Source organism: Bubalus kerabau, chromosome 2, assembly GCF_029407905.1.
Source record: "Bubalus kerabau isolate K-KA32 ecotype Philippines breed swamp buffalo chromosome 2, PCC_UOA_SB_1v2, whole genome shotgun sequence".
Taxonomy (NCBI): Eukaryota; Metazoa; Chordata; class Mammalia; order Artiodactyla; family Bovidae; genus Bubalus; species Bubalus kerabau.
Window position 1 is genome coordinate 67909159 of NC_073625.1, and position 72089 is coordinate 67981247.

Below are 72089 nucleotides of genomic sequence, written 5' to 3' on the forward strand. Positions count from 1 at the left end.
CATATATGATAAACCCACAGCAAACATTATCCTCAATGGTGAAAAAATGAAAACATTTCCCCTAAAATCAGGAACAAGACAAGGATGCCCACTCTCACCACTATTATTCAACATAGTTTTGGAAGTTTTAACCACAACAATCAGAGATGAAAAAGAAATGAAAGGAATACAGATTGGAAAAGAAGAAGTAAAACTCTCACTGTTTGCAGATGGCATGATCCTCTCCATAGAAAACCCTAAAGACTCCACCAGAAAATTACTAGAGCTAATTAATGAATATAGTAAAGTTGCAGGATATAAAATTAACACACAGAAGTCCCTTGCATTCCTATACACTAACAATGAGAAAACAAAAAGAGAAATTAAGGAAAGAATTCCATTCACCATTGCAAGAAAAAGAATAAAATACTTAGGAATAAATCTACCTAAAGAAACAAAAGACCTATATATAGAAAACTATACAACACTGATGAAAGAAATCAAAGATGATACAAATAGATGGAGAAATATACCATGTTAATGGATTGGAAGAATCAATATAGTGAAAATGAGTATACTACCCAAAGCAATCTATAGATTCAATGCAATCCCTATCAAGCTACCAACAGTATTTTTCAGAGTACTAGAACAAATAATTTCACAATTTGTATGGAAATACAAAAAACCTCTAATAGCCAAAGCAATCTTGAGAAAGAAGAATGGAACTGGAGGAATCAGTCAACTGACCTCAGGCTATACTACAAAGCAACAGTCATCAAGACAGTATGGTACTGGCACAAAGACAGAAAGAGATCAATGGAACAAAGTAGAAAGCCCAGAGATAAATCCATGAGTCTATGCACACCTTATCTTTGGCAAAGGAGGCAAGAATACACAATGGAGAGAAGACAATCTCTTTAACAAGTGGTGCTGGAAAAACTGGTCAACCACTTGTAAAAGAATGAAACTAGAACACTTTCTAACACCATACACAAAAATAAACTCAAAATGGATTGAAGATCTAAACGTAAGACTAGAAACTATAAAACTCCTAGAGGAAGATATAGGCAAAACACTCTCTGACATAAATCATAGCAGGATCCTCTATGACCCACCTCCCAGAGTAATGGAAATAAAAGCAAAAATAAACAAATGGGACCTATTTAAACTTAAATGCTTTTGTACAACGAAGGAAACTATAAGCAAGGTGAAAAGACAGCCTTCAGAATGGGAGAAAATAATAGCAAAGGAAGCAACCAACAAAGAATTAATCTCAAAAATATACAAGCAACTCCTGCAGCTCAATTCCAGAAAAATAAATGACCAATCAAAAATTGGGCCAAAGAACTAAACAGACATTTCTCCAAGGAAGACATACAGATGGCTAACAAACATATGAAAAGATGCTCTACATCACTCATTATCAGAGAAATGCAAATCAAAACCACAATGAAGTACCATCTTACGCCCGTGAGAATGGCTGCTATCCAAAAGTCTACAAACAATAAATGCTGAAGAGGGTGTGGAGAAGAAGGAACCCTCTTACACTGTTGGTGGGAATGCAAACTAGTATAGCCACTATGGAGAACAGTGTGGAGATTCCTTAAAAAGCTGGAAATAGAACTGCCAAATGATCCAGCAATCCCACTGCTGGGCATACACACTGAGGAAACCAGAATTGAAAGACACGTGTACCCCAGTGTTCATCACAGCACTGTTTACAATAGCCAGGACATGGAACCAGATGTCCATCGGCAGATGAATAGATAAGAAATCTGTGGTACATATACACAATGGAATATTACTCAGCCATTAAAAGAACACATTTGAATCAGTTCTAATGAGGTGGATGAAACTGGAACCTATTATACAGAGTGAAGTAAATCAGAAAAGAAAACACCAATACAGTAATTAATGCATATATATGGAATTTAGAGAGATGGTAGCAATGACCCTATATGCAAGACAGCAGAAGAGACACAGATGTAAAGAACAGACTTTTGGACTCTGTGGGAAAAGGCAAGGATAGGATGATTTGAGAGTACAGCATTGAAATATATATATTATCATATATGAAATAGATCCCCAGTCCAGGTTCGATGTATGAGACAGGGTGCTCAGGGCTGGTGCACTGGGATGACCCTGAGGGATGGGATGGGGAGGGAGGGTCAAGATAGGGAACACATGTACACCCATGGCTGATTCATGTGAATGTATGGCATAAACCACCACAATATTGTAAACTACTTAGCCACCAATTAAAATAAATTAAAAAAAATTTACAAATAGCTCACTACTGATCAGAAGCCTTTCCAATCGTATAAACAGTCAATTAACCTGTATTTTGTATGTTATATGCGTGTCTACATATATTTTATGCATTCATGACATATCTACCGTTTTCTGAATTTTCTGACATTTCTAGGCTATGTGGTTCATCTGTGAATATTTTCAACTTGTTGCAAATCTCCAGAAAAATTTCCAACATGTTTACTGAAAAAAATCTGTATATAAGAGGGCCAGCTAATTCATACCCATGTCATTCAAGGGTCAACTATATAAACAAACCCACTATTTTAAAAAAAAAAAAATTTCTATTACTATCATCCATTATTTTACCTGTCTATAAGGAAAATAGTTTCTTGAGCCTCAACAGAGCTTCACCTGTTCAGTGGCTTTAGCTAATGTTGAAAGTGTTAGTCACTCAGTCATGTCCGACTCTTCGGAACCCCATGGACTATAAACCGCCAGGCTCCTCTATCCATGGAATTCTCCAGCCACGAATACTGGAGTGGGTTGCTGTGGCCTTCTCCAGGAGATCTTCCAAACCCAGAGGTCTCCCACATTGCAGGCAGATTCTTTACCATTTAAGCTACAGTTTTAGCTAATATTAATCAAGATAGTTATAAATATGAGAGTCCCAGGTGGCTCAGAGGTCTGGTAAAGAATCTGCTTGCAATACAGGAGAACTGAGTTTTATCCCACGGTTGGGACAATCCCCCAGAGAAAGGAATGGCTACCCACTCCAGAATTCTTACCTGGAGAATGCCATGGACCGAGGAGCTTGGCAGGCTTCAGTCCATGGGGTCACAAAGAGTCAGACAGGACTGAGCAACTAACGCTAACTAACTAATTCTAACAGTTATAAATATACATCCAGGGAGTCACAGGTAACTCTGAAAGTGAAACTACTGTGTCTCAAGGCTAGTCCTGGGGATTACGTTGTCCATTATTAGATTTATTGACTTTAACTTTCCTTTTTTTTTAAAGTTACCAAATTGAACTAATATTGACTCAGTGTTCTGAGCCATTTGAAACAATTTACATATATTTAGAAAAGGATTATTGTGACAATCATGGTAAGCATGATAGTTTTGAAACAGAACAATTTTATTGCTCTGGGGTTATCCTTGATAATTTAAGTAAAAAGAATGATATTTTTTATACAAATGTAGATAGGAATTTGGAGAAGGCAATGGCAACCCACTCCAGTACTCTTGCCTGGAAAACCCCATGGACAGAGGAGACTGGTGGCCTGCCATCTATGGGGTCGCACAGAGTCGGACACGACTGAAGCAACTTAGCAGCAGCAGTAGCAGCAGATAGGAATTTAGTGCGTATGAGAATAGGAAGATTATCAGCATTAGTTTGAGTGGCATAGCTAGGATGTTTGAAACTTCCACCCCTGAGTTCTTTTAATACCCTTCAGGCCTGACCTGAACACCCAGTCCTTGACCCTTTGAAAGAATGCAGACTGTAAATCTTCACTGAACACTGGCCAGTTACTGTCAGGAGAAATGGTCACAGAGTAGAATGATGCCCCAATTATTCAAACATATTGAAAATGATTTTGGGATTTTGACTTCCTCATATAATTATTAAAAAAAAGTTAAGATGGATTATAGTATCACAGATACATGCCACTCATTGTCATAATTGCTATGGCTGCTCTGTTATGTATTAGATAAGCATAACAAAATGTTTATAGGAAAAATGTTATTGTGATTGAGATTTGCTTTAAACATGTATAACTAGGAGGACACATGAAATAAAATCAGCAAGATGTTGACACTTATGATTCTTTGAATTATTCACTGTATTTTGAGTATGTTTCCAAATTTTCTGGCATATTGAGTGCAGCACTTTCACAGCATCATCTTTCAGGACTTGAAATAGCTCAACTGGAATTCCATCACCTCCACTAGCTTTATTCGTAGTGATGCTTTCTAAGGCCCACTTGACTTCACATTCCAGGATATCTGGCTCTAGGTGAGTGATCACTCCATCGTGATTATCTGGGTCATGAAGATCTTTTTTGTACAGCTCTTCTGTGTATTCTTGCCACCTCTTCTTAATATCTTCTGCTTCTGTTAGGTCCATACCATTTCTGTCCTTTATCGAGCCCATCTTTGCATGAAATGTTCCCTTGGTATCTCTAATTTTCTTGAAGAGATCTCTAGTCTTTCCATTCTGTTGTTTTCCTCTATTTCTTTGCATTGATCGCTGAGGAACGCTTTCTTATCTCTTCTTGGTATTCTTTGGAATTCTGCATTCAGATGGTTATATCTTTCCTTTTCTCCTTTGCATTTCACTTCTCTTCTTTTCACAGCTATTTGCAAGGCCTCCCCAGACAGCCATTTTGCTTCTTTGCATTTCTTTTCCATGGGGATGGAAATTTGGAAAACTCAGCAGTGGCCACAGGACTGGAAAAGGTCAGTTTTCATTCCAATCCCAAAGAAAGGCAATGCCAAAGAATGCTCAAAGTACCGCTCAATGGCACTCATCTCACACACTAGTAAAGTAATGTTCAAAATTCTCCAAGCTAGGCTTCAGCAGTACGTGAAGTGTGAACTTCCAGATGTTCAAGCTGGTTTTAGAAAAGGCAGAGGAACCAGAGATCAAATTGCCAACATCCGCTGGATCATCAAAAAAGCAAGAGAGTTCCAGAAAAACATCTATTTCTGCTTTGTTGACTATGCCAAAGCCTTTGACTGTGTGGATCACAATAAACTGTGGAAAATTCTGAAAGAGATGGGAATACCGGACCACCTGACCTGCCTCTTCAGAAACCTGTATGCAGGTCAGAAAGCAACAGTTAGAACTGGCCATGGAAAAACAGACTGGTTCCAAATAGGAAAAGGAGTATGTCAAGGCTGTATATTGTCACCCTGCTTATTTAACTTCTATGCAGAGTACATCATGAGAAACCCTGGGCTGGAAGAAGCACAAGCTGGAATCAGGATTGCTGGGAGAAATATCAATAACCTCAGATATGCAGATGACACCACCCTTATGGCAGAAAGTGAAGAGGAACTAAAAAGCCTCTTGATGAAAGTGAAAGAGGAGAGTGAAAAAGTTGGCTTAAAGCTCAACATTCAGAAAAGGAAGATCATGGCATCTGGTTCCATCACTTCATGGGAAATAGATGGGGAAACAGTGGAAAGAGTGTCAAACTTTATTTTTCTGGGCTCCAAAATCACTGCAGATGGTGATTGTAGCCATGAAATTAAAAGATGCCTACTCCTTGGAAGGAAAGTTATGACCAACCTAGATAGCATATTAAAAAGCAGATATATTACTTTGCCAACAAAAGCTGAGCACTGAAGAATTGATGCTTTTGAAGTGTGGTGTTGGAGAAGACTCCTGAGAGTCCCTTGGACTGCAAGGAGATCCATCCAGTCCATTCTGAAGGAGATCAGTCCTGGGTGTTCATTGGAAGGACTGATGCTGAAGCTGAAACTTCAATACTTTGTCCACCTCATGAGAAGAGTTGACTCATTGGAAAAGACCCTGATGCTGGGAGGGATTGGGGGCAGGATGAGAAGGGGATGACAGAGGATGAGATGGTTGGATGGCATCACTGACTCAATGGATATGAGTTTGAGTGAACTCTGGGTGTTGGTGATGGACAGGGAGGCCTGGCGTGCTGCAATTCATGGGCTCTCAAAGAGTCGGACATGACTGAGCAACTGAACTGAACTGAACTTGAGTATGTTTGAAATTTTCCATAATAAAAATGTGAAAAAGTAAAAGTGTTAGTCACTCAGCCATGTCCGACTCTTTGTGACCTCATCGACTGTAGCCTGCCAGACTCCTCTGTCCATGGAATTCTCCAGGCAAGAATACTGGAGTGGGTTGCAATGCTCTTCCCTAGGGGATCTTCCTGACCCAGAGGAAGTTGATGATTATATTATGTTACAGATTCTAGCACCTTTGGGTTCTAGCACAATGCAAAGCGTAACTAGTGAGTAATCTCAGGAGAGAGAAATTCTTTAGGTATAGTGGTACTCTCTCATTTAACAAATAGGGAAGCAGCTGGTAAAATGCCTTTCTTAGGATCACAGAGAGTTCAGTCAAGAGCATTCTCTTTTTCCAAGTCAGCCAGTATCTACTGAGCATCTTCTACATGCCAGGTCAGATAGTGGTCCCTGATCATATCATTGTAAACAAGGCATAGTGAAGCTGAGAGAGGAAACCACTTACACAAACAGCTAATTATATAATAAAATGGTGTCCTTATTTCTGTGCTTTTCAAATAGGTTCATCTGCTTTTCTAGATTCCACATATATATGTTAATATACAAAACTTCTTTTTCTGATTCACTTCACTCTGTATGACAATTTCAAGTTCCATCCATGTCTCTGCAAATGGCACAATTTAGTTCCTTTTTATGGCTGAGTAATGGTCCATTGTATATATGTGCCACATCTTCTTTACTCAGAAAATAATAATTATGTCATTAATGGAAGGGAAGGCCATAGCATTTTTAAAGTATTGTGAACAAGAGCAATAGCATGATGAGTGAGAAATAGCATATACTGTCAAAGAAAAAAATCAGTGGTGGAATTCTGCTAGAGTTTCAAGCACAAAGCAGGAGGAAATGGCAGTTAAGGGTGGAGAGGCAGGCAGAGAACTGAAGTCTGTAGGTGGTGAGAGGTTCTAAAGGGTTTTAAAATGAAACAAGAGGGTGAAGGATAGGTTTGAGTAACACTGGAGTCAGAGAAGACAGAAAAATGTCTGTGGTCATTAACCAGGTGAGAAACAACAATGACTTGAACTAGGTTCAGACTTTGTGGGAGAAGGATAGGAAGAAAATATTTCAGATCAGAGTAATGTTATATAATAGGACAGTGATAGAATGTTTATCTGGCTCCCCTGATGGCTCAGACGATAAAGAATCTGCCTGCAACGTGGGAGACCTGAGCTTGATCCCTGGGTCGGGAAGATCTCCTGGAGAATGGAAGGGCTACCCACTCCAGTATTCTTGCAGGAGAATTCCGTGGACAGAGGAGCCTGGAGGGCTACAGTCCATGGGGTCATATAGAGTCAAACGTGACTGAGCGACTGAGAAACACACATACATACACACAGAATGCTTATCTTCCCCATATTCTCTTTTCTCATCCTTTCTTCTCAAATCCCTTTCCCCTTTCCTTTCCTGCCCTTCTTTTACCTTCTCCTTTCCTTTAGTGCATCTTGTGCAAAGATAATTTTTTAACATGATTGAAACAAACAGTTTTATTTCAACTTAACGTAGGTCCCTTGATTTTAGGGTGGATTTGTGATCTGAAAAACACGGATACAGAACCCCAATGTGAATGAACAAACATGAGCCCTATGTGGTTGGAAATAAGAAAAATGAGAGCTCCAGTACTTGCCAACAAAATTAATTAAAAACATTTTTATGAAGAGATAATATATGCTTATGGCACAGAACTCATATTTTAAAAAGTACATTAAAAAAAATCTGTTTTCTGCATCCTTTGCTCCTCAGCTATCGTTTCTCCTCTCTCAAGGGAGCCAACCATGGTTCTTCCCAATGTTCCTCTGTTACTTCAAAGTGTTCTATGTATTTACCATCATACATACACATTTGCAAAGATTCTTAAAAATAACTTCTGTGGAGATTTTGTGTCCCTGCTTGACATGTTAATTAGCATTCTATCTGCTAGATTAAAACCTTATTAATTAATTTGATGGGCCATTTGATTCTATGGCTTAAAAGAAAGTATACGCCTTTTATTGCAGATAACTATGAGCTCACCAAGGATCTGCATATCAAAAATATTTGGAAGATGAAATGTGTTAAATTAAACTATCCAAGCCCTTTCCCTTCTAGGAAAGACTATTAGCTTAATGTCTATCTAGAGTCTTGCTTAATCTTCAAAAACCTTCCTCAAACAGTCTCTGGGCATAGTAAGAAATCTGCTTATGTAATATATTGTCTGCTAAAAGGCCTCTATCTTCACTCAAAAATGAGTGAAATCCTAAGAAATTTGTTTTAATTTTGCTTTAAAATTAGAGAAAATGTTTTTGACCTTTATGTAATGATAAGTTGTGGCAATTCCTGATATGAAAACAATCCAGTTTCTATTTTCACCTCATGTACTCTGCAGTGAAAACTTGACGGTAATAATTCCTGGAAGAGCAGAATATATGATGCTTTCATAAATAAATATTAGTGCATTAGTCTTCTTCCAGCCCAAGCCAGATTTTCCTGGCTGCTTATTTCCCCAGGTGGCCAGAAGAACGCAATCCTTGGTTTAAAAAAAAAAAAAATGCCTGCTTCACATACATATCTGATCAGAAGAAATGTGCTCACTTGCATAATGTTCTTGCACTTCTGTTGATGATATATGGTGTAGTGATTATCTAATAAGCATTATGAAATAACCTCATATATGATTAAAACCACTATATCTTAATTTGTGGTTGCATTTTACTTACAAAGAAGCCTTCCTTAATAAATACTTGCTTTAAGGAACACGTCTTTAAATTCATAAAAATTTAGTCTAAAAATGATTATGATTATACCATGCTCAGATTCTGACATGTTCTTATTATGATTTGCAGTCCTAGAGGCCTAGAAGCACATTGAGAGAATTAAAGAGAATATATATTCCTAAAAATATTAAGTACAGAATTGTCAAATTATACTCTTTCCTCCAATAAGAGGCTGGCTAGCATACTCTAAAATGCCATAACTTTCTTATATTTCAAGCTGAAATACTCCAATTTACTGAGTAGTCAAGTAATGTTAATGACATTTTGCAAAATCATTCTGTTTTTAATATGTTGGGCCTGAAGTTGTATTATTAAACTATACATATTTTGCTGAATTATTTAATAGTATCCTCTGTCCCAGTTCTCTAGAATATGTTTATCTGTTTTATTAACTACTACTGCATCCCCATCTTAGAACATAGTTAGTGCTCAATAAATATTTTAAAATGAACAAATGCAACATTATCTATGACTATTCCTATTGGAGTATTACTATTTCTAAGAGTGTTTTCTTCACCACATCTTTTTCAACTTTGATTTTTTTCTTTGTTGTTAGAAAATAAAAACTATGTAGCATAAGGTAAGAAGTAAGATGGAAAAAAAAAAATGGAGAAGGCAATGGCACCCCACTCCAGTACTCTTGCCTGGAAAATCCCATGGATGAAGGAGCCTGGTAGGCTGCAGTCCATGGGGTTGCTAAGAGTCGGACACGACTGAGTGACTTCACTTTCACTTTTCCCTTTCACGCATTGGAGAAGGAAATGGCGGCCCACTCTAGTGTTCTTGCCTAGAGAACCCCAGGGACGGGGGACCCTGGTGGACTTCCGTCTATGGGGTCGCACAGAGTTGGACACGACTGAAGCGACTTAGCAGCAGCAAGATGGAAAAAAATTCCAGCTTGATCAACTCATTATATTCTAGTTGCATGAAGTCTAGTATACAAAAATATCAGCAACTGAATTGTTTCATTATTTTCTGTGCCTCATTTCCCTAGTTCAGTGCTAAGTGCTAAGTCACTTCAGTCGTGTCCGACTCTGTGCGACCCCATAGATGGCAGCCCACCAGGCTTCCCCGTCCCTGGGATTCTCCAGGTAAGAACACTGGAGTGGGTTGCCATTTCCTTCTCCAATGCATGAAAGTGAAAAGTGAAAGTGAAGTCGCTCAGTCATTTCTGACCCTCAGCGACCCCATGGACTGCAGCCTTCCAGGCTCCTCCATCCATGAGATTTTCCAGGCAAGAGTACTGGAGTGGGGTGCCATTGCCTTCTCCTTCCCTTGTTCAAGTTGACTGTAAATATGGAAAAGTTGTGAACTACAGCCATTCCCCAGTTCCATGTAAGAATGAATCCTAAAAAGATAAAAACAGAGAGAGCTAGAGGGCTAGGACTTTAGGGACAGAGTGATAGAGACAGAAGGGGGGAGACTAATACTGGAAGAATCTTGCCTATGTTAATAAGATTGCCATTAACGGGACTTTTCATACACAGTGCCGTATACTCCTCTACACAGTTCATCACAAGCTAATGAAAGAGGTGCTTTAATTAAGAAGATGATAATTGATTCAGAGGATGAGAGAAAAGGGAAGGATTCCAAAACATCACCTCTCTATACATGGAGAGGCAGCTGCCAAGTGAGAGAAGGCGGGTGGGAAAGGGTCTAGAGCAAGCAAGCTGCATGACATTACAATGACTAGGAACGGAAGGAGGTGACAGTGTCCTCAATGAAGAAGCACAACATAGAACGTTAAAATATCAGGGTTCATCCATGGTCTCCACAGTGAGATCTGATACTAAGTCCTTTCAGCTTCTCTTAATTGTCATAAGACAATCAGATTATCTCAAATTTCAGAATAAGTCACTGTAATAATCTTACACTTACTGTCAACACTATTGGCTTAGTCTTGAAATCTATACTAGTTTTTGGCATTCCTTAGAGAATTAATGGTCTATCATCTGAAACTGGGCAAAAAGAACACTTCTGCTCCAAAGGAAATGTTGCCAACTGACTATCAGAATGCTGACCACTAGCTTGCTTAGAATGAATAGATAGAAAAAAGGGTGTAAATATTACATGTGACTATCAGTATACAGTGTAACTCCTAGAACTCCTTTTTTTTTTTTTATTCTGTCATTACTGATACTTTCTTCTCCTGGAGATATGACAGAAGTTGATATAGCATAAAAGCCAAATATATATAAACAAGATTTCTACTTTTAAGAGGGAAGCATTGATTTTTTATCTGCATTTTGGTTTTATTATTCCTGCTGCAAAACAAAGATGTCTATAGGAATTAGGGATGAATTTCTAGAAATATATGCTGATGAAGACCTCTAAACCAGTGCTACTCAAAGTGTGGTTCACAACTGTCTGTCCCTGAAACTACTACTGAGTTGCAATAAGTACAAACACTGAGCACAAATGTTTAGAAAATTTTGTAGTAAATTGACAGAGCAAATTTTTTGTCTACTGAATTTAATTATAAACTGTTGAGATTTGGATGTATATGTTTTTTATTTTATTTTTTTCAGTCTAAGTACTGGGCTTTCATGGATAAGAAATCAGAAATAAATCTTTTTGCCATGGATACTGTAATAGATACTGGACTAAACTACTTTGGGGGAAAAGTGCTTATATGTATCTTCAAACTTCTGGATACTCCTAAATGTTTACGGATTTGAGTATTATAAATGTGTTGTTGTTTTTTTTTTTTTTTCCAGTAATTAGAATGGTGGTTACAAGGGCCTGGGTGGTGGGGGAATGAAGACGTGTTGGTTAAAGGGTGAAAACTTTTAGTTAGAAAAGGAATAAATTCTGGGGCTCTATGCATAATAGCTATAGTTAACAACACTGTATTATATACTTGAAAGTTGCTGAGAAAGTAAATCGTATTCTCACCACAAAAAAAGATATTGCAATTCTATGAGGTAATGGAGGTGTTAGATAATTCCATGGTGGTAATCATTTTGTAATATATGATGCATACATGCGAACTCACTTCAGTCATGTCCAACTCTGTGCGACCCTATGGACTGTAAACTGCCAGGCTCCTCTGTCCTTGGGATTCCCCAGCAAGAATACTGCCTTTGCCACGCCCTCCTCCAGGGGATCTTCCCAACCCTGTGATTGAACCCTGGTCTCTTATGTCTCCGGCATTGGCAGGGGAGTTCTTTACCACTAGCGCCACCTGGGAAGAGTGTAATATATGATCCAAGTGTATCAAGTCAGCATGTTATATACATTCCTCACACAATGGTATGTCAATTGTATCTCAATAAAGCTAAGGGAAAAGTCAGAACCTCTGGAAAAAAAAAACCTTCGGTTAATTTATGTTTTCTCTGCTACTTTAAAAAATAAATATATTTCGTGTCTGGAATGCCTTCACACATTTTGAAAGAATTTTTAAAAATTTAGTCTTATGACATCCAGAATTGAAACCAACTCCATAGGGGGCATTTTACTTCAGTGATAATAAACATTTATAGGTTATTGTTGATAGAGATGGTAGTAGAAGAATGGAGGCCATTTATTCTACTTCAGTAAACTTCTTGCTCATAGATTAGCTCACAGACAAATATCAGTGGAGTATGTCCGGATAAAGCTCAGCATACTGTCTTTGGAGTGAATATCATGCCAAGAATAACAAACAAAGCTGCAAATAATTGGGAACAAAAGTGTTTTCACCAAGTTGAAGTCAGAAATATGGGCATTTGAGCCAATGGAGCATTTTGCTAATTTGTAGTCATAGACCAGGGGCTGAAGGAATGGTACATTTTAATAAGAAATTTGAGAAACCTTTAGCACCTACAGATTAGCTGCCAAGCCTCAGGACCTCTACCCCAGCCATTCTCAGTCTCAAGAGACCAGGTAGCAGACCACCAGGAACTAAGATGTGTTTTTGAAAACCTTTCATCCTGTATGCCATCTCTTTCATCCTTTCATTGCTTCTCTTCCCATTCCTGTTTTTCCTATTTCTGGCTTACTTTTTTTCCCTATTCCAAAATATAAATGTATAAACTCCCTTTCACAGTGTCTAGGGTAAAGAAAAATCCCTCTTTTCCTGTTCAAATTCTTGATTAACCTCTTTCCTTTGCTTTGACAGAAACCCAACTCCTCCATAAAAACATGGATTTTCAGGTTGGGGCTAATTTCTGCCCTCCACCCCATCCCATTGATGTCAAGCTTCCTCCTCTATCCCCAAGCTGCTTCCAGAACATCATTGCACTAGCCTTACGTGAAAACTCACACTACTTTGAGATTATTCCATCAGGTAATGCCATCTTCCAACCTCAATGATTACTGTCATAGACTCATCTTCTGGGCACTCACCCTCAATGCCTTTGCTGATTTAGCATCTAACTCATTTTTTATACTGTCTACCTCGCAGTATAAGCTGCTTTATTCCTTGATTACTTCATCTCTCAGAGTCCAATCTACACCTCTCAGAATCTACACCTCTCAGAATCCAATACACCTAATGTTGTCATCTGGGCCACTGGTTGGACCTGGACTACTTCTAAAACCTTAAATCTGAATGCCCTACGCTGACCACAAGTCTCCTCCCATGAACCTTCTCACTCAGTTATTCTTACCATCCCTCTCTGACTACGTGAAGCTGGCAGCCTGTGGTTCTTTGACCTTTCTCTATTGTTTCCATCTTCTTTTCTTTTACTTTTTCTATCTTGCTTTCATATTTGGACCTCATTTCAACCATTCTTTCACTGATTTTTTTTTTTTTTTACACCATACTCCCCTTGCCTTTCTATTCATTCTTTTGGCAAATACTCAGTCCAAGGATTCTATTTCCCTACATCTAACCCAGACAGTTGAGTATCATTAAAGATGATCTTACAACCACACATGTTGATGCCCAAACTCAATGAGGCCTTCAGTACCTCCTATATTTCCCTAGTGAGCTTTTTGCACTCTCTCCTCAAGTCTTTTGTTCTGCTGTGTTCATGACTGGCTGATAATCTTGCCAATTTGTTCAGAGAGAAATTATAACTGCAACTTCCTACCACCAAATCTGAGCTTTTTTGGCGGCTCAGATGGTAAAGAATCTGCCTGGAATGCACGAGACCCTGGTTCAATCCCTGGTTTGGGAAGATTCCCTGGAGAAGGGAACAGCAACCCACTCCAGTATTCTTGCCTGGGGAATCCCATGGACAGAGGAGCCTGGTGGGCTACTGCCCATGGGATCCCAAAGAATCAGACACGACTGAGTGATTAACACACACACACATACACATGACCAAATTTACAGACAGATGTTCCAGAGAAGTTATTTTCCTGCTTAAGATCAACTCCTGTATCTATATTCATGATCATATCACCTTTTTTCCTAGGGTACTTGCTGAATGAATCCCTCCTGAATTCATATGTTGAAGAACTAATCTTCAGAATAACAGTAGTAGGAGGTGGGGCCTTTGGAAGCTAATGGGGTTTAGATGAGACTATGAGACCAGAGTCCCCCTGAGACTAATGCCCTTATAAGACAAGGATGTGAACAACTGACTCATTGGAAAAGTTCCTGATGCTGGGAGATATTGAGGGCTGAAGGAGAAGAGGGCATCAGAAGTTGAGATGTCTGGATGGCATCACCGATGCAGTGGACATGAACTCTGGCAAACCTGGGAGATGATGAGGGACACAGAGGCCTGGAATGCTTCAGTCCATGGGGTTGCAAAGAGTTGGACACGACTGGATGACCGAACAACAACATAAGGTGAGGATCACTTCTCTCTACCACAGGAGGACACCAAACACCAGATCTACCAGCACCATGAGTGTGACTTCCCAGCCTCCAGAACTATGAAAATAAGTGTCTGTCTGTAAGTTACATCTGGTTATGGTATCTTGTTATAGGAGCCTGAGCTGACTAAGATGATACGCTGTATGCTTATGTTTTGATTGTGGTTTTCATACATTTTTAGGTAAAGCTAAATTTTCGTACATCTTTGTCATAGTTTCTGTCCTTCTCCCTTGTCCCAAATCCTATACTATTAAGATGATCTAACTTCTGATGTTTGGATCATACATGTTCAGCCAGACCTTACTGGCATACGATTCTTACCTTGCTTATTATATTTTCAAGATTCTTAAAAATCTTTTTTTTTTTTCTTTTCTCAATCTGAATCAGAACATGTACTTTTCCAGTCTGCCTTCAATTCTTTAAGAATATCAGGAAACAAACACACAAAAAAACCCAGTATATATTAATGAGCTAGGAGGTGCAGTTAATAAGGACATCGATATTGTAATTGCATTCTCATATACACCAATGGGCAACAGTGAATTCTTTTGTTTCCATTGATAATCTATTTCTCCTCATTCAGAAGAACTGTTATTACTTGTCAGGATTATGCTAATAGGCTCCTAATTGGTCTTCATCCTTCTACCCTTATTTTCCTTCAGTCTCTTCTTAAAAGCCAGAGTGATTGATCCTGTTAAAACATATATCAGACCATGTCTTTTTTCTGTTCAAAACCTTCAATGACTCTTCATTCCACTAAAAGATATTAGAGTACCCTAAATTGTCCCCCAGGGCTTCCCAGGTGGCTCAGTGATAAAGAATTCACCTGCCAGACATGGGTTCAATCCCTGGGTCAGGAAGGTTCCCAGGAGAAGGAAATGGAAACCCACACCAGTATTCTTTCCTGGAAAATCTCATGGACAGAGGATCCTGTCAGGCTATAGTCCATGGAGTCTCAAAAGAGTTAGACACTACTTATCAATTAAACAACAGTGACAAATTGTGCCCTAGCTCCAATCTTTTAATCCTATAATCCTTGAACTCCTACCAAAGGGCTGGGCCTGATCTCCTTTCAGCCTTACCCTGATACTCCCACTTTAGAGCTTTTGCTGTAGTTATAGCAGACTTTGAACTTTGCCTGAGCTTTGCCCAGAACTTTGCTCTTGACCAGCTTATTACCCCTTTCAAGTCATTATTCACTATTTCACCTTTTCAAAGAGACCTACTCTGACCTTTACCAAATATTTTAATTCCCTATATCCTGCCCCAACCTTCAGACTTCACCATCACTTATCTTCTTATCTACTAAATATGGCCTTATTATTTGTTACTTTTATGGTTTATCTTTCACCATTAGACTATAAGCTCCATGAGATCCATGAGACCTTTGATTTGTTCACTGTTGTATCTCAATCACCTAGACCATTACCAGGCACACAGTAGGTGCTCAGCAAATATTCATTGCACTAAATTGTGAACAGTTTGAATTGATTTGCCATTTTAACTCTCAAAATATGGATGAGATTAACAAAGGAGTAATAATAAGTAAAAATGCTGAACAGTTTTACTACTGGATAAAGAAAAACACTCTAGCTTCAGAGTCCTTGTTTTCCCTCAAAACAAGAACCTGATAGGGCATATTAAGAAATGGACACATGATTTATTCATTACCATTTGTAGCATCTTGACTGAGAAAATTAAATTGTTTTGTAGATCCTTGATACACCCTGGGACCTCTTCAATTTCTTCACTGTTCTTCCCTTGTTAATTTTTCTTGTTTTCTTTAAAGGACTACAGGCAAGTAAGCAATATTCTGCTTCTTTGGCAAATAATTGATCACTTGGCCTCTTGAACTCCTCTGCAGAATGTGTCTCCACAGGTTTACTTAGCATCCTGAATGACATTATGGAATTGGAGAGTGATTTCTTACTGGAAACCATGCAAAAGAAATAGGGGTATAATGCTTCTTATTTTGGCCACAGTGCAAGATGAAACAGATGACCAGCAAAAGACACTTTCCAATATCACTTTTTAAAAATGTATTTTACTGATCTTCCTTGTCTCAGCGGGGAAAGATGCTCATGAACTCACCTTTCCTGTTGATATTCATATCAGCATTAGCATCAAATCACAGATTTGAAGTTCAAAGGCACATTAGTAGATTTTTTTAATTATTGAGCTATAATTTATGTATAACACTATGTTAGTTTTAAGTGTACAATATAATGATTATACATATGTGTATATAATGTGAAATGATTACTACATAAGCAAATTCACTGCTAAATATGTCTTTTTTTTAACCTCTGTGCTTTTTGTGCTTCATCTTAGAATTCTTAACAGTGTAGTTAGATTTCACATTATAATGAAAATTATACTTAAGTACCATCTTATGTTGAAATATTTCCTATCTACATATTGCTTTTCATCATATTTTTCATTAAACAAACTTCTAAGTATTGAACCTATACAGGTTGGCCTTTGGAGATCTCATAATAAGTTATAGTAGCATAAGCCATGATGATAATGAAAAAAAGAACAAAAGACACATTAGTCTCTAATTTTTAAATGGCAAAGTAGTTTATAAAGCACAAAATCAAATTCTCTTGTACTTAATATTAGGTAAGCCCTATTGAAACATCCTAGATCAAACCTTTTCTAAAACATCTTTATAATAAAAAGTTGTGTATAATAAAATATTTCCAAACTGTAGTTTGTGATCTAATAACTTTAAACAGCAGTATCTAATACAACCAGATTCTAGACCAAGAGGTAGCAAAATTTGTTGCCTCTTTTTGTAAATAAAAATTTGGGGAGCATATGTGTGTTCATTTTTGTGTGTGTTATCTGTTAACTGCTTTTGTGCTATAACTGCTGAGTTTAATAGCTATGACAGGGATTATATGGCCTGGAAACCTAAAATATATACTTTCTGGCCCTTTATAAAAAAAAAAAATGCTGACCCCCTGATCTATACAAATGAAAAATTGGGGCAGTTCTTTACAATTCATTACACTGAAGTTAACCTCATGTTCTCATCTATCATTTAAGAGGGAGGGAGAACTTGGAAAAATTTCAGAGCTTTCTGGCTGTGAGTTGTTAGTACAAATTGACCAGGGAAAGACAGAATATTGACTCCATTGGCTGCTCAGGCTGGCCACACACATATCCTCATATTATCCCTCTTTTCACTAGTAGGTTCTCCTCACTAAGTGCCTGAGACGTAAGTCTTCTTTGAGCTCTTACCATCAACAGAGATGTTGATCCTTCTGTCATGACCTTTGACTTTACCTTCTCTCCTAAATTGATCTTCCCTCTTTAGATTGTGATTGGGTACACTTGTCTGCTGGTTTGGCGTGGATGCCTTCTGTGATTCTTTGAGTTACTTTGACCTCTTGGTCAAAAGATTCTGGCTCTTGGTTTTCACTCTCCAGCCTTAAACTTCAATGACTATTTCAACTTCTGATTTTTAGATTCCCATCTCAGACTGCCCCTCCTGTTCTGTTCCCTGACCATACAAGAGACAGTGACCTAGAGGGCATTTTAGTATATTCAACAGATCATTAGAGGAAAATCATAGGAACCAGAATTACTTAATCTTAAGGAGAAAGAGCAAACATAAAATTAAGGATGTTAAATTCTGAAATTCCACAATGATGTGCCATATGGAGAAAGAGAATCAGTCATTTCATAAAATCCCAGAGAGATGGATTTGAACAAACTTGATATACATGAGGACTTGGATAAAACAGTGTGAAAAAAGTGGCCAACAGTTACAAATTTTTGAGGTGAAAAAATTCTATAAACTAGGTAAATCCCAGTATCTTGGGATGTTCAGTAGATACATAAGCTTAAAATCAGAGGACAATGTTGATGGCCTATAAAATTTCCTTCAATTGTATGATTAAAGCAACAGCTCTCATGTTTTTTTACTGAGAAAAGATCAGAAACAAAGCAAAAAAGCTATATTCCACAACATTTAAAAGAAACAGCTACCATGAAAAAATACTGTTTTATAAGCAAACTCTTTAGTCTTTTCCTTTAGATTATCTAATCTTAAGGTTATACTAAGAAAATAATTTTTTTTAACTCTCCAATAATAAAAATAATTTTCTATAATCCTAAGTGTGTTTGTGCTGTGCTAAGTTGCTTCAGTTGTGCACCTCTCTGGGAACCTATGGAACATAGCTCACCAGGCTCCTGTTCCATGGGATTCTCCAAGAAGAATCCTGGAATGGGTTGCCATTTCCTCCTCTAGGGGATCTTCCTGACTCAGGGATCAAACCTGCATGCTTTATGTCTCCTGCATTGGAAGGTGAGTTCTTTACCACTAGTGCCACCTGGGAAGCCCCTTAAGTGTGTTTATGATTTTAATATTTTACTTTCTAGCGTTTACTCCATTTGAGATTTATTTTATTTTTAGTTTTCTTTCTCTAGAATTTGCTAGCTTGTCTGGTCCCTTTATTTAATACCTCATTCTTGTTCAATGATTTTAAGTACTGACTTCAGAGTATTTCTAATTCCCTGTACAATTCATGGACTGTACACAGATCCACTGGTCTGTCAGAAACCTTATTATGTCAACAATACTGAGTTCATATTTTGAGATACTGTATTTTACTAACTGTTATATAGGTTTTCTTCATTCATTGTTTTGCTCAAAAAAAAATCCTGGTTATTGTCCTACTTATATTCTTGCTGATCAACTTATAATATACCTAGTTCAATTTTGTGGGGCTTCCCTGGTGGCTCAGATGGTAAGGAATCTGCCTGAAATTCTGTAGACTTGGGTTTGATCCCTGGTTCGGGAAGATCCTCTGGAGAAGGGAATGGCTACCAACTCCAGTATTCTTGCCTGGAGAATTCGATGGACAGAGGAGTCTGGTGAGGTGATATACATACATATTTTATGTTCACATTGCATACAGTGTTTATATGTGCTCTGAAAAAAATCTTGCAGGTAAATATTAAACTGATAATGTTGGCTTTCCCAAGAAAGAGGAGGGGGAAATGGTCATGCAATGGAAGAGACATGGTTATGGGGATGATGAGGACAATTGTCTTACTCAGACTTGGGTGCTGGGGAGAGCATTTTAGGAGCAGGTACTTGTACAGAATTTGAAGACACATGGTAACTGGTGATATGAAGAAGAAAAGCAGAAGTTTTGAGCTAGAAGAAAAAAAATAATCAAGGTGATATGTCTTCAGGGAAATGCTATTCAGGATGGTTTAAATTCTGGGGAATACCTAAAGCTTTGGTTGAATGCTTGTGCAAAAGTCACAGTATCAAGGACAATCATGCCTAAATTAGGAGCTTGAATTTTTTGTTATAATTTGGATAAATCACTGAAAAATTTTAAACAAGGTATTGTCATAATCAAATTTTAATCTTTAAAATGTCACTCTGATGTCTAGGTGGAGGTTTGAATGGGGTATCTAGGACATTATATAGATGGCTACTGCAATAATCCATGTATAGATCATAACCTTGGTCTTCATGCAGCCTAGTCTCTTTGTGATGTCATAGTCAAATAAACACAATTTTTGGAGGCAAGAATAGTCACATGCAACATAAGATTTTATTAAAAGTTCAAGAATAGTGTTGCAAAAATCTTTTTTTTTTTTTTTCTCATTCATCTTTATATATCCCTCAAACCCTAGAACTATACCCAAAGCTTTCTTCCATCTTCAATTCAGGTATGGACTCCAGGGTTTTTTTCACTCCTCTTCTTACCTTCCTGGATGTATTCTCTCTTCCCATTACCTTTTCTCTCCCCTAGTTCTGTTTCTGGTTATTTCCATCTCTCAACTATTTTGACCCATTATCAATAAAGGTATAGCAGATGGTTCTTAAGTAATTCTTGCAAAGAGGAGGAAGACATATTGCAAATACTCATACATGAATCACTTTTATCTTTGTTAAATAGGAGAAATGTGATTAGAGAATATAATCTGATAGTGGTCATAGGGATAGACAAAAGGGTTGGATGTTAAAGTAATATTGGAAGCAAAATGAGGGAAACTGGGTGTGGAATGACAGAAATAAGATACTTGGGTGGGGGCAAGTGGAGCTTGTCTAGAAATACTCTCTATGTTTCTTTTGGACATGGGATCATTGCAGGGTACTTTTGACTAAGCCAGAGAATGTCACAGAAGAGTTAGAGGATACATAATGAGTTCAACTTTGTGAAGGTTTATTTTTAAATGGCTTAGGTTACCTAAGAGGAGCTCTCCAGAGACAGATGGAGAAATGAGATTGAGATTGCACCTTAGAAGAAAAATGGACTTCGAATTCATCATTTTCCAACCAGAGAATACACTCAGAGGCCTGGGGGTAAATGCAAGATAAAGACTAAGATAGAAGACAGAGTTTCCAAACGTTTAGAGCAGAGGAAAGGAGGAAAGTGAAGTTGCTCAGTCGCGTCCGACTCTTTGTGACCCCATTGACTACAACCTACCAGGCTTCTCCGTCCATGGGATTTTCCAGGCAAGAATACTGGAGTGGGTTGCCATTTCCTTCTCCAGGGGATCTTCCTGACCCAGAGATTGAACCCAGGTCTCCTGCATTGTAGGCAGACGCTTTATTGTCTGAACCACCAGGGAAGTCGTTAGAGTAGAGAAGTAGATACAAACGAAGCAGGTGAAGGAGGAAAATGCTTCATGTTCAAAATGTCAGATATTACAGAAAAGTTGAGAACCACATGCGCTAAGAATTGGAAATAGTGGAAATAAGCTTAAGAATTGTCCAGTGCATTTGACACCATTAAGAGACATTTCAGTGGAGACGGGGACTGTAGATTGATTACTATCCGGGGTATTAACTACTCTCAATACTTTTGTGTGTGAGGAAAGATATAGCTGAAATGGGAACCCAGAAGTATGCTGGTTGGCTTTAGGTAATAGGAGCTATGTGGATGAGCAGCCCCTTTTCAAGAGGACAAAAAATAGAAGTCTCATCTTAAGGGTTAAGACACATTAGGTAGATTGAGGGACAGCTGGGTAAAGTGCTTGAATGAGAAGGGAAATTTATTTATAGTAAAAAATGGGTTTCATATGGCACTACAGGAAGAACTTAATTTGATTCTCCAGCCATATCTGCTAGGAACTATGAGGTGATGAGGAAAGAAGACTATTTCTGCCTCCAGTTAAGATACTCATCTAGTCAACAAATAAATAATAAGAGCCAACAATGTGCTAAGAGACACTCTTCTAGGTCCTGAGGATACAGTAGGGGCTACAAAACAAGGTCTAAGCCCTCAGAGAGATTGTATTCCAGGAGAGGCAGCCATGCAAAGAAAGAAATTCTTTAACCATTTACAGAGCTATAATAGCTGTCTTTGCTAAGTCTAAGTCAATTCAGTCGTGTCTGACTCTGTGCGACCCCATAGACGGCAGCCCACCAGGCTCCCCCGTCCCTGGGATTCTCCAGGCAAATAGCTGCCTTACCCCTCCAGAATTAACAAGTTCCTCTATCTTGGCTTCTGTTATGCTCCCCATAGGAAGCAAACATGGGGGGACTTAATTCTATGGGGCAAGGCAATTTAGAGGAGGCAGGTGGAGATTCTCCTTTGCCAAGAATGGAATAATGATTGAGATGAGTCTTGAAAGAACGGGTATTCACCAGATGAAAGCTGTAAGGAAAGTCAGGACAGGCACAGGGCAAATTTGAGTGTGGGGGAGGAGTTTGACAGGACAACTGAGTGGGAATGGGAAGATGACTCATGGGAGAGGAACAAAGCAAAGGGTGAGGATTAGGATGTGAGAGGGCAGAGGGCCGCTGGAGCGTGCATTTTGGGTGGAGGCCAAGGATGGCAGGAATGAAAAGCTTTGTGGGATTAAGTGGCCCCAAGTTTCTGAAAGGCCCTGGCTTAGAGGGGTGTTCAGCCTGGCACAAAGAGAGTCATGACCGATGCTACTGTCAGCCCTCCGGCGCAGTCAGCAGGCTTGGTCAGGGTGCCAAAATGGATGCCTTGGGAAAGTGCTCTGTGCTTCTGTTGAGCCTGGCTGGAAGGACGGTGGTGAAGTGAGAGCTCAGGTATGATGGGAGCACATGGAAAGTGAAAGATTCCACGGGGTCTTGTGGCTGCACAGTTATGTGGAGACATCTGGGCAGCCACTCCCACATGTCCTCTGCAAGGCCACATTACCATGGGTGAAGGAATCTTATTTCCCTGAGGTCCACTGATTGTCCAAAATGAAGGGAGTCAGTATCAACAAGCCCTGAGGTCCTTTATAGCATTGAAATTCTAAGAATCTACTTGTGAGCAAAACTTGTTGAGATAAAGAAATGTGCCTCCTGTTCTTCTAATTTTGCTTTGGAATAAAAAGCAACTGTTTAGTAAAGAACTTAAACACCCAGTAGATATACAATTAATATGTAATCAATTGACTCATTTCATACTGGCAGGTATTTTTTATTCTTCATATTAAAAGGTAAAGATTTGTTATAAGTAAGCTCCAGGTGCAAATAATACAAACCATATTTGCATTATATACTTTTTCTATTTATGGTTTGTTATTTAGTTGCCAGTTGTGTCTGACTCTTCTGTGACCCCATGGATTGGGATTTTCCAGGCAAGAATACTGGAAAGGGTTGCCATTTCCTTTGTCCAGGGGGTCTTCCCAACCCAGGGATCGAACCCAAGTCTCCTGTATTAGCAGGCCTGATGCATGTGGTTCTAAGCGTTCACTCTTGCTAATTTTTAATATGATAAATCATTACGCAAATTAACCTGGACCCAAAGATGTGAGTTCTGAAAGCAGGAGGGCTGGCGATAAACATTTTTCTAAAGCTCTTCACATTTAAGAATATTTACTACCCTGAAATTTATCATTATTCTGTTCAAATAAATATTAGAGTATCATCATAAAACTTAGGAGATGATAAAATATCAGGTAAACTGAATCATTTTAATTTATCTCCATGTGTACTCCAAATCTTTGAGTTTGGGAGGGATGTCATTTTCTCATCTTTCTAATAATTTTTAGTCGATTTGTTCCTTCTATCCTTCTCCTATTCCTTTGACCTGATGCAATTCCCCTTTTATTAATGTTTACCCTCCTGCCTATCCAAGTCTGATGTGATTTCATTCATATGCTTTTCATTCCTTTGTGGATAATACCCATAGTGACCAAAAATGAACTCAAATCCTAACTCACAGAGGCCCCCTGGACACTCTCTTATAGAAAACTCAGCTGCTGCTCCTTGATTGCCCTCCCATTTGTCATTATCCTTTGTTTACAGTATCTGAGCCAGTTTTCAGTCCATGCAACAGCACTTCTGTCCAAATCAATTTGTATTAATTTTTCAAGTCAGAGTTTGCAAGGCACAGCAGCCAATGGATTCCGGAGGACCAGGCATATTGTATGTTCCCTTCACCCAGTGAGTTTTTGTAATTAGATTTTTTCATTGAAGTTGGGGTGGGGAGAAGATCGAGTTTCTGAGGCGTGATCTCCGACGCTGTCTCATCGCCTAGTGAAAATTCATGCGTGCAGGTATTGACGCCGGCGCGAGTTTAATACGGATGATAAAGTAGAGGATTGTTTAAAAAATGGAACTGAAATGCCAGCTGCTCCTCACATTCCTTGCACCATATTGTCTAATGAAGCGGCCCCTTTTTCAGCAGCTCCAGCCAGGAATCTTTGAGTCATGTTTGATCCCCTTTTATCCTTTGATCAACATTTGATCCTTGGAAGGAAGCCAAATTCTGAGAGCGCATCAGACTCCCTCTGCCTGGCTCCGGATCGCTCTCTCCCTCCAGCACTGTTATTAACGCTTCCGCAGCCCTAAACTTTTTATCCAGCTGCACCTCTGCAGTTCTTTGTTCCTTGGTCTGAGGCGGTCACTTGGCTGTTGCAAGTTGTTTTCAAATCAGATGGTCAAGTCGACCCCTGTGCCGTTGGCAAAGCCTCATTATTCAGGAGCTTTGTCTTTCTAAAGTTGTTTAGAAGCCTCGGGTCCTGTGTGGGTCATCTTGTGCATCTTGGCTGGGGGCAACCGCAGCTTTCTGGAATTCACTGCCATTGTTCCAGGTCTTAAGATTTTTAGTCTCAATAAAAATCAAGCAGATTTTGTGTGTTGGTGGGCAGGGGCAGAGTTGTGGAGTTCTTGCCTATGCTGTCTTAGGCGTACTATCATTTTAATAGTTCTCAGAATCTTGTGCTATTTTAAAAACAAAACCAGTTTAACCTAGCTCTTTAAATCCACCGTTTACATTTTGCAAATAATCCTGATGCAAAACTCTCAAAAAGCCAAAAAACCTTACCCACAATAAAGAATTACAAGTATTAGGTTTAGCACTTTGTTTATATCTGAATGGATCTCTCCTTCTCCAGTGAGAATAGTCACTGGTTTTTAACTTTGCCTGTTTATACCATGCCTTGCTCCCATCTGACTGTCTGAACTTTGTACTGTGCTGCTCAAATCTCTGCCCCCAAATGAATTTTATAATACTTGACCTTTTAATCTAGCAAATCAGGCCTTTCTGTAATCAAATTAAACTTTTCATGGGATGAACCCAACTATCAAATGTCATCTTATCTTCAGCAGCAGAAGTTGAAATAGAAATATCAGACATGTAGACAAGAAAGAGTCAAAACAGATCATTAACACCAGACTAAATGCCTTTAGACTGTCTTACAATGACTTCATGCTTAGCTGTTGAAAATAAGCTGTCAAAAACTATGTTGCTGTCTGTTCAAGGAATATGAAATAATATACTAAATACGTTTGCTTTGAAGAGTGTCTGGAACAGCTCTGAAAAACATTAACAATTTTGCATGGACATATGGATGCTGGAGTGGATGAAATAGATATTTTGGGGACAGAAAGCACTAAAGGTAGACATGCTATATTATGCTCATTGGACTATCCCTTGCTAATAAAAGTTAATGGAAAATAAGAATAAACCAATTAGAATATATGCAATGAAAACAAATAGTAGAAGATATGGCCCAAACTGCCATTAAATACTGCTATTTATTTTAACTGCCTCTTAAACACTCTACAATTCATTTAAACTAACAATTAAAAATTATTTCAAGGTATGTGAATAGTAAAAAAGTGAAGTTTAGCCCTAATATTCAAACTTCAAAAATAAGTGCTGTCTTACTCTGGTCTCCCAAAGAAATTAAACAGATCTGATCAAATCAGCAAGAGACATGAATGAAATTTGCTAGATTTTATCACCTTTAGATGTTTTGTGAGGATCTCTTTTCTGATTAATAAAACCACTGGGAATTATTTTTTTGCAGGATGTTACACATACTATTCTCTGAGATCAGGAACGAGATGGTGATGCTCTGTTACTATGAATGGTAAAGGAAAGACATATTGTATGCAAAGCACCTATCATTGTTCCTGGTGCATAGTAGGTGCTCAATACTTGCCTTTACCATTAAATAAACCCATTCAATCAAAGTGTGATCAGGTACTGCTTCTAACATAGAACTACTGGTCTGACCTCTGCAACTTAATGTGTTTGCCAGGGACTTCCTTGGCAGTCCAGTGGTTAAGACTCTGAGCTTCCACTGCAGAGGGCCCAGGTTCAGTTCCTGGTCAGGGAACAAAGATCCTGCATGCCTCGAAGTATGGCCAAATAAAATAAAATAAATAATGATAATAATGGCCAAAAACATGCTCAGGAGAGAGCAGTGCATCTAAGTTTCAAGGGGGCATCTTATAGTTCATGCAACAAGGGAGTGAATTAAAAATGGGTGATGTCGGGAAGAGCTAGGGGGTTTTTAATCAAGAGTGTAACTAGTGCAACACCATGGAAAGCAGAAGCAAGCACAAAACTGAGCCAAGTCTGCATGCTGTGTTGGAATGAAAGACAGGTCAGGCCCTAGATTCTCTAGCACAGATGCCAATAGGAGTAAAGGCATCAGTGGCGAATTGGAGACATTGATGGAGTATTTGAAGTTTTCCAAGTACATCCCTGGAACAAAAACGATCCTGGCTGACGCATAGTAAAGGGTTGCTGCTGCTGCTGCTAAGTCACTTCAGTCGTGTCCGACTCTGTGCGACCCCATAGACGGCAGCCCACCAGGCTCCCTCGTCCCTGGGATTCTCCAGGCAAGAACACTGGAGTGGGTTGCCATTTCCTTCTCCAATGCATGAAAGTGAAAAGTGAAAGTGAAGTCGCTCAGTCGTGTCCGACTCTCAGCGACCCCATGGACTGCAGCCTACCAGGCTCCACCGTCCATGGTATTTTCCAGGCAAGAGTACTGGAGTGGGGTGCCATTGCCTTCTCCAGAGTAAAGGGTTAACCTTATCCAAATGGAGGCTTGACCTTTGTCCTCATTTCTGGGAAGTAATCTCCAAGCCCTTGGAATGTCTGCTTCATATGAGTATGTTTGCTTACCTGAAGGCCTTGGGCCATGCCAGATAATTTCGGTTAACAATGTGATTTATGGTGAAGGGAGGGCCTTAGGTAGTATGGCATCTCTTCAGGCTCTGGAGGGGGCGGGAGGCTAAGGTTAGTCAAATGGAAGGTCAATCATATCAATGTGTTAAAGTCACAATGAAACTCAGGACATGAACGCTTGGGTGAGCCTCCGTAGATGGCAGTACTTCATGCACCTTGTCACACCTCGTCACTAAGAGAAATAGACACTGTGACCACCACTCCCCATGGAGGGGACACCCAGAAGCTCTGCACCTTGGTGTCCCCCAGCCATGCCTTATGGGACTCTTCCCTTTGTTGATTTTCATCTGTATCCTTTTGTCACTTCCAAGATTATGTTGTGAAAGACAGTGACTTCCATTTTGCTCAGATTCTTTCTGGGGCTCCCTTGCTTGGTCATCCTGGAAGCCAGCTGCTATTCTGAGTCGCCCTCTGAAAAAGCCCACAGGGCAGCCTCCCAGCCACAGCCTGCAAGGCACTGAGGCTTTCAGACCAGGACCCAAGTGAGGAATAGAATGTTGCCAACAACAAGTGATCCACCTTCAGTAAAATGTTGAGCATTTCCTATAATTTCCTCTGTGTGAGAATCCCAGAACCAAAGGACTCTAAGCCACAGGGAGGCATGCCTCATGGAAACTGTGAGATCAGTGTTTGAAGTTGCTGTGCTTTAGGATAATTTCTTATGCAGCAATAGACAATTAATCCACCTGGGCTTACATCTCCGCTTCACTCCTTTGTACTAGTGTGATTGGTTATGGAAGTTTTCTGTGCCTTGATTTAGTTACTTGTAAATTTTGGGATAATAGTAGTACCTACCTTACAAAGTTATTGTGAACACCAATACAGTGAATTGATCCCCAGCAGGACCACATAGTAAGTGTTCAGTGCATCTTAACTCTCACTAACATGGGCCTGGGGACTATGTTGAATTAAAGTGGCACGTACTGGCAGTGGGTGTGGTAGCGGGGTTTCCCAAGCTGAGACTGAGTGTTTTTAGTGATGGCATCTGATGTGACTACTAGTTGAAGACGTTATTCTCTGAACAAATAATTTAGAAAATTTAGAAAAAAAAAAAAAAAGAATATGCTGCAATGCTGCAGATTTTGGTCCTCTTCAGCACCAAAATCTGTAAAGTATAATTGTACAATGTGACAGATGCACTAAGTTCTTAAGGTGTAGGCATCCCATTTTGAAGGTAGGCAGAAGGTGAAGGTTAATATGGATGATAATTAGAAAATGTATAAAAGGAACTTAGTATTTTTCCTATTGCTAATTTTGCCCTGTGGATTCTTTAGGCATCCAAGAACTGTGAATTTGGATGGATGTTTGTCACAAAAACAAATGAAATAAATCTACTGTATTTATCCGATCATCATTTTCCTCTAATAACTTAATTAAAATATTCCCTGTTAAAAGCTTGTATCTATAATTACTATTCAGTAAGTGTTCAATTCAAGTCTATGGTATTCTTATAAGTTGAGCTATACAATCCAAATATACTTCTACCCTCAAATCCTTTTTCTGGCCACTTCTTCTCATGATGCATTTTTTGTATGGAATATTTTATATAGCTAAGTCATGCATTTTCATGCGTTTAGGAGGAGTACAGATGGCCAAGATGAAGAGGACTGCTAAGCTAGGGTCCTTCCAACATAATTTAATTTGGGGGTTCTATAGTTCCAGAAACCTCTCGACGGGAGTAGAAAGGCATTTTAGAAGGACATGATTGGCAGCCCTTGCTTGAGTAATTTGTATTCTCTTTCCAGCCAAGTGCAATAACATCAACTTGAAGTGATAAGGATACTGCTAAATTTGCTTTAATTAATGTCAGGTCCCCGAGTAATAAATCACCATTAATTTGTGAGCTAGTTTTTTGGAAATGGCCTAGACTTTTTGGCTGTCACTGAAATTTGGCTCGGAAAGCCTCCCACTTGTGGAAGCCTGTCTGCTCAATCATTTTCTTCGCTCCTTAGTTTTTCAAGGTGAGACTTCATCGGAGTTGAAGATATGTAAGATTATTCTCATTTTTTTAAAAACTAGAATCCCAGCAAAAACTTAACCTTGTCAACCCTTCATGTAGACTTATATCTGTTAGAAGAGTTAGTAACTACTTTATTTTAGACTAGTAGTTTTCATACAATTCTGTACTAATGTGATTTTTTTCAGGAAAAGACTCCAAAGAGCAGAATTTCATGATGAAACATGAATTATGAAAAAGGAAAGTATCTACATAAAAAAATAATTGAATTTAACTTCATTTTTCAACATTTTCTCGAGGTTGGATGGATTACGCAAAACCTGTATCTCCTTCCTTTCCCGTCCCTATAATTTAGAGATTCATTTTTACCGTTGCATATTTTTTAAAGAGATGGATGTGTGTGTGTGTGTGTGTGTGTGTGTGTGTGTGTGTGTGTGTGTCTCTCTCTGTGCGTGTGTGTGTCTTCTAGCTATTGGATTGGTCAAAAAATTTGTTTGGGTTTTCCCATAACAGCTTACAGAAAACTAAAAAAACCTTTTTGACCAACCCAGTATTTGATATCAGTTCAGTTGCTCAGTAGTGTCTGACTGTGACCCCATGGACTGAAGCATGCCAGGCTTCCCTGTTCATCACCAACTCCCAGAGCCTGCTCAAACTCATGTCCATTGAGTGGGAGATGCCATCCAACCATCTCATCCTCTATTGTCCCCTTTTCCTCCTACCTTCAATCTTTCCCAGCATCAGGGTCTTTTCTAGTGAGTCAGTTCTCCAAATAAGGTGGCCAAAGTATTGGAATTTCAGCTTCAGCTTCAGTCCTTCCAATGAATATTCAAGACTGATTTCCTTTAGGATGGACTGGTTGGATCTCCTTGCTGTCCAAGGGACTCTCAAGAGACTTCCCCAACACCACAGTTCAAACACATAAATTCTTCGGTGTTCAGCTTTCTTTATAGTCCAGCTCTCACATCCATACATGACTACTGGAATAACCATAGCTTTGACTAGGGGGACTTTTGTTGGCAAAGTAATGTCTCTGCTTTTTAATATGCTATGTACGTTGGTAATAGCTTTTCTTCCAAGGAGCAAGCGTCTTTCAATTCATGGCTGCAGTCACCATCTACAGTGATTTTGGAGCCCAAGAAACTAAAATCTTTCACTGATTCCATTGTTCCCCTCTATATGGCATGAAGTGATGAGACCAGATGCCACGATCTTAGTTTTCCAAATGTTGTTTTAAGCCAACTTTTTCACTCTCCTCTTTCACTTTTGTTAAGAAGCTCTTTAGTTCTTCTTCGCTTTCTGCCATAAGGATGGTGTCATCTGCGTATGTGAGGTTATTGATACTTCTGGCAATCTTGATTCCAGCTTGTGCTTCAGCCAGCCTGGCATTTTGCATGATATACTCTTACTCTGCGTATAAGTTAAATAAGCAGGGTGACAATATACAGCCTTGATGTATTCCTTTGCCAATTTGGAACCAGTCTGTTGTTCCATGTCCAGTTCTAACTACTGCCTCTTGACCCACATACAGATTTCTAAGGAAACAGGTGAGGTGGTCTGGTACTCCCATCTCTTTGAGAATTTTCCACAGTTTGTTCTGATCCACACAGTCAAAGGCTTTGGCATAGTCAATGAAACAGAAGTAGATGTTTTTCCATAGCTCTCTGCTTTTTGGATGATCCAGCAGATGTTCCAATTTGATCTCTGGTTCCTCTGCCTTTTCTAAATCCAGCTTGAACCTCTGGAAGTTCACGGTTCACATACTGTTGAAGCCTGGCTTGGAGAATTTTGAGCATTACTTTACTAGCATATGAGATAAGTGCAATTGTGCAGTAGTTTGAGAATTCTTTAGCATTGCCTTTCTTTGGGATTGAAATGAAAACTGACCTTTTCCAGTCCTGTGGCCACTGCTGAGTTTTCCAAATTTGCTGGCATATTGAGTGCAGCACTTTCACAGCATCATCTTTTGAGATTTGAAATAGCTCAACTGGAATTCCATCACCTCCTCTAGCTTTGTTCATAGTGGTGCTTCCTAAGGCCCACTTGACTTCGCATTCCAGGATGTCTGGCTCTAGGTCAGTGATCACACCATCATGATTATATGGGTCATGAAGATCTTTTCTGTATAAGTCTTCTGTGTATTCTTGCCACCTCTGCTTAATATCTTCTGCTTCTGTTAAGTCCATATCATTTCTGTCCTTTATTGTGCCCATCTTTGCATGAAATGTTCCCTTGGTATCTTTAATTTTCTTGAAGAGATCTCTAGTCTTTCCCATTCTATTGTTTTCCTCTATTTCTTTGAATTGATCGCCAAAGAAGGCTTTCTTATCTCTCCTTGTTATTCTTTGGAACTCCGCATTCAAATGAGTATATCTTTCCTTTTCTCCTTTGCCTTTTGCATCTCTTCTTTTCACAGCTATTTGTAAGGCCTCCTGAGACAACCATTTTGCTTTTTACATTTCTTTTTCTTGGAAATGGTCTTGCTCCCTGTCTCCTGTACAATGTCATGAACCTCTGTCCATAGTTCATCAGGCACTCTGGCTATCAGATCAAATTCATTGCATCTATTTCTCACTTCCACTGTATAATCATAAGGGATTTGATTTAGGTCATACCTGAATGATCTAGTGGTTTTCCCCACTTTCTTCCATTTAAGTCTGTCTTTGGCAATAAGGTTTCTCAAGAGGCAGGTCAGATGGTCTGGTATTCCCATCTCTTTCAGAATTTTCCACAGTTTATTGTGATCCACACAGTCAAAGGCTTTGGCATAGTCAATAAAGCAGAAATAGATGTTTTTCTGGAACTCTCTTGCTTTTTTGATGATCCAGCGGATGTTGGTAATTTGATCTCTGGTTCCTCTGTCTTTTCTAAATCCAGCTTGAACATCTGGAAGTTCATGATTCACATATTGCTGAAGCCTGGCTTGGAGAATTTTGAGCATTACTTTACTAGTGTGTGAGATGAGTACAATTGTGTGGTAGTTTGAGCATTCTTTGGCATTGCCTTTCTTTGGGATTGGAATGAAAACTGACCTTTTCCAGTCCTGTGGCCACTGCTGAGTTTTCCAAATTTGCTGGCATATTGAGTGTAGCACTTTCACAGCATCATCTTCTACGATTTGAAATAGCTCAACTGGAATTCCATCACCTCCACTAGCTTTGCTCGTAGTGATGCTTTCTAAGGCCCACTTGACTTCACATTCCAGGATGTCTGGCTCTAGGTGAGTGATCACACCATCGTGATTATCTGGGTCATGAAGATCTTTTTTGTACAGTTCTTCTGTGTATTCTTCCCACCTCTTCTTAATATCTTCTGCTTCTGTTAGGTCCATACCATTTCTGTCCTTTATCGAGCCCAACTTTGCATGAAATCTTCCCTTGGTATCTCTAATTTTCTATATGCAGGTCAGGAAGCAACAGTTAGAACTGGACATGGAAAAACAGACTGGTTCCAAATAGGAAAAGGAGTATGTCAAAGCTGTATATTGTCACCCTGCTTATTTAACTGCTATACAGAGTACATCATGAGATACCCTGGGCTGGAAGAAGCACAAGCTGGAATCAAGATTGCCAGGAGAAATATCAATAACCTCAGATATGCAGATGACACCACCTTTATGGCAGAAAGTGAAGAGGAACTAAAAAGCCTCTTGATGAAAGTGAAAGATGAGGGTGAATAAGTTGGCTTAAAGCTCAACATTCAAAAAACGAAGATCATGGCATCTGTTCCCATCACTTCATGGGAAATAGATGAGTAAACAGTAGAAACAGTGTCAGACTTTATTTTGGGGGGCTCCAAAATCACTGCAGATGGTGACTGCAGCCATGAAATTAAAAGACGCTTACTCCTTGGAAGAAAAGTTATGACCAACCTAGATAGCATATTGAAAAGCAGAGACATTACTTTGTCAACAAAGTTCCATCTAGTCAATGCTATGATTTTTCCAGTGGTCATGTATGGATGTGAGAGCTGGACTGTAAAGAAAGCTGAGTACTGAAGAATTGATGCTTTTGAACTGGGGTGTTGGAGAAGACTCTTGAGAATCCCTTGGACTGCAAAGAGATCCAAAAAGTTCATCCTGAAGGAGATCAGCCCTGGGATTTCTTTGGAAGGAATGATGCTAAAGCTGAAACTCCAGTACTTTGGCCACCTCATGCGAAGAGTTGACTCATTGGAAAAGACTCTGTTGCTGGGAGGGATTGGGGGCAGGAGGAGAAGGGGATGACAGAGGATGAGATGGCTGGATGGCATCACTGACTTAATGGACATGAGTCTGAGTGAACTCTGGGAGTTGGTGATGGACAGGGAGGCCTGATGTGCTGTGATTCATGGGGTCGCAAAGAGTCGGACACGACTGAGCGACTGAACTGAACTGAACTGATTCTTTACCAAGGCCAAATTGTCTGTTACTCCAGGTATTTCTTGACTTCCTACTTTTGCATTCCAGTCCCCTCTAATGAAAATGACATCTTTTTTGGGTGTTAGTTTTAGAAGATCTTGTAAGTCTTCATAGAACCATTCAACTTCAGCTTCTTCAGCATTACTGGTTGAGGCATAGACTTGTATTACTGTTATATCGAATGATTTGCCTTAGAAAGGAACAGAGATCATTCTGTCATTTTTGAGATTGCATCCAAGTACTGCATTTCAGACTCTTGTTGACTATGATGGCTACTCTATTTCTTCTAAGGGTGCCCACAATAGTAGATGTAATGGTCATCTGGGTTAAATTCACCCATTCCAGTACATTTTAATTCACTGATTTCTAAAATGTCGATGTTCACTCTTGCCATTTCCTGTTTGACCACTTCCAATTTGCCTTGATTTATGGACCTAACATTCCAGGTTCCTATGCTTTATTGCTCTACAGCATGGGACTTTACTTCCATCACCAGTCACATCCATAACTGGGTGTTGTTTTTGCTTTGACTCTGTCTCTTCATTCTTTCTGGAGTTATTTCTCCACTTAATCTCCAGTAGCATATTGGGCACCTACAGATCTGTGGAGTACATCTTTCAGTGTCCTATCTTTTTGCTTTTTCATACTGTTCATGGTGTTCTCAAGGCAAGAATTCTGAAGTGGTTTGCCATTCCCTTTTCCAATGGACCACATTTTATTACAACTCTCCATCATGACCCGTCTGTCTTGGGTGGCCCTACATGACATGGCTCATAGTTTCGTTGAGTTAGACAAGGTTGTGGTCCATGTGATCAGACTGGTTATTTTTCTGTGATTGTGGTTTTGTCAGTCTGTCCTCTGATGGAGAAGGATAAGAGGCTTATGGAAGCTTCCTGATGGGAGAGACTGACTGAGGGGGAAATTGGGTCTTGTTCTGATGGGTGTGGCCATACTTAGTAAATCTTTAATCCCATTTTCCGTTGATGGGTGGGGCTGTGTTCCCTTCCTGTTATTTACCTGGGGCCAAACTATAGTGGAGGTAATGAAGACAATGGGACCTCCTTCCTGCACTGCCACACTCAGTGTCCTCGACCCTGCAGCAGGCTATCACTGACCCACACCTCCACCAGAGACTCCTGAACACTCACAGGCAAGGCTGGGTCAGTCTATTGTGTAGTCACTGCTCCTTTCTCCTGCATCCTGGTGGGTACAAGGTTCTGTTTGAGCCCTCCAAGATTTCCTTAATTAGTATCTTATATTTTTCTGAGTACAGGTCTTTTGCCTCCTTAGGTAGGTTTACTCCTAGGTACTTTATTCTTTTTGTTGCATTGGTAAATAGGATTATTCCCTTAATTTCTTCTTCTGATCTTTTGTTGTTAATATATAGGGATCCAAGAAATTTCTGTGTGTTAATTTTAAATTCTGCTACTTTACCAACGTTGATGAGCTCTAGTAGTTTTCTGGTATCATCTTTAGGATTTTCTTTGTATAGTATGTGACCTGCAAACCATGACAACTTCTTTTTCAATTTGGATTTCTTTTATTTCTTTTTCTTCTCTGCTATGTTTAGGACTTCCAAAACTATGTGGTGAGAGTAACCATCCTTGGCTTGTTCCTGATCTTAGAGGAAATGTTTTGAGTTTTTCACCCCTGAGAATGATGTTTGCTGTGGGTTTGTTGCACATGGTCTTTATTATGTTGAGGTAGGTTCCCTCTATGCCCAAATTTCTGGAGAGTTTTTATTGCAAGTGGGTGTTGAATTTCATCAAAAGCTTTTTCCTGCATCTATTGAGATTATCATATAGTTTTTATACTTTAATTTGTTGATATGGTATATCACATTGATTTGCATTTATTGAAGAATCCTTGCATTTTGGGGATAAATCCCATTTGATCATGTAGGAGGGAAGACTAAATGCAAAAGAGGGAAAGTTTTATACATGGTTGGAAATGCTGGAATGGAATTACCATTGATTGTATTTGTTATTCAAAATGAGAATTTTTTTCACGGTATTAGCTAAGAATGGTTGGAGAAGGCAATGGCAACCCACTCCAGTACTCTTGCCTGGCAAATCCTATGGACGGAGGAGCCTGGTGGGCTGCTGTCTTTGGGGTGGCACAGAGTCAGACACGACTGAAGCAACTTAACAGCAGCAGCAGCAGCATGATCCTCTTAATGTATTGTTGGATTCTGCTTGCTAGTATTTCATTGAGGATTTTTGTATCTATGTTCATCAGTGATACTAGCCTCTAATTTTATTTTTTTTATGTGAAATCTTTGCCTGGTTTTAGTATCAGAACCATTGTGGCCTTATAGAATGAGCTTGGGAGTGTTGCTTCCTCTGCAATTTCTTTGAAGAGTTTTGGAAATAGAGGTGTTAGCATTTCTAAATGTTTGATAGAATTCACTTGTGAAACTATCTGATCCTGGACTTCTGTTTGGTGGAAGATTTTTAATCACAGTTTCAATTTTACTACTTGTGATTGGTCTGTTCATATTTTTTATTTCTTCCTGGTTCGGTTTTGGAAGGTTGTACCTTTCTAAGAATTAGTCCTTTTCTCCCAGGTTGTCCATTTTATTGGCATATAGTTGTTTGTAGTGGTCTCTTTTATCTTTTATATCTTTTGTATTCCTGTGGCGTTAATTGTGACTTCTCCTTTGTACTCTTCTTAATAGATAGAATTTGTATTGGTTTTTCAGATTCTCTAAAAAATATTGTCTGACCCAGAGTAACAAGGAAAATGCTTTCTTAATGTATTACCTTGTCATCCAATGAATATGCTAAGCTAACACATTAGGAATCTGGCCAAGCTATTGAGTCCATTTTCAGTTAACCTGGTGGGAAGTGTTGGGGGAGGAGGGGGAAAGAACTAGGCTGAGAGTTAGAAAGCCTGACACTGATATCTGACACTCCCCAATGACAGTATACTGAACTTCATTTTCACATTCATTAATTCAGTGAGAAGTAGATGGTTGGACTAGGGAATTTCTTGAAGCCTTTCTATTGCTGACATTCTATGAGTCATCTCTAATGGCCACCTATATCCAGTGCATTAGCTTATCAATTTCTGCACGGGACAGGCACAAAGTAAGAGTATAAAGATTTCAGTTGGTCATTTTTTTCTTCTAATGTATGACATGTGAGTTTAGATTTAAAAGAATTGTACTGTCAATTAAAATAGAAAAGGAAATTATCTGTGGATTTGTGAATTTACATGACATCTGATTTTCATGGAAAATTTAGAATTGGATAGTCTTTTTCATAGAATCATTGCTAAATGGATGCAGATTTTTCTTTCTACTCTTCTTTGGCTACAATAATTTCTGAGTTGTCTTCGTGAAGTCATCACTTATTCTAGTTTTCATGAACCAACTAGTTTCTTAAAGGCTTTCTGTCCATTTACCTCTCAACTGTAATTATGACATCCTCATTTGTACCCAATCAAAAAACACATCAATTCCAATGTCTTGTTACATTTGAATTATTTAATTCACTCAAACAGTGATGTCTATGGCATTAAGGTGGAAATCACTGGAGAAAAGAAGACAGAAGAATTGTGTAGACTTGGCTAAGAATTCAAAAGTGTGAACTGTTTTAATCGCCTCTTCTTCACTCCATTGGTGAATGAAGGATTCCCACCCCAGGGTTATGAAAATGGCCAGATACATGATACTCCACACTGGACAGATGAGACAGCCAGCAGTTTATTAGTCACATATACTCATAGCCTGGAGGAGCAGGATGCTATATAACATAGATATATGGGATATACCTGGGAGCAGGGTGAGCACTCAGAAGCTGTGAGAGACAAGCTTTGTAGTTTCAAGACAGTGAAGTACTTTGTTTCCCACAGTAGGATATAGTTGTTTTGGAATAACCCACAGTCTGGCATGGAATCAAAAGCTGATACCCAGGGATAAACAAAAACTGTGCCTGGTCCCCTCAGTATGATATGGTTGTTTCACAGGGGGCCCTTATTAGCAGGAGTAGAGTGGGGCGGGGAAGTTGAAGCTAGGCCAGTCAAAGATTTTCCCAATTTTAGCATATGTCAAACAGCAAATAATATTGAACTTTATTTTCAGCCCTTTCAGCATATAATGTATAAAGACTTTTTATCTTAAACTGATGAGAATTAAAACAATCATATTTAAATAAAATTAAAGATTTTATCAGTGAGAAACATAGACTAACTTTTAAGAAAAACATGCCAGAAGATAAAATGACATCAAAATCCAGGAGAAACTTTATGTTTGGGCAGAAAGAGCTGAGTGAATTTTATATTTTTTTCTGTTTTAAGCTTTTGTGATTTTTTAATTACTTAGTTAAATGAATTTTGTTTGTCTTTCTCATAGATTTCATTAATAAATATCTTTTGGATTTTAACGTCCCTTTTTGTTCTAAGGTCTTTTACCCTACATAACTTATGCTCTTTCTGTAACTTGCAAAGTTGAACTTGGCTTTTCTAGTGTTTATTTTCCTTGGCTTTCACAGTGCAAATTTGTATTTGTGATTTTAGGTTTGCTCAGCATCTTTTCTATATAAGAAAATGCTTTGTAAATGGCAATTCAATAGATTGATTTGTAAATAGAATGTACATAAGTGACAAGAAGTTGTAAATGAGAAGAAACTACTCAGAATAATAGTATTAATGATGAACCTAATGCTATTGAAAGGTTATTTTTCCAATAAATACTACTGCTAAATTATAATCTTCTATTATGGGAAATGCATATAGACTGACCAGCTCATTTCAATTTGCCTAGGACCTATTTAAGCACTGAAAGTCCTGCACCCTCCGAAACCCTTCAGTCTTGGCATAACAGTATGGTTAGTCACCCTAGTTGAATTCTTATTAGAATCTCTATTTCAACAGATCAGAAATAGGTGCAAGGTGACTAGCAGTGGCTTCATAAATGTATTTATTGATTGTTGTAACCCTGACACTTAAGAAATTTCTGGGTACATATTAGATTTTCAAAAAATAATTGGTAATTGAATAACTGAGAGTATAGCCAACCAGTCAGTGTTTAATTAACTCAGAGGATAAGCTGCATCTCTCTAGGAGAGTATTCAAAACTGTTAGGGACCACCTATTCTAATTCAAGTGAGATCAAATAGTTTTCTGACTTGAGGATATGAGGATGACCCAGCGGATGATGAATCAATGGAAAGGTATGTGTGTTTCAAAACTTGAGTATGAGTCAATTTGTAGTGAGTGTTGTTGAAACCTATTCCCAAGTTAAAAAGTCAAATGCTTGTTTATTGTGTTACTCAGAGCATCTTTCTGAGTACATACCCCAACCTCTGTAATTACAAACTTCACTGAACTCCTAATGAAGATTGTACATGTACACTCAGATCTGATGACACAGATCTTGTGTAGGGTCTGTGAGGCTGCCTAAGGAGTCTGTCCAGCAGAGGGCATTGGTGTACCTATGCAAAGATCAAGGCTCACCTGGGATGTATGGTAATGATCAGCAGGGTGCCTAGGGCCTGTTTCTAAGTGCTGAAAACTAACAACAATGGAAAAATATTTCCTGCAGGAAAGCAGTGAGACTTTCTGATAAAAATACAGCACCATCTCCCACAAGTCATGGTGGCCCAGTGAACTCACAAATGTATGAAGTCTCAAAAGTTTAACATAAACATGTACGCACTACTTTATATAAAGTGGCATATATATATGTGTGTGTATATTCAGTTCAGTTCAGTGTCTCAGTTGTGTCCGACTCTTTGCGACCCCATGAATCGCAGCACGCCAGGCCTCCCTGTCCATCACCAACTCCCGGAGTTCACTCAGACTCACGTCCATCGAGTCAGTAATGCCATCCAGCCATCTCATCCTCTGTTGTCCCCTTCTCCTCCTGCCCCCAATCCCTCCCAGCATCAGAGTCTTTTCCAATGAGTCAACTCTTCGCATGAGGTGGCCAAAGTACTGGAGTTTCAGCTTTAGCATCATTCCTTCCAAAGAAATCCCAGGGCTGATCTCCTATATAAAGTCTACTTTATATAAAGTGTCAAAGTGGTTTCCCTGGTGGCTCAGCAGGTAAAGAATCTGCCTGCAATTCAGGAGACCCAGGAAATGCTGGTCTGATCCCTTGACTGAGAAGATCCCCTGGAAAGGAAATGGTAAGCCACTCCAGTATTCTTGGTTGGAAAATCCCATGGACAGAGGAACCTGGTGGGCTACAGTCCATGGGTCACAAAGGGCTGGACACGATTGAGTGACTAACATTTTCAGTAACTTATATAAAGCAGATAACCAGCAAGGATCTACTTTTAGCATGGGGAACTATATTCAGTATTTTGTAATAACCTATAAGGGAAAAAAATTTCACTGTGCTGTACACGTGAAATGGAAGCATTGTAAATTAGCTAGAGTTCAATTTTTTTAATTGAAAAAATAGAAAAAACAATAAAACTATGCATAAAATTAAATAAATAAAATAAAAGCAGCACTCCAGTGAACTGTCATTCTTGAGAATGCACTATAATGCTCATTTTAGAAAAAGCTTAAATACTCCAAACCAAGAAAGAGAACAAATGTATAAAGTCTAAAGATATATCTAAAGATTCTGAAAATAATCTTAATTATTTTTCTAACTGCTAATGATGATAATTAGCATATTCATATTTAGCGCATTAAAGTTTCCCAAACTTATACTCATAATATTTTAAATATTTCAACCCTTTCAGGTAATTAAGACTCTGGCTACTACTACTGTTTTACATGTAAGACACCTATGGCACAGAGTAGTTAAGTGGTTTATCTAAGAACACATAGCTAGATGGATTAGATCCAGTTATTCTGGATACAAGTCTCTCTCTGTTTTTTCTCTCTACTTGCCTATGGGGCTCTCCAAAGACTCTTGAGAGTCTCTTGGACTTCAAGGAGATCCAACCAGTTCATCCTAAAGGAAATCAGTCCTGAATATTCATTGGAAAGACTGATGCTGAAGCTGAAACTCCTATACTTTGGTTGATGCAAAGAACCAACTCATTGGAAAAGAACTTGATATTGTGGAAGACTGAATGCGGGAGGAGAAGGGGATGACAGAGGATGAGATGATTGGATGGCATCACCAACACAATGGACATGAGTTTGAGTCGGCTCCAGGTGTTGGTGATTAAGCCTGGTGTGCTGCAGTCCATGGGGTCACAAACAGTCAGACATGACTGAACGACTGAACTGAACTGATATTAAATAACACATTACATTTGTCATTAATTATTATCATGCTTTTAACCAAACACAAATATTCCTTATAAGTATGAAGCTAATTTCACAAAGACTGTATTTGATATATAATCTGATTTTTGTCCTAAAAGATCAAATTACCCTGTGAGTATTAACTTAGTAAGAATGAGTGAAGTTTTCCAAGGAGCAAAATTCTTTGTGCAAGAAAAAAACACTATTTCTAATTATAGGTAGACTTTTTTTTTTTTTTTTTTTTTAGTATTTTAAGGAAAGACACAAAGCACCTTGGAAATGAGATGACAATGGTGAAACCAGGGAAGTTCCTGGTTCACCAATGATATGTAATTTCCTTTGCTGAGAATGAAGAGGAAGATGAGGTCCCTGGGGCAGCTTCCAACATGCCTATGGCAGTATGACATTGCTGAATGCTTTTTCTGACTTCCATTTTTTCAAGATAGTGACAGCTGTTTGGCTTCTTCCACCGGACCCCAGGGCTATTTGCTACCCTACAGCAAAATCTGCTTGATCACAGTAAAGGAAAAATGGGTTTTGTGACTTAACATTTACATTCTGTCCTAGTGCTATTGGGCTGTATCATCAAAAAGAGACTCCTTTGGGACCCTCTTTCCCCAGCCCTGGAAGTGACATGGCAAATCCACAGCAAAACTATTTTAGTGTTTGTTTACTTATGAACACTTGAACACCACATGGCCCACCTTCCAACAGGAATCCATCTTAATCGGACGCAATCATCTGACCATCTAACAGTGTGCTGCTAGGCTGGGCTATCAGCTCAACTCTTTATATAATTCAGATTTGTGTGAGTCCAAATGATAATCACAATGGTGTGATCACTCACCTAGAGCCAGATATCCTGGAATGTGAAGTCAAATGGGCCTTAGGAAGCATCACTACAGACAACAGGTGGTGGAATTCCAGTTGACCTGTTTCAAATCTCGAAAGATGATGCTGTGAAAATGCTGCACTCAACATCCAGCAAATTTGGAAAACTCAGCAGTGGCCACAGGACTGGAAAAGGTCAGTTTTCATTCCAATCCCAAAGAAAGGCAATGCCAAAGAAGGCTCAAACTACCGCACAATTGCACTCATCTAACATGCTAGTAAAGTAATGCTCAAAATTCTCCAAGCCAGGCCTCAGGAATACGTGAACTGTGAATTTCCAGATGTTCAAGCTGGTTTTAGGAAAGGCAGAGGAACCAGAGATCAAATTGCCAACATCTGCTGGATCATAGAAAAAGCAAGAGAGTTCCAGAAAAACATCTATTTCTGCTTTATTGAATATGCCAAAGCCTTTGACTGTGTGGATCACAGTAAACTGTGGAAAATTCTGAGACAGGAATACCAGACCACCTGATCTGCCTCTTGAGAAATTTGTATGCCAGTCAGGAAGCAACAGTTAGAACTGGACATGGAACAACAGACTGGTTCCAAATAGAGTACATCATGCAAAATGCTGGGCTGGAGGAAGCACAGGCTGGAGTCAAGATTGCCGGGAGAAATATCAATAACCTCAGATATGCAGATGACACCACCCTTATGACAGAAAGTGAAGAAGAACTAAAGAGCCTTTTGATGAAAGTGAAAAAGGAGAGTGAAAAAGTTGGCTTAAAGCTCAACATTCAGAAAACGAAGATCATGGCATCCGGTCCCATCACTTCATGGCAAATAAATGGGGAAACAGTGAAAACAGTGTCAGACTTTATTTTTCTGGGCTCCAAAATCACTGCAGATGGTGATTTCAGCCATGAAATTAAAAGACACTTACTCCTTGGAAGGACAGTTATGACCAACATAGACAACATATTCAAAAACAGAGACATCACTTTGTCAACAAAGATCCTTCTAGTCAAGGCTATGGTTTTTCCAGTGGTCACGTATGGATATGAGAGTTGGACTATAAAGAAAGCTGAGGGCTGAAGAATTGACACTTTTGAACTGTGGTGTTGGAGAAGAGTCTTGAGAGTCCCTTGGACTACAAGGAGATCCAACCAGTGCATCCTAAAGGAAATCAGTCCTGAATATTCGTTGGAAGGACTGATGCTGAAGCTGAAGCTCCAATACTTTGGCCACCTGATGCAAAGAGCTGACTCATTAGAAAAGACCCTGATGCTGGGAATGATTGAGGACAGGAGGAGAAGGGGACGACTGAGAATGAGATGGTTGGATGGCATCACCAACTCAATGGACATGGGTTTGGGTGGACTCCGGTAGTTGGTCATGGACAGGGAGGCCTGGCGTGCTGTGGTTCATGGGGTCACAAAGAGACATGGCTGAGCGACTGAACTGAACTGCAATATATGTTTAACCATAACTGAGTTTTTTTTAAATTGAGATTCATGACAACAATAAAGAAAATTATTGACAATAACTGAACCCATGATGTAGAATGAAGTGTATTTAACATATTATATTGCATGCATAAATTGAATCTTATGCATGCATACATGAAACACCTAGAAACAAGGCTCAGATATAACCAAGATGAGATCCTCATGCTTCCTACCATTTCTTTCTGGCAATTAAAAATTAAAGGAAGAAATGAATCCAATTTTGACCCTGATTCTCCTATTCCGTCATTATTTGGATTTTCATCATTGGTTGACTTGGTCTGTGCTCTCTTTTTATGCTGATTGGCCTCAATGCAATCATGTCCTTGCATATGAACAGATGTACTAGTTGGAAGAATTCTGCATCTATTTGTAATCATTTGGAGTTCAAATAGCCTTTTTTTTTCCAGCTGAATCTCCACAACTTGTATTTCTGTTCTTATTTACTACTATATGCAGCCCTACAACGGCTGGACATGTGAAACTGTTCCATCTCTATGAATGTGCCTATATTAAATCTGATTATACAGTTTCTTCTTATCTCAACTATAGTAGCCCCTCAAAATTGGAATTAGGCACCTGTCTTATGTTTGTTCATCACACATTCTACTTGTCCTCTTACAGTGCTTATCAAACTGTATTGTAATGAATTATCTACTTATTTCTGTCCTCTACTAGATTGTCAGCTATCTTTAGTTATTCATTCATGCAACCAATGCAACCAATTGTTTTCTTGTGGCTTCACATACTAACTATCTGTTGAGCATCTACTATGTGCAAAATGCATCTCTCTCACACACACAATACACACACACTTAGGATCAAAGCAGGCATTTTTCTTGCACATATTATGCAGACATTGAGCTTATAGTCTAATAGGGTAGGCAGACAATCAAACAGATAAAATGCATGATCATTAAATGTGATGAGAGAAAGAAAGGTATATGTTAATATGAAATTAATTAAATCTAGTCTGGGAGTGAGGCAGGGGGTCAGAGAAGAATGCTCTGTGAAAGTGACTTCTGAGCTGAAATCTGAAAGGTGGCTGAGTTCATCAGAAGGAGAGGTGGAAAAAGAACATTCTAGGCTACAAATCAATAGGCTCAAGATCTTAAGACAAAATGTAATAGGATGAGTTTTAGTGGCTCAGTGGTAAAGAATCTGCCTGCAATGCAGGAGATGCGAGCTCCATCTCTGGGTACGGAAGATCTAGAGAAGGAAATGGCAACCCACTTCCAATATCTTGGCCTGGGAAATCCCATGGACAGAGGAGCCTGGTGAGCTACAGCTCCTGGGGTCACAGAATCGGACACAACTCAGTGTCCAAACAACAACAATAATGAAATGCAAGAAGAGCACTATGTTTGGGTCACAGTGAAGTATGTGAAGCGGTAGATAACGCTGGATAAACAGGGATGGAATGAATTGTTCAGGGCCTTCAAAGCTATTTTAGAGGTGTTAGCTTCTGTCCTAAGAGCAAGAAAAACCCCACTGGGGCTTTTTAAGGAGGGGGACCACTCTGGTGTGGAGGATGAATTGTATAGGACCAGAGAAAGTTTTTTTTTATGTCAAAGCTCCTTTTAGAAACCTCGCGTGGCAGGCATTCCTGGAAGAAATTATGGGTCTTCGTTGCTTCGTGCAGGCTGTTTCCAGCAGCGAAGAGCGGACACTACTCACTCTATTGTGCGTGTAAGAGCTTCTCATTTTGTTTCAGTGGCTGCTCCTGTTGCAGCATGCAGGCTTCAGTGGTTGCAGCTCATGGGCTTAGCAGTTGTGACACACACACTTGGTTGCTCCTTGAAAGGTGGAATCTTCCTGGACCAGGGATCAAACTGGTGTCCCTTGCATTGCAAAGCAGATTTCTTAGCCACTGATCCACCAGGGAAGCCCAGGAATATAGTTTTAAGTCTCTTGAGCTTGAGGAACACCTGGAACATTTAACTGGAGATATTTAATAAGTAGCTGGTTACATGGGCTATAGCTCAGGCATATATGGGGAAAAGAGCATATAGATGATCGTTGAATCCCAGATTGTGCCCATGTGCAAGTGAGAAGAGTCCTGAGGAATTGTGCTTAGAGGAACACAGATATTTAGAGGCAGGTGAAGTAAATGAGAAGAAGACTGGCAAAGAGGTTGGAGGAGAAATAGGTCTTGGAGTTTTAAGAGTCAAGGAAGGAGAGAATTTCAAAGACAAGAGAAGAATTAGTCAGAGGGAAGGCAGTAACTTTAGAAACTGGATTTTTTTTTTTTAATGTACTTAAATGCTTCTATGAGAGGAACCAGGAGATGCAGGTTTTGATCCCTGGGTCAGGAAGATCCCCTGGAGGAGGAAATGGCAACCCACTCCAGTATTCTTGCCTGGGAAATCCTATGGACAGTGGAGCCTAGTGTGCTATAGTCCATGGGGTCGCAAAGAGTCAGACACAACTGAAGTGACTGAGCAGGAGCAAGCATGAGAGAAAGTATGGAGAATTACCAAGTGGCTCCTGCAGCAATCCAGGCAAGAGTGATAGCGTTTAGACTGAAATTCCAGTAGAGATGGGACAGGAATGTCCAGAATGGTAGGATGAAATGAGGGCCATGTAGCTTTCTGCAAAGTGAATTAAATTCTCCCAGAAGGAACTGGTTTTGAATGATGAGTTTTATCTGGAGTGTCCCCACTGTGTCCGGATCATCACTGCATCTCTACCCCCTGGCACAATGCATGGCATGTGGTAAATGCTTGATTCATGCTTGCTCAAGGAAAGTCAGAAAAAAGGAAGAAGGAAGTGAATAATCTTTCCAGGCTTTTTATGGAAAGAAAAATATCTCCAAAGGATGCTTCAGCACCATTCAAAATTCACAAATCCTATGCTGACCTTTGACAAGAAATAACTTTTAAATTGAATGCCAAGATTGATTTTTGTAGTGACTGCTTTTTCTATTGGGCTAAAAGGGATGCTAAGGCCTGATCTGGGTTCCATGGGAAAGAAAGTTATTCCCCTTTAATACTGTATTCCATTCATATGCACAATAGAGAAGGGGATGGATGAGTGTTGCATACAGCTTCTTCTATAAGTTATGCTCTAATTACCTGTGTGACATTGTGATGGAAGCTATTTACTCTCTCTAAAAGTTCTTTCTGCTTATCTGTTTTATGCCTACTTATACCTGTGTTGTTGTTGTTTAGTCTCTAAGGTACATCTGGCACTTCTGTGACCCCCTGGACTGTCACCTGCCAGGCTCCTCTGTACATAGAATTTCCCAGGCAAGAATACTGGAGTGGATTGCCATTTCCTTCTCCAGGGTATCTTCCCCGACCCAGGAATGGAACCCATATTTCCTGTATTGGCATGTGGGTTCTTTACTACAAGCCACCAGGGAAGCCCTGTACTTGTGATACATGTGCTCAGATAACACACACACACACACACACACACACATTCATACACACTTACATACATATTTTGATATTGTTATGTTTCTGTCTCAGCTAAAATCAACACTATTAAGAAAATGATAGTTCAGTTTATAAGAGTGATTTTTCTTTGACCACCTGTTGCATTCAGTCTTTATAATGGACTCAAAAGACAAATGGTTAACTCTTTTTTAATGGTAAAATGATAAACTGGGACAGATTCAAGGACCCCTGCACTTTATCATTTTCAAAAGCACTACTTTGAGATTGAGATCAATGTCTGTCTGCTCCACATCCCTACTCCACTGTTCATCAATTGCCCCCTTTTCCAACAAGCTTTTTTTTTTTTTTCCTATCTCCATAGGAACTTCCACTTTACCACTGACTTGAACTTAACTCCTTTCTTTAAGTGTATTGAGTCTCAGGCTTATTCTGTGGTGAAGTAAGACTGCTGAAAAAGGATTTCTTTTCTCTTTCACTTTTTGTCTTCAGAGGTCTCTAAAGAATTGAGAGTGTATTTGCTCTCCCCCACAAAGTTCAGAAGTTCAGACTGCCATCTGAACCTTTGAGTACATTCTATCAACATAGCTAACATACAGAGTTAATTCCCTCTGCCATTAAAAGATGACATTAATTGCTCTCAAATTCCCAAATGCAAGAAGACTAAGCAGAAACGTGCAAAGCTAATCCCTATCCATCCCAAGATACCAAAACCCACCAGGAAATCCCAGGAAAAACCATTAAGCCCTTGGCAGGCTCTCTTTGCCCCAGGACAGCAATGTTGAGCTTCAGATGATACAATTTAGCACAAGGATGAGGTAGTGTACTGATTTGCCTGGGAATATACTGCTACTTAACAGTGCAGAAGAATAAGAGTGAAGGAAGATTGATTTGAATAAGAAACAACAGAAAACACACAGTGAAATAAAATAAGAAGCAACATATTAGAGGCTTCTAGTGCTCACCTTTCTCTGGTTATCCTCTTCTTCCTGGCACCAAGAGGGAATTTGTACTTCTCTGTCTATACAATTAGGTTGAACCACATGACGAGTTCCTGGTAAAATACCATGAAAGATATGATATGTGTGATGGCTTCTGGGCTAGAACATTTAGTTGCTGCTCGGAGCATTCCCCCTCCCCATTGCATTGACCAAGACACCACTTGTTACAGCTGATATAACTACAGTACGGTGGAGACTAGCTCATCTGAGACCGCCAAGTGATTGCGTGGGCCACAGTTGCTCTAGAGAGACATCAGAAAATCACAGTAGAATTTACATGAAATAAATTGATAAGAATTAAATGTTTGCTGTGCTAAACCATGGAGATTTGAGGTTTGCTCCCATTTCATGACCTCGTCTATCCTGCTAATGCAGCAATCTTAGGGGAATTATTAATTTTGTATCAAGGGCAACAGTACTTTCAAGTTTTGGATGGTTGCAGCCAATACCAAAGAATTATGAAAAGCTAAAATAGATGATTGTAATCTACATCTATTCCCCTGATTATGGCATGGTTCTGCCTGGGTGAGTTTGGGTTTGTAATGAACTACCCTGCATGCAGCACCCCATTCCAGTACTCTTGCCTGAAAAATCCCATGGGTGAAGGAGCCTGGTAGGGTGCAGTCCATGGGGTCACACAGAGTCAGACACAACTGAGCAACTTCACTTTCACTTTTCATTTTCATGCATTGGAGAAGGAAATGGCAACCCACTCCAGTGTTCTTGCCTGGAGAATCCCAGGGACGGGGGAGCCTGGTGGGCTGCCGTCTCTGGGGTCGCACAGAGTTGGACACGACTGAAGCAACTTAGCAGCAGCAGCAGCAACCCTGCATGTAGGAGTGGTCTCAAATACACTGTGTCAGTTTTTTAAAGCCAAGTTTATTGAGATATAATTCATAAAATTCACCCTTTTAAAGCATGTAGTCTTAAAAATCTTGATGAATGTATATGCTGTGCAACCACTGCTTCCATCGTGATATAGACAATTTCAATGCTCGCTGTACTCTTTTGTAATCAGTCTTCGTCCTCTACACCCAGCCCAGTAATCAGTACTCTGATTTTATGTCCCTCTAATTTTGCTCCTTCCAGATATTCATAAAAAAGGAAACACACAGCATAGAAACCTTTTTTGGTCTAACTTCTTTCAGTTAGCATAATGCTTTTGATAGTCACCCATGTTGTATTAATAGTTCATCTAGTTTTAGTACTGAGCAGTGTTTCATTTTATGAAGCCACTATAATTTGTTTATGAATTCACCAGCTAATGGATATTTGGGTTGTTTTTAGTTGGGAGTGCTTATGAATTAAAGAATCCATCGACGTTTATATACAGGTCTTTGTGTGAATATGTTTTGTTACTTTTTAGATAAATATTTGGAAGAGATATTGCCTGATAATAAGGTATGTTCATTATTCAAAACAATGTTTCAAAATTATTCCATTTTGCATTGCCACTAGTGACATGTATGAGTTCCAGATTTCACATCCTCACCGTACTTTGTATTATCAGTTTTAACAACTTTATCTACTGTATTATGTGTATGGTAATATCTTAATTTTTAATTGGCTTTTCCTTAATGAATAATGGTGATGAACATCTTTCCAGGTACTTACCATTTAAACTCTTCCTTGGTGAGTTGTTTATTCAAATCCTTTGCTCATTTTTCATGTGGTTCTCTGTCTTCTTCTTCAGTTAGAGTAGTCTAGATTTCCTAGAGGATATATTCTATACACAAATCCCTTATCAACTATATCTTTATGGCATCATATTTTTAATCAGATATATTCACTTTGAAAGAGTGTTCTGAAGGATGAGATAAAATATTCCTCATTCTTTTCTCAGATTGACTCTCTAACCTTGCCCCTCTGAGAAAAAATGAGGAGTATTTTGTCCCTCTGCCTTTCTGGAGCTATGGGGAGAACAGTGGATAGAGGCAGCGTTCATGGCCTCAGGTTTTCTTGTCTACTAATGGTGTGATTTCTTCATCTCCTTTTTCTTCTCTGCCACTTTGAGGCAGCATCCAGCCACATGCCCCAAATCTCTCAAGACTTTGTCCCAGGTCACAGTGTCTTTAATTCTGATTTGATAGGCACTATTTTGTACGACTGTATGATTTTAAGATTTTAGCATTTCCTCCCACTATGACGTCTTACATTATTCTCAGCTTAATAAAATTATATTTACTCATGATGGATCCTTGTGTGTGTGTGTTGGGGTTGGGGGGGGAACCTAAGTAAATAGAAAAGAAATCGTTTGTTCTGCTGGAAGTTTATCCTGGAATATTAATTTACATTGGTTATTTTCCTTAGTGTCAGAGAAGTTCATCACTAAAATGACTTAAAATAATGAGAAAGCAGAGTCATTCATGTTTATTTTTCTTTCTCAAAGATACTTTGTAAATTCATTCTGAAAATTTTAGTAACCTTATTTTCTACATTAGTTTTTATTTTTTTCACAGATTTTTTTCTATGTTTGAAACTTATTACCTCTTTCAGGTAAATAACTTATTAACAAAGATCTGACTAATACTAACATCATAATTTTTCATATAACATATGTATTTTTGCTCATTATCTTTTGGGTTAGGAAAAACTCCACTAGAGAAGTTCATTTTAATATGTCATTGATAATATTTGCAAAGTACTATTACCTAGCATTTCTTATTTATTAGATGGCTTCTCTGGTAGCTCAGGAATCAAGAATCTGCCTGCAATGCAGGGTTTGATCCCCGGGTCAGGAAGATCCCCTGGAGAAGGGAATGGCAACGCAATCCACTATTCTTGCCTGGAGAGTCCCATGGACAGAGGAGCCTGGCAGGTCACAGTTCATGACGTTGAAAAAGAGTCAGACACGACTGAAGTAACTTAGCATGCATATACAGTGTGCTCAAGAATATAAAAGGAAAAGTATTCATCGTATAGAATTTGAATATCATCAATCCTTCAGTGGAAACCTGCTTCCATGAGGGAGCACTACATTCTTTTCACCTTGCTTGATTCATATCACATGAAATAATCCATTTCCCCTTTCTATTATTCATACTATGATTTTTAAGTTCTTTATTCTGTGCCAACAAAATTCATTTCCATGTAATGTCAATATGATTTAATATAGAATGAAAGTAAATAGTTGTTGAAATAGAACTTGTAAAATGCAAAAGGAAGTTATGATCCCCAAAGCCAATAAAGACAAACCAAGAGATGAAAAGTAAGGCTTGCAGAAAATCTCTGGGGTTCAAGTGTTTTATTTTTTAACAGAGTAGAGGAAATTATAAGCAGCTTCTTTGGTTTAGAACACTGGAGTCTTTAAGGACTTGGGTCAAAAATCAGATGAAAGAGGACATAAGAGAAGTAAAGCAGTAGCAGTTTTACTGCTTTATAGCAGTAGTAGTCACCATTTATTGAACATTTACTACATGTTAACCCTCATTCTTTGTGCTTTACACATATTAACTACAGGTGGTTGCTGACTTATGATGGTTCAACTTAGAATATTTCAACTTTATGGTGGTTCAGTAGTGATATGTATTTGGTAGAAATCATATTTTGGATTTTTCTCAGGCTAGTCTATATGGTCAGAGAAGGCAATGGCACCCCACTCCAGTACTCTTGCCTGGAAAATCCCATGGACGGAGGAGCCTGGTAGGCTGCAGTCCATGGGGTCGCTAAGAGTCGGACACGACTGAGTGACTTCACTTTCACTTTTCACTTTCATGCATTGGAGAAGGAAATGGCAACCCACTCCAGTGTTCTTGCCTGGAGAATCCCAGGGACCGGGGAGCCTGGTGGGCTTCCGTCTATGGGGTCGCACAGAGTCGGACACGACTGAAGCGACTTAGCAGCAGCAGCAGCAGCAGCAGTCTATATGGTGGAGTATTCTCTTGTGATGCTGGGCAGTGGCAGCGAGCTACAGCTCCCACTCTGCCATGAGATCTCCGAGGATAAACAACCATTACAATCACTTTATGCCAGTGTAACCATTCTGTTTTTCACTTTCAGTGCAGTAGTCAGTGAATCATAGTAGGCTTTGTGTTAGGTGATTTTGCCAAACTTTAAGCTAATGTAGGTGTTCTGAGTACAATTAGCAGACTAGGGTGTTTTGTAAGTTAGTTGTGTTGACCTAAAACAAGTAGACTGCCCAGAATTTTTCCTGGCAGCAAAGATGGGTTTACTCAGGATCAGCAGAGAATTGCCACTTGGAATCTTCAGGTATAATGAGCCATGTGCAAGTACCTGCACACTAAGGGAATTAGGAAACTTTTATCAGGTGTTATGGTTTTAGCTGCTTTTTCTCACTCAATGTCAGGAAGGATGTTTCCTGGGCGTACTGTCTCATTTTGGAGGAAAAGTACACAGGTTGGAAACCTATTGAGGTCTTATTCAAGTAAAAATAAAAGTTTTGAGGGAGAATTCTTAGGCAATTTTTATCTAAAAATATGTTTTAAAGTGTCTATCTATGTGTTAGGATCATAGACATTGGAGATCATCTGAAGCATTATGTCATCATCGAAAGTTTGGTGACAAACTCCTAATGGGCCTCATCTGGATATCTTGGGAAAGTTGTCTCTTAATACATCACCTGCTTCAATTCCAGAAAATCTCTATCATTTGGGTTACCAAATGATCCAGTTCAAGTGCCCCAACTAGCAGATCCAGGTGGGGTTCAACTGTTTTCTTTAGATATATCACTTAGATAAATCCAAAGGTCTAATCTTTGGAGTTTGATGGCACAAAGGTTTGTTAACAGTACCCATTATGGGTCTCTCAGTGAGGCCGAAGTGAGTTCATGTGGAGGTGTTTTTCTCAATAGATGAAACCTCTAGGTTATAAGGTGTGATGCTTAAGATCTTCATCTCCCGAGAATGCACTGTGAAAAGATTGCTCTACCAAATCATGATATATTTTTTTCATAATTTATTTTAATAGAATTATTTAATTTATTTTTATTTTAATTAGTGTTCTATTTAATTAGCCCTTTTCAATATAACAGCATCTCTCCTTTTATCGGTTGTGGGTCAAAGAAGGAGCCAAGTGCATTGGGTGTCCTATGATTAAATCAAAGGATGAGAGTTTATGAATTCCAAAAGGAGTGGATCTGAGATTAAGAAGAACTAACAACATTTTTAGCCAAAGTATTTGGAGGACCTTTACAAATTTGTCAGTTGAGTCCTAATAATGCAATTAGTGTATGCCACAAAACCAGAGAATGGAGCGTGGTAAGCACAATGAAAAAATTGTAAAACCTGCCAAAGTGCACAGACTTGAAGCAACTGGCCAGTAAACTCGGTTCTTCAATTACTTTGAAGTTCTAGAGGAGTTCCCTGGCGATACTCAATATTTTCCAAAAGAACTTTAGCCACAAAAGAGGTAGTACCCTATCTGCAAGGGAAGACTTTAACCCACTATGAATACCTTTTAGGCTATGACCAAAGCATATTTATATCCATTAGATATAGGAATTTGCATGAAATCCATTTGCCAGTCCTTGAATGATCCACTGTGTGCTCAGTCACTCAGTCATGTCTGACTCTTTGCAACCCTATGGACTATAACTTGCCAGGCTCCTCTGTCTGTGGGATTCTCTAGGCAAGAATGCTGGAGTGGATTGCCATTTCCTCCTCCAGGAGATCTTCCTGACCCAGGGATTGAGCCAGCATCTCCTACATCTCCTTCACTGGCAGGCAGATTCTTTACCACTGTGCCACCTGGGAAGCCCTGAATAATCTATTAGATAGTTTAAAATGCTTTGTGTGCAGTATGAACAGACTCCCTTGGGTTATACTTCAGACAAATCAGACAAGTGTGGTAGTCATTTTCTGCAGCCTTGTTAATGTTTTTTTCACCAATATTCACACATGAAAGCTATCATTTTGCCATTAGTTCAATGAGCTAAAGCATGTTTTGTGGTGTGGAGTTGGAATTTTAGTCTTTGGTAGCATAAGGTTGTTATTTGGTCCAAACCAGAACTTTCTCGTTTATTAACTCAACAATTGTTGATTTTCCAATCTTGTTTTTCCTTTTCTGTTGAGTTTCTATAGTCAGCTTTTCTAAATTATTATTTGGGGAAATATCCCTCTACACCATGAGTGAGGTTTGGCTGCTGTTGGTCACTTTAAAGGCAGCACTCCTTATGGAAATATCAGCAAGGGGGTTTTCCTTAGCTTCCAAAGAGCCAAGTGTAGAATGCCCTGGAATCTTAATAGATAAACAGCAGGTAAAATATTGCATCTAATAATTTCTGAACATAGAGGCCATCTTTCATTTTATTTCCCCTGGAAGTAAGTAAGGAACATTGCTTTCACAGCATTCTAAAATCATGAGCTACTCTGAAAGTATATCTACTATCAGTATAAATATTGGAAGTTTTGCCCTTGGCTAAAGCACAAGCCTATGTAAGAGTGTATATTTCAGCCTGTTGGGCCAAAGTAGTCATCGCCTTGATAATATTAAAAGGAGTTATGATAGCATACCCAGCACAATATCTGCCGTTGTCACTTTTTAACGAAGAACCATTCATGAACCATGAGAAGTCAGTATTATTCAGGAAAATTTTCTATAGGCCATCATGAGGAGTCAAGAAGTGTTCTATCAGCATTAAGCAGCCACGAGAGACTTTGCTGATGACAGAGGGGAGAAGAGTATCAGGGCTAAGATTATTACAGTGTAAAAGAATTATGTGAAGAACGGTTAATAAAAGGACTTCATAGGAGATGAGGCAGCTGACTGAGAAATGTTGAATGTGGTGAGAATTCAGGAGAGCTTTTACTCAATGAGGTACAAAAGTGGTATAAGGAGATTCCACAGCAATTTTCTCAGTGGTATTACCAAAAAGAGTGCTGTACTAGCTCTATGGCAAGGGGGTAGCCCCACACCACCATATCAAGTTATTGGCTATAACATCCTATGAGTTGATGTTGGTGGTCCCCACGTTTTGGGCTTCCCTGGTGGCTCAGATGGTAAAAAATCTGCCTGCAGTGCTTGCTGGAGACCAGGGCTTAATCCATGGGTCAGGAAGATCCCCCGGAGAAGGGATTGACAACTCACTCCAGTATTCTTGCCTGGAGAATCCCATGGACAGAGGAGCCTGGTGGGCTACAGTCCATGTGGTTGTATGAGTTGGACATGACTCATGTTTTGAGATGAGTAGGCCAATGGCATTCCCTTTCCTTTCATATACAAAAAGGAGAAAGGGAATCTGATAATTGGGATGCCTGAGAGCAAATGGGTTCATTAAACTCTCCTTAAGACCTTGTGGGAGACTTGGGGTTGAACCCTGGGTCGGGAAGATTCCCTGGAGAAAGAAATGGCAACCCACTCCAGTACTCTTGCCTGGAAAATCCCATGGATGGATGAGCCTGGTAGGCTACAGTCCATAGGTTGGCAAAGAGTCGGACACAACTGAATGCCTTCTCTTTACGACCTTGATAACTAGGTTGTCTTTTTTTTCCCTACAGAATTGGGTCTGAATTGCTATTTTTTAGTAAAACTTACATACATTTGACTGTAAGAGAGAAATTTGGAAACAAATTTCATCAGTAACCAAGTAGCCTGAGAAAACTTTGAGTTGGAACTTAGTTTTGGGTTTGGGGAAACTTAGGACACCATGAAGTCTATCCAAATATAATTAGCCCTTCTAGTATCAGATGGCCTAAATATCAAACCTGGGTTTGGGCAAATTGCCATTTTTCCTTGGTGAGTTTATATTCCTATGAGGCTAAAAGTTTTAGCAATTGGATGCTCTCTTCTCACAAAGAGGCTTGAGAGGGAGAGAAAAGAAGCAAATCATCCACATATGGCAACAGAGTAGAACCTCCAGGGAACTTTAAAGCATCTAGATCAGCCTTTAGGATTTGGGAGAAATACGAGGACTATAAGTAAAACCCTGAGGCATTACTGTTCAAGTAAATTGTTTTTCTTCCCAAAGGAAGACAAAGAAGTATTGGCTGGCTTCATCAACTGGAATACTGAAGAATGCACTGCATAAATCAATTATAGTAAAGAATTTCCTTCCTTTGGGAATGGGTGTTATTGACATGTGAGGGTTAATAACAACAAGGACAAACCTCCATCCTCAGCCCTTAGGTTTTCTTCCTGGTAAAATGGGAATTTTACAGGAGTAATAGTACCCTGTAGTACAAGGGGTAATAGGGCCTTGAGTCCTATAATCTTCTATCATGGGCTTTATGCCTTGAAGGGCTTCTTTACTTACAGAGCATTGATTAATTCTGAGAAGAGGTTTTGAGAAATCTATCTGAATCTTGAGGGGAGGGGAGATGTGAATTTTACTAATACAAGTGGAGATTTTGCTCATAATGGGGGTGATAGTTGATTCAGTAGGGGCAAATGACCAGTATTTCCAGAATGTCAGAGACAGAACAAATAAAAGATGTCAGAGGATCTTTCAATTTACTTGGTGGGTTGCTTTGATGACTACTTCCAATTCTACAATTATTTTCCCATTTTGCAAGAAAGATTTCATCATGATACTTATAAATCTTGGCCTAATAAGTGGCTAATCACTGTTGTTTATGCTATTCAATGTAAAACAGATAATTTCTGTAATTTAACTTCATTTATGGATATCACATACATTTCTCTGTCAAACTCTGTTACAAAGCAACTCAATTTCTCCTTTCTGATTGAAAAACAGACAAACTCCTGCCTATTCTTGAATAACAGAGAGATAATTGAAAAGCACATTCTGAACTGTATTCTATCTTGTTACCTGGTCTGGTAGTTTGGGCGGGGCCATCTAAAACTGTTTATACTCTAGGAAAGTGTTCCATTTATTCATTATTCTAAAACTGAAAGAAAACATTTTAAAATGATATTTTCAGGGCACAAGAGTTAGCCAAAGAAATAAAAGATATGTTTAGATAAAATTTAGTGTTTCTATATAATTTCTGAGTCCCATCTAGTTTAATGTGGACCAGTGGTCCTCAAATAAAAACAGTGCCTTGACCATGAGGACATGTAGCAATGTCTAGAGACCTGTTTTACTGTCATCACTGAGGGAAGTGCTACTGCATCTAGAGAGTAAAGACCAGGAGTGTTGCTAACACTCCTACAATAAATAGGCTATCCAGTCCAAAATGTCAATAGTGCCAAGGCTAAGAAATCTTGGAGTACATGAACTGCTAATGAGGATAATAATAGGATGTTAACATGATTATACGAGTACATAAACACAAAATTAAGGTAAGTAGATAATTATTAAAATAAGTTTTTAAGCATACCAAATGTTGCATCACAGATTGTTTACCTCTTCAACATTTAAGATTCATTTAGGACACAGAGAGGATGAGTAGTTCTAAGTCATCTACTGTAGTGAGTTGGACAGTGGTCCCCCAAATGATACATCTACCTGGATCATGTTGATGTGACATTATTTAGAAAAAGAATCTTTGTAGATGTAATTAAGTCAAAAAGTCCTAAAATGAGAGCATCTTGAATTAGTTTGTCCCTAAATTCAATGATAGCTGTCCTAATAACACACAGAAGAGGTCAAAAGACAGGGGAGAAATCTGATAAGGGCAGAAACTGAAAGTATACAGCCACAAGTCAAGGAAGGCCAGGAGTCACCAAAAGTTGAAAGAGACAGAGAAGTTTTCTCCTCTAGAGTCTTCTAAAGGAACACAGCCCTGCTGACACCTTGGATTTCAGACTTTGGCCTCCAGAACTGTGAAAGAAAAAAAAAAAGAGAGACTACTTCGTGGACACAGGAGGTCTGGGATAGTTGAAAAGATCAGAGTGGACCTATCAGAGCTCATTAGCCCTGCCAATAGAATGGGCCAAAAGACAACTAAGCCAAATCAGTCTCCCTGGGAGCCCTCTACTGGACATTATGTTCAGCCAGACTAAACTGGCCATGAGAGATGAGCTCTATATAGACGCTTGTCCAAAAGCCAAGACCAGAACCAAAATACACTTAAAAGGTCAAGGCCAGCAAGGTGAAGTTTGTTAGAACATTTACCCAATGCACTGTATTTCATCTTGAATGTGAAGAACATAGCATAGTTTGTAGCACATCCAGACAAAAATAAGCCCTATTGCAAGAGAAGTCTTTGAGGATTACCTCTGATCTGTTTTCCTCTTTTTAGAACACCAGAATTATGACTCTAACCATGGAACACCTAAGTCCAGGATTCATTTATTCAGCAAATACTCATTGAGCCTATTGTTCTAGATATCTGTCCATAATGCAGGACTTTATGAAGTGGACAAATGGATTTGCTAATAGTGACTGACTTGAAGATCAATAGTAAGAACTATATTGAGTTGATCAGGCCTCCTTAGACACGAGAAACTTTATAAAAATGTCAAATATGGGCATTGGAGTTTGGCAGTCTATTTCCTGTGGGATGAGAAGTTGGTGATAAATTTTAAGAGCATGGTTAAACAAATAGTATTTTTTTCTATTACCCTTTGCCTCACAAAGTCAGTCTTGAGATTTGTGTATCTTTATTTAAAGATCTTATTATTAATCTAAATTATGCTTCTTACACCCTTATTCCAAATACAGTTTTTAAGCATGTATCTCTGGCTTCAACGTGGCGCTAGTGGTAAAGAACCCGACTGCCAAGGCAGGAGATGTAACAGTCGCATGGCAACCCACTGCAGTATTCTGGAGATCCCATGGACAGAGGAGCCTGGAAGGCTACAGTTCATAGGGTTGCAAAGAGTCAGACACAACTGAAGTGACTTAGCAAGCGTGCACTTGATTTTTACTGAGAATTTTTTTTTCTTCAGTACTTCTTAGGGACTTCTGGTTGGGGCTAAGATGAATACTCTGTGCTACACATACTTTATTTGGCAGCTGTAAGATTAGTATTCTTATCTCTGGAGTGGTACGAAAAGGGTGCTTGAAATCTTCTTTTGTGGGAAAGTTACTCCTTGCTCAGAAAGTGATTACCAAACAGATTCACTGTTGGTTAAAATGTTGGGTGCCATGATACTTCCTGTTAAACAAAATTAACTTTCCCCTTAGCATTAGCTTATCAGGATGATAGTTCAATGATGATTTGGGCAGAAGCAGTACCAGCTTAGTCAGTTCATAGCTCACAGTTTTTGTGTGAGATAAACAAGCATCATTATGTCTTTGGGAGTGACACAAAGGGTTGTGTTTTAGGAAATCTTCACTAACTCGATTGAAATATTGGGAATATATTCCATAATTTTAACTTTTAAAAAACTCATTGGTCCACATATTTAAAAAGTCTAAACAGTCTTTCAGGATAGTTACATATCCTTACAACCTTACCAGCTCTTATAGTGAAGTATCTTAGGTTTGTTGCCCATGGAGTATTTTTCTTTCATTAGCTGAAAGTAGCCCCTTATTGCTGTTGTTTAGTTGGTAAGTCCAGAGAAGGCAATGGCACCCCACTCCAGTACTCTTGCCTGGAAAATCCCATGGACGGGGGAGCCTGGCAGGCTGCAGTCCATGGGGTTGCGAAGAGTCGGACACGACTGAGCGACTTCACTTTCACTTTTCACCTTCATGCATTGGAGAAGGAAATGGCAACCCACTCCAGTGTTCTTGCCTGGAGAATCCCAGGGATGGGGGAGCCTGGTGGGCTGCCATCTCTGGGGTCGCATAGAGTCGGACATGACTGAAGTGACTTAGCAGCAGTTGGTAAGTCATGTCCAACTCTTTGGCGACCCCAGGGACTATAGCCCATCAAGCTCCTCTGTCCATGGGCTTTCCCAGGCAATAATACTGGAATTGGGTGCCATTTCCTCCTCCAGGGGATCTTCCTGACCCTGGAACTGAACTGTGTCTCCTGCATTGGCAGGCAGATTCTTTACCACTGAGCCACCAGGGGGATCAATTATTTATACACCACCATTTTCCTCTTCCTTGTCTTGCCTGCTTTGGACTTAACTTTCTGTTTTTTCATCACTACCTTCAAGGAATGGAAAGAGAATAAAGCTGAAAGACAAAGCAGGTAAATTTACCACTGAATTTTAACTTGAAAGATGTGGAGACAGAATCAAATTTAATAGCTAAAATAGAAAGCTATCTCTGGCTTGATTTACCCATGCTGGCCCTGTCGCTCATTAGTGCTGACACTCAAGTTGATTGTAGTGAAAAATGCCCTAATGTGCAGTTTAGTTTTGAATCACTGCCTCCTGGGGTTAAGGCACCCTGCTGGCAAGCCCTGGGTGCATTTGTAGACAAACTCGGAAAACTGCTTCCCGAATATGCCATGGTAGGAAAGCAACACTGTTGAGTCATTTTGAGAATTCCTTCCAGGTCATTAAAATGTGCTTTGAAAGCATTTGCAAAACAAAAAATAATACATGCAAATCATACTATTTTTGTCAGATATCTCTGACACAAAATCCAGCATGCAGTGCCTCATAAATTTCTTTCTGGTTAAAGAGCCATAGTTCTAATATGAACAAAGATGAATCCAACTCTTTAAGAGAGAAATAATTGGATTTCATTTACAAATGCTAATTAGAAAAGAATAGAGTATTAAGGGGCTTCTCAGGTGACGTTAGTGGTAAAGAACCTGCCACCAATGCAGGAGACTTAGAGTGTGGGTTTGATCCTTGGGTTAGGAAGATCCCCTGGAGGAGGGCATGGCAACCCATTCTAGTACTCTTGCCTGGGGAATTCCATGGGCAGAGGAGCCTGGAAGGTTACAGTCCATGGAATCACAAAGAGTCAGACACGACTGAAGTGACTTAGCATGCATGCACACAGAGTATTAAAATCTTATTCAATATTCTATGTTGTATTGAGGAATCTTTAAAAGAATAGGTTACAAAGAAATCTGAGCTTTGGCATGTACCAGTTTCACTAGTTTGTAAAGAATTACGTACAATATAGCTGCCACATAATGTATCCCATGTAGAGATCCACCATTTCTTCTGCTGCTGCTCATAGATCACAGTGAGACTGAGAAGCAGTGTGCTATCTTCCTAGCCCATGCCCTTAATGAACAAAAATAGCCAGGCCTCAGAGTAAATGAAAGGTTCCATTTAAGAGAATTTTCAAAATGATTGAGATTTATTGCTTTAAGCTAAAACTTTAAAAGACGTTAGCCATTTCACTAGAAATTTTGCAGAAATAAATGATAATCCACAGTGTTTTCTGCAACAATAATTCTAACTGCAGTGGACGTGTAGTAAACATTTTAATAATCAGTGATTAAAGCAGGCTATAGTGTGGCCCTGCCCTGGGAACACTGAGGTGTGAAGAATAGCATTTCTGACACCCACAGATTGGACTTCCCTGATGGTCCAGTAGCTACGAGTCTCTCTGCTGATGTAGGGGACACAGGTTCAATCCTTGGTTCAGGAACTAAAATCCCACATGCCTTGAGGCAGCTAAGCCTGAATATTGCAACTATTGAAGCCTGAGTGCTCTAGAGCCCGTGCTCTGCCATAAGAGAAGCCATGACAATGAGAGCTCATGCACCACAACTAGGAAGGCCTGCACGCTGAAATGAAGAACAAGCAAAACCAAAAATAAACATAAGTTAATTAATTAAATACCCACAGAAAGTGAAAGTGGCTCAGTCAAGTCTGACTCTTTGCAACCCCGTGGACTATACACTCCATGGAATTTTCCCAGCCAGAATACTGGAGTGGGTAGCGTTTCCCTTCTCCAGGGGATCTTCCCAACCCAGGGATTGAACCTAGGAGGGTTCTTTACCAGCTGAGCCACAAAGGAAGCCCAAGAAGACTGGGTGGGTAGCTTATACCTTCTCTAGTGGATCTTCCTGACCCAGGAATTGAACCGGGGTCTCCTGCATTGCAGGCAGATTCTTTACCAACTGAGCTATCAGGGAAGTCCTAAATACCCACACAGGCACTATCAATTCGACTTTAGTCATTTGCGTCACAAAAACTTGTGTGTGTGCTCAGTAGCTCAGTTGTATCTTACTCTCTCTTGCAATCCCATGGACTATAGCCCACCAGGTACCTCTGCCCATGGAATTTTCCAGGCAAGAATACTGGAGTGGGGTGCCATTTCCTCTTCCAAGGTATCTTCCCGACCTAGGGATCAAACCTGCATCTCTTTCATCGCCTGCATTTGCAGGCATATTCTTTACCACTAGTGCCACCTGGGAAGTCACTCCACAAACACTTATTGAGCATTTATTATACTAGATATTATGTGAATTACTAGAACCACAAGACTGAAAAGATATTAACCCTGACCTCTAAAAGTTTACAGTCTAGTGGGAGATAGTGACATGTAAAGACATGGCTTATAATTACAATTTAGTCGATTCTTCTAAGAGGTACAAAAAAATGAAGCTTTCCTGGGAGACTCATGGAATAATTGTCTACATTTTATTTTATTAAACAATCTGTATTGTTTCTTCTGATTTTAGACATACAGCTGAAAAGTTTACAAAGTATGAGAAAGTATAAAGAAGAAAATAAAACCTCTTGTAAGCTCATTATTGAGCCATAAGCACCCATGACTTGTGGCTATCTTTTCTTCTGAATTGTTATGGAGATTGTTTATATCATGGGTGTGTTTTTTTTTCCCTTCCAGGTTATCATGATGCAGCCTACCTCTAATCTACCTATCTGTCCTGCCCACCTTGTAAATTCCTGCTTTTTATCTCTGTTGGTTGGGAAATCAGAAAACCAAACTTGTTCAGATGGTGTCTAAAAGAAGAGTAAATTACAGTGAGTGCAGGTCTAAGGGCCTCTTCTCAGAGAAACAGAGCATGAGTTTTAGCACATGGTTTCTATTTTGGATCCTCAGAGACCTTTTTTCCCCTTGCTTCCTGGGTTTCAGCTGTGTTCCTGGTACTTGAGGTTATTGGATAGATGACCTCTCCATAAGCGAGCTGCTTTTTTCTAAATGTAGTTCCTGACTTTTAGAAACTAATGAGAATTTGGCAATGCCTGGCTATCAATAGCTTGTCACCATTAAGCGGGGAGCAAAAATGGCCTCAATTTTAAACCTCTCCTTCAGCCCAGGAAGAGCCTGACAATCTAGGCACAAAAGACAAGGGGCAATTTAAACCTGATGCTAATTATGGTGTTTACCTTTATCTAGGGTTGCCAGATAAAATGTAGGGGACCCAGTTAAATTTGAATTTAAGTAAACAATTGGTAGTATTTTAGTATAAATATGTCCCATGCAATAATTGGGATTCACTTATACTAATATTGTGTTTGTGTATATGTGTGTGTGTGTGTGTATATATATATATATAATTTATCTAAAATTCAAATCTAACTGGATGTCTTGTACTTTTATTTGCTACATCTATAGCAACTATACCTCAATCCTCTCCAGGTGCCCAGTTATCACAATTAGACCTTTCTCCTTCTTTCTCTTTCTAAGGCTAGCCAGAAAGGCTCAGTTGAATTCAGTTGACTTCACTTTCTACTTGTTTATATTTCAAATGGTTTAAGATTTGGCTTAAATAAAAAAAAAAAAAAAAAAAAGATTTGGCTTAAATATATTTGTTTATGGAACAATATCTTTTAAATAAGAGAAATGCTTTAGCATAAATGCAGAGCCCTATCCTAAACAGTTAAATTGAGGTCACAGTTCATGTGTGTGTGTGTGTGTGTGTGTGTGTGTGTAGGCAAGCAAACATTGAGATTTTAAAAGAAAAATTATTTTCCATTTTAACCTCATAATCTAAATCATAAAGATTTGAACAGAAAAAGCTTTGGACATTTCCAATGAAAGTTGAGTTCAAAATTATGGAGGAAATTACCTTTAAAAAAAAGCTGTGTTTTTTCCAATGACTTTTTAGTGATTCTAAAATCATAGTTAAAGGAATGGATCTATTAATTCCTTTAAAGTTACTGCTAGCAATAAGCCAAGCGCATCGACATGACTGATCTACTTTTCTTCCTGATGATGATGGTGACGATGGTGCTTTTTAGAAAATACTTTCTTTTAGAAATAGAGAATAAGAGATATGTTCTTATTTAATGTTTAAAACTCTGAATTATTCTTCTATAGTAAGGCCAAAAAAGCATGGGTTCTAGAGTTCATCCTGGATTAGAATGACTGGAGAAATCACTTAAATGCTTTGAACTCCAATCTCAGTATCTAAACAAGGGGGTAGCAATACTGAGGATTTAAAAAGATGAGATGGGGTAATGTCCATGAAAGAATCTGGCCTTAAACAGCGTGCATAAGTGCATGCGTGCCTGCTGTGTCGTGTCTGACTCTTTGTAACCGTTTGGACTATAGCCCACCAGGATCCTCTGTCTGTGGAATGTCCCAGGCAAAAACACAGAAGTGGGTTGCCATTTCCTACTCCAGGTATCTTTGCAACCCAGGGATTGAACCTGAGTCTCTTGTGTCTCCTGCATTGTCATGCAGATTCTTTACCACTGGGTACCCAGTAGGTATCTTTCAATTCTTTTAAGGATATAATTTCTGTTATTACTAAACTATTTGGCTATCAGAGGGGCATAAGTTTCCAAAGTTGGTCCCTACTTCTGGTGATAAATCTTGGACAGCATCATTCAAATCCTCCTCCCCTCTTTTCCCTTTCTTCTATGTGTGAAGTTATTTAGAAGTCCTTATTAAACATCCCTTTTGGATCTTGACAAATGCCAAAGCTGTATATAGAGAATGGTTTTCTTTTTGCTTCTAATCTATTACATTACCCGACAGCTTATAGGACAGAGGTGATGTATCCAGGGCACTGTTATTTTGTATAACTTCTTATTTCTTCCAAAAAGTCTGTATCTACTTATTTTTTCCCCATTCTTGATGAAGGAAAAATATTACTGCCTCTTATCACCCAGAAAAGAATTCAGCCAACTCTACAAAGGTTTAATATAAGGCTTTGAACTGAACTGAACTTGTCTGTATTAAATATTAAATGAATAGATCTATAGTCTTCCTGGCTCTTCCAGCATCCGTTTTTACAATGCACTGCAGAAAACACGGGGGCATGTTTTTCAGTGAATAGCAGCATCTGTCATTTAAGTTCTCACCAGTGTTTCTCTTTTATTTGTTAGTCTCAGACAATGAAACCTGCACATGAAGTATCTTGTGCATTTTGCTTCATATTACTTTTAAAATAGTAGCACTCTGGCATTGTATATTATATTAGTGATCATTTTATAAGGAACTACTGACTGAAACCATCCACCTTAGCCAGCCGCCATGACAACCACTTGCCTGAGTTGTCTCACAGTAGAAGGTCCCAATAAGGAATATGGTGCTGCAGTCAACAGCTAACCAGAAGAATTCAGGCAGGGCCAAAAGATGGAGGAGCCAAGCAACTTCCCAGACTCCTTCTTGGTAGAATCCATCTTGGCTAAAAGATGTGCTTGTCACCAGGAAGGGCCCTAAGCTGAAATGGAAATGATTGGCCAGAGACAACCCAGAAACCAACCTCATTATTATAAACACTGAGGTTGTGAGCCACATGGCAGAGCAGTTTTCTGGGGTTCCCTGACTCTGCTACACTCCACCCAGGCACCCCTTCCCAATAAAGTCTCTTGTATTGTCATCACATGTGTCTCCTCAGACAATTCATTTCTGAGTGTTAGACAAGAGCCCACTCTCAGGCCCTGGAAGGAGTCCTCCTTCCTGTAACAATTTCATCCACATTTGTGACCACTCCTCTGCATAGAAACTGGAAGAAGAAAGATCCATCCACCAAGAGAGTTCAGCCACTTCTGATTGGGGTGGGGGCAGAAGGGAGTGATCCCCAAGAAAGAGGAGAAATATGGTCTAATCCAGCACTATGGAGCCAGCAACAGGGCCCAGGGGAGGGTGGGGAGGGGGTTAATGGCTGTGGGTATAGTTTGCCAACTAATTATGGGAAGTGGACCAAACAATTCTAATTCATATGTTAATTAGGTGATCCATCAAAGTAAAAATTTGGAACTCAAGCAGCCTTGTTCTAGGACCCCAGGTTGAGTATACCTGACAAGAAACATTTTAACCTTAATTTTGCAGTGAAAGAGTTTTGTCTTTGAATCACATTCTAAGCATATCAATTCTCCCAATAGAAGGAAAATCTTACATTTTAGGCAATGCTGGTTGCAATTTCACTGACATTGGGATGCAAGATAGCCCATGTATCACTGGTGGGAAAGATGCTCCTGGAAGCAGAGTCTCAGCCTGGAAGTGGTCTTGGTGTTCAGTCCTGGAATTTTGGCATTCTGGCTCTCTAGCTCTTTGGGGGTGAATGAGAGTGCTGGAGAGCTGAGTGCCCTAACTCTTGAGGTGCAAGCAAAATTGCTATAGAAGCCTTAGCTAAGTCTAATATAGAATGGACATCCTTTATACTACTCAGTGACCCTCCACTTTCAGTCATAGAGGCATAGGTCCAATTTTACCAACATCACATGGGGAGATTTTCCTGGTGGCCATGACAGCAGTCGTCATGGAAACGGTATTTTAACCTTAAAGTATTTCTTCCATGGATCCAAGATCTAAAGATCAGAAAGTCCTGACTTTCTAGCCATGGCAGCAAGCAGCAAATACTAACAAGTGTCCCTGGAGATGTTAGAAATATTTGAGAAGGTAAACACTACAAAGCACCTGACTTCTTGGAGTTAGGTAGAAGGATGGTTTGGGAAAATAAACGCAGAATTTAATATCAATGAGAATATCTCTGTAAAAGGATGGAGTCCACAGTACTTGTGTAACATTTGAATATATTAATATATTCCCACATGTTTGTTTATTGATGTCTTAAAGACATAATATACATAAGATAGACATGGCCTCTAGCTTCCCTTGATGAAATTTTTAGTCTAACTCTTATATATTCCGAGGAAACTTAACTGTTTTGAAAGGATATTTACATTAATTTAAGGCACTGCAATCCAAGGACTTAAATAGAAACCTTGCAAATCTGTGTAATAGCTAAACATTGATACGACATTTAGTGTGTAAAAATGCTAATGGTTGCTATCGTCTTCCAAAGATGATAGTAAGGAGGTGGTTTCATTGATACTCTTGTCTATAAAATGGTCCTTCTCCTCCAAGTGAGCTGCTCAGCCTCTAAATTCTATCTCATAACTTTAGCATCCAGGAATGAAAGCTATACCTGGCCAGCCAGCCTGATAACTAAATCCACCTCAGCCATCAGATGAATAGCAGATAGTGCAATCAAATTATCCTCCCATCCAAAAGGCTGATGTTAGATATTTCCAATTCAAGAAAGATAGGTCAAATACTTTTCTAACTCCAGACTCTCATAAATAAAAAATCACTATTCCATTTTATGATAAATATGTTTGCTTAGAGTACTACCTACAATTTGAAATATAGCTTGGTCATTTGGATCCTCCATAATGGTATTATGTACACGTCAACACCTGCCATGACAGGAATTCATAATCAGTCAAATAAAATAAATGTTTATTAGCACTTATGACATGTGAGATTCTATAGGCAGCAAGAATTTATTCATCCTTTCAAAGGGAGAAGCAGAATTAATATATGATAAGGTTCAGATCTTCAAACATTTTATAATCTTGTTAGGAAAAAATTAAAATACATGAAAGAAGGGTAAAAGGCAACAATAAAGAGTAAATATAAAAAAGCATATAATAAAATACTGCAGTATGGCAGGTGCTAAGAAGAAATCAGGTAAAACTTAAAGCAGCAATAGTTCAAGGATACTGCACAGCCTAGATGGCTGGGCCTTGCGAAAACACTAAGTATTTCATAGGTACAAATAAGCTTAGGAAATTGTAGTTGGGGTAAATAAGGTGTAGGTAGTGGTATGAACTTGCTGTGTTTCTGAAGCAGTGAGTAGACTGATCGACCTAGAATGGAAGATAAGGTAAGATCAGTAGGAAGAGTGGGTGTTTTAGGGAGGACTTGAAAGCTAAGCAGATGCTTATTTTATCAAAGTACAGTTGATTTACAATGTTGTATTAATTTATGTTTCATTGCAAAGTGACTCAGTCATACATAGACACACATATACATTCTTTTTCATGAAGGTTTATCGTAGAATATTGAAAATAATTCCCCATTCTATACAGTAGGACCTTGTTGTTTATCCATCCTGTACATGATAGTTTGTATCTGCTAATTCCAAACTCCCGATCCTTCCCTCCCCACCTCCTTCCCTTTTGCAAACACAAATCTGTTCTCTGTGTCTGAGTCTGTTTCTGTTTAGTAGTTCATTTGTGTCATATTTTAGCTTCTACATATAAGTGATACCATATAATATTTGTCTTTGAATTACTTCACTTAGTATGATAGTCTCTAGGTCCATCCATGTTGCCACAAATGACATTATTTCATTTTTATGGCTAATATTCCATCCTATGTATGTACCACATCTTCTTTATCCATTCACGTGTTGATGGGCATTTATGTTGTCTCCATGTCTTGATTATTAACAATAGTGCTAAGTAGCCACATTTTAACATGGATAGTGGGTAATAAGCCACAGCAGATTCTGATGCAGAGGAAACATTTGCTATCATTAGTGGTTGGAGAAAAATTAATTTGATAACTGTGTGAGGGTTTGAGGTGAGTAGGACAAGTCAGGACAAATAGCATGCACAGCCACTGGTCAACACTGAGTCATTTTTTCCATATGTAAAATGTTAGGATTATCTGTAAGCGACTTCTTGGCATGGATGGATCAAAGTGCAAGTTAGGAAAGAGTAATCAAATGAACAATTCAGGGGTTGAGCAAGACTAGGGAGAATGATGAGTTTGGGAAATGTGAGTTAGAAAGAGAAGACAGAATATGGAATGTCTGTATTTGGAAGGTCCTGGGTAACACATACTTTATGTTGAGGGAACTATCTTGGAAATCCTGTTAATAAGCCATAATTGGAAGGCATTAAAAATTATTAGCGGAGCCCTGCCTCTGAATGACCTATACCACCCTGGTGAAATAAATACATTCATGGAGCAATGTTTGGAGAAAAGAGGAATATTGAGGTCAATGTAAAACCAAGTATCCAAAACAGGTCATTATCTGAGATCATTCTAGATCAAAATGTGAAAAATGTACCATGTTCAAATTAGTATGCAAAATAAAGCATCAGTATGGAGTGAATTTATGTGATTATACCATGAATAATTCATTAGCATAAGCAATACAATTAGCTTCTTATAATATAATGATACAACTATTGCATTCATGTACAGTAAGCCTGACCCAAACTGTCATAATAGCGAGAAGTTTGAAAGCAGAACAAAGCCCTAAATGTCTCAAATCCAAAGGACAGAATGAAATTTGCTGTTAATGGGACAAAAATGTGGTAAGTAGTTAGGACAAGTTCTTGTCTAAAATTGGTAAAGAGTGGTATAATTTATTTATTTATTTTTAATATGTATTTACTTTTAATTGATTGATAGTTGCTTTACAATATTGGTTTGATTTCTGTCATATATCAATATGAATTAACCATACGTGTGCATATGTCCCCTCCCTCTTGAATCTCCCTCCTTCCTCCACACATTCCTACTCCTCTAGGCTATGATTTTTATATGAACACTTTATGAGACATCAGACAAAAATTACTTCTGTCAGTATGAAAGGTAATTGATGTGTTTGATGAATATATCTCAACATAGTTTATAAAATATTATGTGTAAAGCACCTGGTTAACAGTTGAACAGCTAGCTATTCTGAATAATTTGCATTTTCTTTATTTTTGTATTATGTTTTTTTTTTCCACTGAAGCATAGTTGATTTACAATGTGTCGATCTCTGCTGTACAGAAAAGTGACTCATTTATACACACACACATACACACACATACACACGCACGGGCACATATACATTCTTTTTTATATATTCTTTTCCATTATGGCTTGTCACAAGATATTGAATATAGTTTCCTGTGTTACACTTTAGTACCTTGCTGTTTATCCATTTGAAATGTAATAGTTTGTATCTACCAACCCCAAACTTCCAGTCCATCCCTCCCCATCCCCCTGCCCTTGGCAATCACAAGCCTGTTCTCTATGTTTATGAGTCTGTTTCCATTTTGTGGATAGTTCATTTGCTCCATATTCTAGATTCCACACATAAGCAATATGATATGGTATTTGGAGAAGGCAATGGCACCCCACTCCAGTACTCTTGCCTGGAAAATCCCATGGACGGAGGAGCCTGGTAGGCTGCAGTCCAGGGGGTCGCTAAGAGTCGGATACTTCACTTTCACTTTTCACTTTCATACATTGGAAAAGGAAATGGCAACCCACTCCAGTGTTCTTGCCTGGAGAATCCCAGGGACAGAGGAGCCTGGTGGGCTGTGGGGTCTGTGGGGTTGCACAGAGTCGGACACGACTGAAATGACTTAGCAGTAGCAGCAGCAGCATATGGTATTTATCTTTCTCCTTTTGGCTTACTTCACTTAGTATGATAATCTCTAGTTGCATTCAAGTTGCTGCAAATGGCATTATTACATTCTTTTTTTATGGCTGAGTAGTATCTCGTTGTATTTGGATAGCATATCTTCTCTATCCATTCGTGTGTCAATGGACATTTATGTTGTTTCCATGTTTTGGTATTGTGGATACTGCTGCTATGAACACGGGGTGCAAGTATATTTTTGAATTAAAGTTTTGTCCTGGTATATTCCCAGGGTTGGGGTTGCTGGATCATATACTAATTCTAATTTTAGTTTTCTGAGAAACCTCCATACTGTTTTTCATAGTAGCTATATTAACTTACATTCCTACCAACAGTGTGGAAGGGTTCTCTTTTCTCTACATCCTGTTTAGCACTTGTTATTTGTAGACTTTTTATGATAGACATTCTGACAGGTATGAGGTGGTAACTCATTGTAGTTTTGATTTGTGTATCTCTAATGATTAGTGATATTGAGCATCTTTTCATGTGTCTCTTGGCCATCTGTATGTCTTCTTTGAAGAAATGTCTATTTAGGTCTTCTGCCCCTTTTTCCATTGGGTTGTTTTTTGTTGTTGAGTTGTATGAGCTATTTATATATTTTGGAAATTAAGCCCTTGTCTGTTAAATCATTTGAAAGTATTTTCTGTATATTGTCTTTTTTTATGGTTTCCTTTGCTGTTGAAAAACTTGAATTTTAACTGTAGAAGTCTTTCTCAAACTTTCAAAAGGCAGAAACCTGATGATTGAACAGACATAGGATAATCAGTGCCTGAACTGGATCAATAAGTAACTGGCATCAGCAGTTTGCTTCAACAGAACCATTACTTTGAAGAATAGAGGTTCAATTCACTTTAAAGTCCTATTTTAGTTGTTTTCATAATGAAATTATATCTCTCCTGGACTTTTACTGTGTTGGTTTAGTCTGAGCTTGCCTATTATAGATACCCCATGTGGGCTTCCTTGGAACTTAATTTTTCTGCTCTTCTTTTAGAGTTCCCATGGTTTCATGCATAGGAATCCAGCAGAGTGAAATATCTGAACACAGCTTCAGGTTACTTCTAGTTGGTTTTGCTTCAACACTAATTAATGGACAACAGTAAAACATATAAATTGAGGATGGTGAAGCAAAATACTCATTTCGACAAGGTAAACACCAAAAATAATGATATGTTTTTGTTGTTTTCAGTGTCATCCATATCAGAGAAACTTTTCTGATGGTAGGGACCTGAAAAGTAGCAATGTTGCAGTGAGTTTTGAAGGACAACTTTTACATAAAGTCATACATCTCAAGCAATATTCAAGTTTACATTGAATTTCCCACAGTAGCAGTTTTAGTTACTCTTATTTCAAAGCTGGGCTTCCCAGGTGGTGCAGTGGTAAAGAATCCACCTTCCAATGCAGGGGATGAAAGAGATGCAGATTTGATCCCTTGGTTGGGAAGATTCCCTGGAGAGGGAAATGACAACCCATTCCACTATTATTGCCTGGAAAATTTCATGGACAGAGGAGAGCTACAGTTCATGGGGTCTCAAAAGAGTTGGACATGACTGAGCATAAGCACTTCTATCAGAGTCTGTCTAGCATCTATTTTGAAGCTAAAACAACCAGGGATACATCGGTATCCATTTGTAGTACATTCTATAATTGAATCCTGGAGTGAATCGAACCCTGGAGAAGGAAATGGCAACACACTCCAGTATTCTTGCCTGGGAAATCCCATGGACAGAGGAGCCTGGCGGGCTACAATCCTTGGGGTTGTCAAGAGCCTGGCATGACTTAGCAACTGAACAACAACAACAACATGTGGTAGTGAAATATTATCTTGGTTAATTCAGGCTGTTATAACAAACCTACCACCAACTGGATGGCTTAAACCACAGACATTTCTAACAGTTCTGGAGGCTGGGAAGTCCAAGATCAAGTTGCCATCAGATTCAGTGTCTGGCGAGGACTAGCTTCCTGGTTCAAAGAAAGCGGTCTTCTGTGTCTTCACCTGACAGAGAAAGTGAGCTAGCTCTGGTCTCTCTCTCTCTTTTTTTTAAGGGCTTCAACCCCATTCATCAGGGCTCTTTCCTCATGACCTAATTCTCTCCCAAAGGCCCCACCTTTAAATTTCATTACATCAATATTAAGGGCTAGAATTTTAACATGTGAATGCAGAGGAGACATAAGCATTCAGTCCATAACAGCATCAACTGAGTCAGAACTATATGATAGCTTCCATGATATAATTTTTGTAAACATAATCCCCTTTAATTTCCACAAAAATTCTACAAAAAGACATTCATTTCTTAAAATAGAGTAAGGCAAATATAAAATCTATTTATTGAAAAACATTTTAATTGCTGAAGAAAATATGTCAGTTCAGTTCAGTTCAGTCACTCAGTCGTGTCCGACTCTCTGCGACCCCATGAATCACAGCACGCCAGGCCTCCCTGTCCATCACCAACTCCCGGAGTTCACTCAGACTCAGGTCCATCGAGTCAGTGATGCCATCCAGCCATCTCATCCTCTGTTGTCCCATTCTCCTCCTGCCCCCAATCCCTCCCA